At 38.1% G+C, this 72,089-nt stretch overlaps 2 protein-coding genes across 2 annotated transcripts; both read left to right on the top strand.

Annotated features, from left to right (window-relative positions):
* Positions 1–2,956: 2,956 nt before the first annotated feature.
* Positions 2,957–3,901, top strand: LOC142354098 (uncharacterized). The gene has a single exon (XM_075406370.1). The coding sequence runs from the start codon at positions 2,957–2,959 to the stop codon at positions 3,899–3,901; it is 945 nt and encodes a 314-aa protein (XP_075262485.1).
* An 8,793-nt stretch (positions 3,902–12,694) lies between these two features.
* On the top strand, positions 12,695–70,915 carry LOC142354389 (uncharacterized). Its single transcript, XM_075406668.1, has 7 exons — positions 12,695–12,893; positions 55,381–55,577; positions 57,754–57,844; positions 58,895–59,005; positions 60,257–60,347; positions 61,265–61,435; positions 70,757–70,915. Exons 1-7 carry the CDS (start codon positions 12,808–12,810, stop codon positions 70,898–70,900), a joined length of 891 nt encoding a protein of 296 aa, XP_075262783.1. The 5' UTR covers positions 12,695–12,807; the 3' UTR covers positions 70,901–70,915.
* Positions 70,916–72,089: the final 1,174 nt, after the last annotated feature.

Genomic DNA, 72,089 nt, shown 5'->3' with positions numbered 1-72,089 from the left:
GAGGAGTAACCTCGATTCTCCTTCAAATAATCAAAGCTCCTCTGAGAGACTGGCTTGAACAACTACAGTTTATGCCGGTGTCTTTTGTCAATGGCAACAAAGCCTTTGATACGTATGCACTCATAGATCATGACAGCCAGTTCACATTCTTGCTTGACACCATAACAAACTTCTTAGCACTTCCTTGCGAAGCGCAAACATCTACTACACTCCAATACCTGACTACCCAGAACGAAATGCTCTCAAAGATAACAGCGCCAGTAATTATCACTCCATATAAATCATTGAGGCAAAGCTTTGAGATATATCGTGCATACAGCACGCCAGCAATGAACGTCACACCAGCCAACATATTTGAGTTGAATCAATTATGTGACACATTTAATAATCTCCGCCACATACAATTCCCTCAGGTTGCTGATGGCAAAATTGGAGCCCTGCTAGGTGTAAACACTTTTGCTTACACTCATCCAATTGAAGTAATAGACGGAAACATCAATCAACCGTTTGGTGTGAAAACAAAACTGGGATGGACATTAGCTGGGGAATATGAATCTTCTCTCCAGCCTTCAGAATCAACAATTAACCATCATTCAACAACAACTAAACCATTCATTTATCATGTTTCAAGACAGCAGACGGAAGAACCACATTTTAGCGAATTAGTTGAGCAATTCTGGAAAATTGAAAGTGAAGGAACCCAAGAAAACAGTTCTGTTCTTCCAGATGAAGACAACGATGCTTCAAAGTTTTTCAGAAAACTATCCGACATAACTCTGAGCGATATGAAATTGGTTTTCCTTGGAAAACGCCTTGCCTTTTGGAGAAAAATTATTACTGTGCTCTTAATCAGCTGAAGTGCTTGGAGAAAAGATTAGGTAATAATCCAAAGCTGAAAGAAAATCACGATCAAACGCTTTCAACAGACCTAATCAAAAATTACATAAAACCAGTCGAAATGACAGAGTTGAACCTGAAAAAATATGGTACCTGCCTCATCATCCTGTTCAAAATCTGAACAAACCGGGAAAAATCAGACGGGTGACATATGCCGCTTCAATTTATCGAGGACAGTCATTGAACAGCAACCTCCTAACAGGACCAGATCTCTTGAACAGCTTACTTGGCATACTGCTGCGTTTTCGTGAACATCCAGTTGCAATACTTGCAGATATTGAAAGTATGTTCATGCAAACTGCTGTCAAACAAGAAGATCAATCTGCACTTAGGTTTCTCTGGTCGAAAAACAATTTTATAAAGCAATATCAGTTCACTCGCTTGATTTTTGGGGCAACTTGTTCGCCTTCAATGGCCATCTTTTTCCTAAATCAATGCGCTAAAGACAATGCAGAAAATTTTCCCAAAGCTTTTGCAGCAATAACGAAACAATTTTTCATGGACGACTACGTTCATTCGCTGCCCACTATCACTGAAGCGAATGACACTGTAATGCAAGTCAAAGAATGCCTCCAACGAGGAGGTTTCAAATTGGCCAAGTTCTTATCTAATTGTTGCGAAGTGCTGGAACAAATTCCATGTGAAGACTTAGACGAATCAAAAGATTTCACTCGCGTATTAGGACAAAAATGGAATTTCGTTGATTATAAGTTTTTCATAAAACCATTGGAAGAGTTTCCAAAGAATGCAGCAATGTATAACCAAAGAAAACTGTTGAGTCTTGTTAAGTTGATTTTTGACCCAATCGGTATTGCGTCACCAGTGACTATACGCTTCAAGATTGTAATGGAACAAATTTGGCAACTGGATTTAAAATGGGACACACCGCTACCCCAGAAATTACATAAACCATTGCAAAAAATACTAAACAGCTATTTCGGATCACCCCCCATTGAACACTCGCGAGCACTCAGTTTTCTTGCAAGTTCACAGGAAATTGAACATCAATTGCACGTCTTTGTTGATGCGTCTACTTGTGCTATGGCAGCAATAATTTATCTACGAAGTTATGACGATAACGCCAAACAAACAGAAACCAGCTTCATAATCAGTAAATGCAAAGTAACTCCTTTAAAATTGTTGAGAGTTCCAAAACTTGAGCTTGGGCCGCAATAATCGGGATACGACTACTGAAAACAGTTCAAAAAGAGACAACACTGAAGATACACGATACACATTTTTGGACAGACAGTCGAGTTGTTCTTGATTGGATTGTTTTTAAGAAGAAACAGAAACGGTTTGTCGCTAACAGAATCCGAGAAATACACGAATCTTCAAAATCCAATCAATGGCATTATATACCAGCAAATCAAAATCCTGCAGACCATGGAACACGTGGCCTAGAACCAGAAGAATTATGTTCTAAATGGTTACAGGCTCCTGATTTCCTAAAGAAACATTACTCCGACTGGAACTCTGCACACAAAATAGTTTCTGTTCACACAACGAGTACATCAAAACCGAATGAACCAGTCATTGACCCAACCCGTTTTCGATCTTGGACAAAACTGCTGTTAACACTCGCAACTATTTACAACCTGCGCTTCAGAATTAAAAAAGAACGAAATAACAAAGAGCAGTACAATGCAGACGATATCAACCAAGCACACAGTCACTTAATTCGAGTTTCCAGGAAAAAGTTTTCCATTCAGCTATTCACTCGCTAAGAAGAGGACGTAAACTAGACTCTAAATGCAAGATTCGATCCCTAAATCCGTACTTAAACAAAAACAGAATACTTAGATCACAATCCCGACTACAATTTGCTCCTGAAAAGTTACAATTAGCTAAATTACCAATAATTCTTCATGCCAAAGACTCAATACCACGCCTGTATCTTTAGCATGCGCATCGAATTTGTATACACTAAGGTACCGAGGCCGTCAAAGCTTTTGCTAAACAGAGATACGTCGTTATCGGCCTCAGGAAAACATTGTTAAGCATCCGATTTCGATGTTTTTTGTGCCACCGTTTTGATGCCCGAAATATCCAGCCATTAATGGAACCACTATCAGTGTGCAGGTTTCCTGATACTTTCTCGCAATTCCCATTTGCTAATAAAGGAATTGATTTCTTCGGACCTTTCTATATCGAAGACACCAAAGACAAACTCACCAAGAACTACGGCCTCATTTTCACATGCATGGTCACACGTGCCGCACATCTTGAGTCATGCCCTGATTTAAACACGGACACTTTTCGCATAGCCCTCCGACGTTTTGCATCAAGAAGATGTCAACCAAAACTTATTCTGAGTGACAACGGCAAAACATTTGTCAGGGCAAACGAAGAGTTGAAGCGATGCGTCCGTAGTCTCGACAATCAACGCATTGCCTCTGAACTTCTTATAAAGAACACAGTTTGGAAATTTAACCCACCATACGGACCACATTTTGGTGGTGCGTCGGAACGGTTGATCCAAAATGCTAAACGGATCATTTTGATCATTCTAGGGAGCAAGAGGCTTACATCAGATGTCTTCCACACCATCATGGTTGAGACCGAAAACATGCTGAACTCTCGACCACTTACACATGTGGCTGACGTACCAGACAATGAAGAACCCATCACCCCAAATCATTTTCTGGTGCAGAGACCTTACAATTCCCTGGCACCAGGAGACTTTTCGTCAACCATGCCAGCATCCTTCAAGTCGTGGAAGAACGTGCAGCAGCTCATGAACCACGTCCGGAGACACCTAGTTAAAGAATACCTTCCCACTTTAACGAAGCGAAGAAAATGGTCCGAGCAGGGTGATTCGTTGAAAGTCAATGACCTGGTGTGGATCCTCAAAGACCTCACTCCCCGTGGGATATGGCCTCTGGGACGAATTGTCGAAACGTCGCCTGGAAAAGATGGATCTGTACGCGTTGTCAAGGTAAAAACGGCTTACGGTACGTACGTCCGCCCCGTTGCCGGTCTTGCACGTGTTTTGGCCGATTAGCCGTTTTTTTGCTAACTTTTTTCTCGGAACGGAAATCTAGGCAACGCGAGCTACCCTCTGGTCTCTTGGTTACATCATTCTCCCCTTCTTTGGTTTAATTTATGGGTTTCCTCTCCCCGGAGCCTGTTGATGATGCATCAATTCAAGAAGGCCAAAGCCAATATTACAAAACTGGAAACTCTTCCCGCCAAAAAAAAGGGAACTTGACTTCGTCCAAATAACACGTGTAAAACAGTAACTCTCCGATAAAAGAGACTGAACTTAACATTATCTTACTGAATTTACATTACTAGAAACGTGTTCTCTACACATGGAGTACAGAACACATTAGGAATAATCAAATAAAAGGATATTGCAGGCTTAGTAAAATGGAAATTAAAAGGATTGTCAGGTTTGAACATAGCCGGAAAAATGCCGGAAAATATACGCCATTGACGCGATTGACACACATCGGGATTGAAACAGCAACAAAGAAGAGGAGAGCTACAGCGAAATAAAAGCCTAAAAGAGCCTAAATAAAAGCCTTTGAGGGGCTGACGGCGGCTACTGAACACTAAACATAAGACTGGCGTCGCGTGAATTGCTCTCAAATGACTGGCGATAGTGGATTTCGTTATTAACTCGCTACAAGTTATAGAGTCCAGCGTATGATCAATTAATAGAGGGCATGAACGACTAAGGAAGATCAGGGGTGCAGGCTCACGGGTATAAATAGTAACAGCATGAACTTAGTTCTTACAGCCACAGTTTCCGTTGACCACAGACTGAGAGACAAGTAATTAGTAAGACACTTTGAGAACTGCTCACCCGGGCCGAGGATTTTGCCGACAAAAAAATTCAACGCAAAAATTGTAAGATCTACGCTAATTTCAACGCAAAATATGTAAGATCTACGCTAAAATTCAACGCAAAATTATGTAAGATTGGCATTGAATGCGTTGAATTTATGTAAGATCTACGCTCAAGCGTTGATCTTACAGAAATTCAACACATTCAACGCCAATCTTACATATTTTTGCGTTTTTTAGCTTTGACACCTGGCTGGATTTCCCCTGGGATTTACTTTTACACAAAACTAAAAAGTGCATTATCAGGGCAACAACAGCAAGATCCATGGAGAATGTAAGCCAATCCATTTTGCATCCCGTTTCCTCAATTCTGCAGAACTCAAACGCACAACCAATGATCTGGCCCGATAGAGTAAATTTTCTGTAGATCAAATTATTATTATTGCAGCACAAATTTCTGTATTTTTTTTTGTGCGGAGCCTGGATAAGATTTAAGATTTACACCCGTTCAGAAGAAGGAAATAAGTGGACAAAACAGTGTAATTGTAGTGTATTTCTAAAAGTGTAATTTCTTCAAAATTGCGGTGTGTTTCTGAGAGTGTAATCGCTTCAAAATTACACTTTTCACTCTTTTCCCCACTAAAAGTTGGACGAAAGAGTGTAATCAAAAGTAATTTTTAAGAGTGTAAAAAGAGTGGATTAAAGAGTGTAAAGAGTGTAAAAAGAGTGTAATTTTTACAAAATTACACTCTTACACTCTTTCCCCTGCTATTTAAGAGTGGAAAAGGCTTTACACCCTTAATCTCGCTTAATAACGGTGGACTAGGGGTGGACACCTCGGCCCGGGCAGCGACTCAATGCCCTTCGGGCTTCACATGTTCTGAAAAACTATCAGAAGCTAAGTTGGTAGTACAAAAAATTGCACAAAAAAGATCAGCATGGCCAATTAAGTTGCTACAAACTCGTTTGAGCACAATTAACAATTCTTAGTGAAGAAATGCAATTTTTTTCATGACAGATTTACATTTACACTTTTTAAGACTTTTAATCGAATGGAATGTTTGCTACGGTTACGTCTACTTCTGATTGTGACACTGGGTGAAGATTTGATACATCAAACAGTTTTAGGGACAATTCCATTTAACTATTTTTACTGCACGAAAATAATTTAATACACTTTGAATTAAATTATGACTAATAGTTAATGTTTAGGGACAACGCTACCTAAAAACTAAAGCCTTAGGGTTCTTTTTCTAGTTGCTTGAATGGAGTAAATGAATGAACAATTATTTTTTTGTGAGGGTAGGTGAGAAACTGAGCCCAACTGTGTTTTAACGAAGTTCAGGTTCACAAAATTCGACCTCGTATTTTTAGCCATCGTTAAATTAATCAATCAAGCTAGTTTTACGCATAGCTAATTTACTGAGAACATCTCGCGTTTAGCCGCAAACGAATAGCGGATTGAGATGATAAGCAAGAACTTCTGCAGTTCCTTCTGCAGATTAACGTGTTTTTGCTTAAAACATTTAACTTGTATGTTATAAAATGCGAACGTCAATGAAAGTCAATTTATAGCGATGTATATAGATAGCCTCTCCTTGTTTTTTAACTTCTGGCACTGCGGACTTTTGGCATTTTACAACGTGCACGTGCGTGTTTTAACAAATTCTTCACAATAGTGGGAGTCAAGCAATTTCTAAGAACCGCCCTTCACACCATAAGTATAAGTCTCCAGAACAGTTTCTGTGAATCGTATACTTGTAGACTAGCGAGCTGAAAGGCCCTAAGAGCCCTTAATGCCCGCTGGGCGCCACCAACTTGACTTTTTGCCCACCTGTTGAGGGCAAAATGTCAAGTGGGTCAGACAAAAAATCGATCAAGCGAAAAATTGCATTGAAAAAAACCGACAAGACTAATATAATCACTGCAAATTTCGATTGAGAGCAACTAGTAATTGCGTTTCATTTTTGAATAATTCATTTCTTCATCGCAACTCTTAATGTGTCATCGGAAGTGGGCTTGGATGACAGTCTCTAACGATAGATAGTACACTCGGAAGGAATGGGAAACGTTACTTTGATAATTGAAGTTAGTTTGTTTTCTTTGACTCCCCATTAGACAACAGCTAAGTCTTATTACCAATATTTTTTCTAAAGTTTGCACTTATATAAAATATCCTATTCAACTTGACATATAAACAACAGATTTTTGTTTGAGCAGCAGATTTTTTTTTATTGCACAAGAAATTTGTTTTATTGCATAAGTAATTTTTCTTATCGCGTAAGGTATGATGAGTTCGTACAGAAAAACGAAACAACCTTTCCCCCGGAAACAAAAACAAGAAACACGGCCGCTGTAGATTGCTATCGTTGAGAAGCGTCCGAAAATGGAACAAACTCCCATGTTACATAATGTCAGCGGGTACAAAAATAAGATATAAACATAAACCCAACAGAAATTTTGAAAACACAACACGAATTTGTTCTATTAGACAGAAAATTTGGACTTTTCTTACCTCCTCCACGTGTAAAAAAACGAAAACCCAAACATGAAACATTAATTATCCTCATGTTTTTACATGTGATACTCACCGTTTTCAATTATCTAGATAAAAACTTTGACGCTTAATTTTTGGTCATTTTCGAGAAATATACGTGAATGAATTAAAAAAACAAAAACGGTTGATTTCTTAGCTTTTTTGAAATTCACCTAATGTTTGAAATTTACAAGATGTTATTAAATCTCAAGTCTGTATGTGTTGGTCGTTTCATACAAGCATACTTATATGTTAAGCTGTAAGCACGCCCATAACTAAAGCTCAGTGAGAATCAGTACTGGTTCAGAACAATTTCATAGAAATTTTGAGTTTCAGTACTGATTCAGAAGGATTTCAGAACCAACTGTGAAGAATCACTGAATTGGCTCTGAATCGGTCAATATCAGTGCAAACTGTGACATGAATTGGACTCTGACTCAGTTTTGAATTTGAATAGCGCTAGTAGATACTGACGAGCAACAATTGAAACTAGCAAGTTGTAGCTGTTAAGATGGTTCTAACTTTATAGACTGTTAAGATGGTTCGGGAAATACTTATTCGAGCTAGAAGCAACAGTAGGGCTGAAGAGTGGGAAATTTTTATGTTAAACGAGCATAACCTTGAAAAACTTTCAAAACGGCTGGACACTGCTTTATAAAATTGTTGATGTTTCTCCTAGAACTTTGATAGTTTTGTGATAATTGACCTAAAATACAGTTCAAGTGTGTTTCAGGTGCTTATACACCTGAACTTCACCTGAATTTCCGATAACCTGAACACCGTTCAGGTAAAATTACCTGGAATTTATTTAGAGTATATCGAAAACATGCTTACATCCTCGTTAAGGGCAGACATCTGTTAATCCGGCTCAACCTTGGATAATGATTCAAAATTTGATTAAAAGTTCCGACAAAAGTTTTTAATTGGACAATCAATAAAATTGTCAATAAAATGAACTCATTTTGAGCAGAGAAATTTCTAAGGCAAGCACATTTTTGAGCAACAAAAAAGCGTTTCGTGAAAACACTTCTATTTGATAAAAAATGACAATTGCGACATTAAATTGTTTATGTAGACGATGGTAACAGAGGAAATCAGAGATGAATTATCAAAAAGAGTTGAAAATTTTTTAAAATACATTTTTTAAAATGAAAATCTTTGTTGTCACCACGTATTTGTTAACGTTCAATTTCCCTTAGGAATCATTATGAGCAATCTAACGATACTTAACGTTTGAGCTAATTTACTCGTTACTATTGTCAGATTTCACGTTTCCTCTGATTATACATTGTGTATGTGGAACATACTTCCAAGTTTGGGTACGAAAAAGTGGTTAGTTATATGGATATTCTTGTCAGTGTTTTTCACCTTCAAACCGAAAGATGAAAAATCAAAACTGCTTTCCACCTCAAAAGTAGTTTGACTTCAACCGAAAAATTTTGCGTAAATAGGTTCATATAATTCAGGACCACATTTCGCGCACTTATGGACTGCAAGCAATAATCAATTTTAAAAGAAGCCGAATTCGCTTTTTAGTGAAAAGGCCTAAAATACCAGAGTTTATTACAAGATTTCAGAAAGTACCACCGAATAGTAATACAAACAAAGGAAGTAAAACCCACGAAGCATGAAAGCTTAATATAAGAAAGACAGGAACAAAACAAAGAGACGTAAGTTAAGCTGCAGATTAATTTAAAAACAATCCCTCATTTTAGTTTTCCATCTTAATGAAAGGGTTTTAGTCATATCTGCAGCCTGCTTAGAAAACCGAGCCTGCTTGAAACAAAGCGTAGAAACAGAGCATGGATTCAGCAACGATAACAAAATGTGTGCAAAAGGAGAAGAAAAACAAACGAAAGTTGCACACATTTTTCAATCTACATATTCAGAAGTCATTGAAATTAAACAACTTATATAAACAAAAAGTTGCCGAGATAAAATAATTGCAACTGTGCAAAAAGTTTGATGTTGCTAACTATGATTTAGTTTTGATGTTTCGAGAAACTTCTATTGCTGAAAAAGATCTGAGTTTTGAAATCTGTATTTTAAAAGCTGTTTTTTCTGAAAACTTTCAGAGACCTACTACCTCAGATCAGTAAAATCTTTATTATTACTCAGTGCGTACAAAAATTTTGACTCTGTGGATCGATGCTAAGCGTTTATGCTAGTAAGAAAAAAACAAAAGAAATCAAGAAAATTTTTTTTGCAGAGTCGAACCTCAAAAACTCTTTCTGAGAATCGGTTATTTTATTGACTTGTTTTTTTGGCTAAGCAGATTGTTAGGTTTTGATGAATAGTTCAGGTAAATAACGGAAAAAATTGGGGATTAAAAGGCAAAACATTGTGTTAAAAACACAAAACATTGCTTTGGACACTAATAGTAAAAATAGTAAAAATGATTAAGTTTAACGTTTTTGTTAGGTTAAAGCATTTGTTTCAATCGCAGGAAGCAGCCTTATTTGACATTAAAATCTTCCTGCAGTCTTTGTGATGTCCATTTTGCTATCAATCAAAATAATTGTTATTTTGAAAATTTCAAAAACATATATTTCAAATATTTTGAGCTTTCGGAAGACCTGTTACTGTCTACACAGTTCAACGATGTCCCGTTTATCTTCTAGAAATTTATCCAAGCACGAGTTCTGGCCGTGGCTTCATTCAGCTGGGCTAATTGCAAAACGAACCTGACCTCTACTCTCGAAAGACCAAAAAAATTATGAAGCTGCTCATTGTCCGGGAAGAACCCTTGAGTTGTTGGCGTGACCGTTTTCTGTGTTTCCACGCCATTTCTACGTTCGATGGCCAATTAAAAACAAAAACACAAGTTGGGGCTCAGTTATATTGTCTCTCATGCCTATAAACATATTTTTTGATAGTCAATCAATGTTGGAAGCTGGTCAAGATTTCTCATATTGATGTCTTCATTGTCCTGCCTGACTAAATCCGAAAGCGTTTCGCTTGTCGCCGCAATAGATTAGTGATGGAAACGTACATTTTTTCTGACAGTCATCGAAAACGTCGTTGCCAACTTTCGAAAATCCGTTCAAACGTGGAACCACCAATATTGAACTTGTTTTAATTGAAAGGGACTGCAAGATAATATCGATTGGGCTGAGTGGTGATGTTTAGGTCTCTGATTTAAGATGTTCTATAATAAAAACATTTTTGCAAAAGAAGTTCAACTGAAATATGTGAACATTTGCACAAAAATCCCTCAAAAATTAATTGCATAATAATACCTCAAGAACTTTATTGCATAATTGTACTTCATAAATTAACTCTTTTTTTACTTAAAAAGTGGAACAGAGTACAAATTGATACCCGGGTTGAGAAATTGCGGCGAAATCGAAGCAAGAATTGTCGTTTTTGGTCGACTTTTGACGATTTCGTCGGTTTTTTATGTAGGAAATGTCAATTATCCACGTTTTCGTCGGTATTGTCGGTATTTGATGTAAGAAGTGTCGATTAGCGTAGTTTTCGTCGGTATTGTCGGTTTTGGCATTAAGAAGTGTCGATTATCGTCGTTTTTTGTCGGTATTGTCAGTCTCAATTTGTTTTAAATACAAAAGAAATAGAGTACAACTAAGTGACAAGTGGTGCAGTGGAGGAGAAGGTGGCAAGTATTACAGGGGTCCAAGGTTCGAATACTGGCAGGGACTGTTCGGTTTGTGAGATTTTTAGAATGGCAAAAACCGACGATTCTTACGTTAAAATACCGACGAAAACCGATCAAAGCGACGAAAAAAACGTAAGGGCTTTGATCGGTTTTGGCGAAGTAAAAGCGACGAAAACCGACGATTTCTAATGTTTAAATCCGAAGAATTTCTCAACACGGGTAATGATCTCAAATCAATTGAGGTCCTGATTTGTACTCGGCGACATTGTTGGACTCCATAACAATCCTCCAAATACCAATTATTGAGTGATAATTACGCATTTGTTATCTGAAATCAAAATCAGAAAAGTAAAAGTTAGCTTCAGAAAAATGACTGACTATTTTGCAAATAATTATGAGTCTCAATTACTATTCTAAACATAGTCGCTGTCGGAATTTATAGTTTTTTTGGTGTGTCCTAAACCGAGTAATTTATTTGATATGACCAAATAATTCATTTTGTTTAAGGTGCCAAGTGAAATCAATGAAACTCACAGTTTTCAGTCGAAAACTTCTTCAAAGGTTCCTCACTGAACTCGAAAAGAACATTTTGAGATGACTTTGTTTTGAAAGTATATTTTGCGCAGTTAATTTTTCTTTCATAATTTCATTGTTTCATTTCATAATTTCTATTACATCTCTTGATTTTGTTACCTTTTATTCCTTCATATGGTCTGTATTTCGTTTAGAGAAGTGTGACTGAGAGAAGAAGGTCAGTTGAAATTGGAATATTTCGAATTTGCTGTTTTTATTGAAGAGCTCAAGTAAAAGTTCACGAAAACGTAAAATGTGGAGATAACGTAAAATTTGGAAAACACCTCCTTTGTTGGTATAAAAATATGTACAGGAATGTGAAATTTAGTATAAAACCCTATTTTGCGGCAAGCACTTGCAATAACTTTTAATTAGGCTCATCTTAATTGTCTTATAATCATTTCCTTTCAAAAAATTGCTTAATGCCTTTACAGCTCAACGTAGTTACTTCTCATACATTTATTTTATCCTATTTTTCATTTTAAGGCTCTTAATTGCTTTGTGGAAACCACTTTCACAAAACAAACCGCCGCATTCTTTAGAGGTGGTTTTAGTTGGGTACCGGTAGATGCTCGTAATGAAGTTTTCGTTACTTACAAAAGTTTTATGGTATAGAAACAACAGATACTGAAAAACATAGTATAATAATTGTATTATAAGAATTTTGGGTAAAAAATTGTAAACCCGACTGATGTCAATTAGTAACCTTCTTTGAGCTCACGCTAACTATTTGGGACATCAAGTAGGTGCCAAAAACCCCTTTTTCAAACAAATTCTAGTCATATGTGAAGTTTGAAGGAGATGTTAATTTCCCCATTTTGAGGTCCCATGAAGAATGTCCAGACCTAAGATAAACGCACGATGCGGCATAGTGCGTTCAAAGTTACACAGTTTGAAAACATGGAAAAATTTGCACAAAAGTTTGAACATGAACGCACTTAAATGGCCTGGACTGGAACTGTCTGGATATACCGGTTTCTGACCGGCACCTCAAATTGGGTCATTTTGAACATTTTGGCATTTTTCTTTGCAGAAATGATTTCAGAGAGTCTTTGTTACCGATATTTTGTCATTTGTTACGTTGAAAACAGTTTTTAATTTTCTGAAACCAAAAATGTTTTCATATGTTAATCACATAACTCGAAAAAATAAGAGCCAAATTCTTCAAAAAGCTCCAGAATTCGGGCAAGTGAAAACCAAAAAGAACCTTGACCCGAGAATAGCAAACAAGTTATAACTTCAATTACTGTCAGTTAATAACGTTATTGCCATTATGGATAGTTAACAAGTTTTATTTGTCCAATAACGTAACTAAATAATCATTGATACAATTTTTCTTACTGACAAGTAAACCAAACTTACCTTGATTAGAATCATAATATCCTTTTCAGACATGAGAGGATTGTTATTTATTGCTTTGTTTATTTCTGTTGTCTCTGAAAATTATTCGTTACGTCATATTCCCTCACAGACTTCCCAGTGAAACGCAACAACATTTGATTGTTTTGTTAAACGCTTTTTTATCATAAAAAGCTGCGTTAAAAACTGACAATAACGAAGAAACCTCGCCTTCAATAACCCGGGCAGAGATTTCACCCTTAATCCACTCTTAATTAGCTGGGATTAGAGTGTAATGCGTATTGCACTCCTATTTATCGGGGAAAAGAGTGCATGAGTGTAATTTTTTTTAAAAAAATAGACGGTATTTACAATCTTTTCTCCATTCTTTTTACACTATTTGCAAAGAGTGTAATTAAGAGTGGACAAAAAATTACACTCTTATAAAATTACCATTATAATCAAATTGAAACGCAAAATTTTTGTAGCAGGTGGCTCAATGGATAATGCTAAAAGTGAAAGTAACATATTCGATACAGGGAAGAGCAGGGGATCAATCCTCACTACCTCCTTCCACCTTTAAATTTTGAAGTTACACTTTTGTAATTACACTCTTCCCCCTTAAAGAAATAGGGGTGTATTTTTTATTTTCACATTATCTACACTCTTTTCCTGTTATTTTTGGGGAAAATCCTCGGCCTGGGAATTCGAGGATTATTTAACCAATAAGTGGTTTGAATTTAGTTGCATTGAAAAGTCAAATTTTGCATCGCTTTTTTACAACAATTTTGCAGAAAAGCTATTCAAATCTGAGAGAAACATCTACCCGTAATAGCCGCCAAGTCAATTTAAGTACTGGGCAAGTCTAATTGCAAGTCTAAAGGCAGTGCTGGGTGAACGCAAAGTAAGCCGAAGTTAAAGTAAGCCGGCATAAAAGCAAGCCGAAAGTTATGTAATAGATATGTAGTCGGATCTTTTCAACAATTGCCCCCCCCCCTTTGGTACATAGTACAGAATCGCTACCCCTTCTATGCTATAGTTAACCATAATATTTTTTGGTCTACAGTTTAGATAGCCGAATATCAGTTTAAGCGTAATTGCGGACCACTTTTTACGGCCAGGTGGGATGTAATCTGGAGATTCCGCGTCAACTATCGCGGCGAAGTGCAACCAGCCCACCAGAGCAACCTTAAATTACGGGTATCCTGGATTTTTTTGTCTTAGTTGGCCTCATTTTCAAAATTCGGGTTGCTCGACTATCGGCTTGCTTGACCGCCTCCTCAATGCTAATTCAGAATTATGATGGAGTCTCTTTTTACAGTTGAGTCTTGAACAGTAAAATTGGAGTCTCTGTCAGAATAAACTAGCAAGGCCAAGAAACGTCCAGTATAAGTGTCGTCAACGCCACAAAATAGCCTCAACACCCACATAAGTTGGCCGGTAAATCGCCTAAAATATGTCCAGAAAACGGCAAAATTAGCCAACAAATGGAACCGGAAGTAACCAAAATAGATCTAAAATCGACCCGGAAAACGCTAAAATAGCCGAGAAATTGAGAGAAATTGACAAAAAAATCAAAATTTCATTGAAAATTGTTCAAAAAACCAGCCAAAAAATCCTCAAAAAGACCGAAGTTGACGATTCATCTAACCTCGGCTGACCCTCCAGGTGCTAATTTATTGTTTCGAGCAGCTACCGGTTATTTATAGAAAACCCAGAAAAAGTGGCTAATATATTTAATCCCGAGAACGTGGCATGTCACAAAATGTTTTGAAATTCGTAAACTTTGATAAATTATTTCGAAAAATTGGTCTTGACTGGAGAATCAACGCGCAGAAGCTTCACTTAGACTTCAGACTTGTATTAAGACTGGTTTAGAATTGCTTGCTTAGATTTGCTTGAAAACGACTTGAGTTTAGGCTCGCATAGTACTGATATAGACTTGGAGGTCGGTTTTTGTTTATGCTCTTCGGCCTAAGTCTTACATACCAAGACAACTTTTCATTAATATTTGTACTGATATAGACTTGGAGGTCGGTTTTTGTTTATGCTCTTCGGCCTAAGTCTTACATACCAAGACAACTTTTCATTAATATTTGTACTTCTGACAGTCGCAACCATGGTAGCAAATCAAGTTCTATGAATACATCATAATTCCAGCTATTGGCACACAAGTTGTGGTTAAAAACAGGAAATCCCTTACTATAAACAATATTGAAAGTGAATGTCAACCACTTCTGACTTCTTCAATAAAATCAATTTAAATAAATAGCTTCAATGGAAATAGGTTGGGGGAATGAAAATCAGGAAATGAATGGGTTTTGGAGGACAAAAGTGTAGGTGGGGGGAGGAAAATGAGGGTGTGGGGGAGATAAAAAGTAAAGGATCTTGGTTACTTTGCACTCCGGGCAACAAAAGCAAGCATTTGATATGAAAATGTAAACACAATAAAGCAAAAAGTTTTCATTCTGACATTGAGTTTTTGTCTCTCTGTGTGTGTGTGTGTGTGTGTGTGTGCGCGCGTGAGTGTGTGTTTCGATGAACTTGTTTCAGTGACCCTCCCGCGCATTTGACGATTGTGGTAATAGGCTTAGGGTTACTGCTGGTCTTTGTACCATTCCTGTAGCCGTCTGGATGTCGAAACTCCTGGTTATGCCGTCTGAACCTCTGTGTGCTTTCACAATCTTCCCAAGAGGCCAGATGCCTGTGGGAGTGAAGTCCTTGAGCACCCACACAATGTCACCTTCATCCAGCTCCTCATTTGATTTTTACCACTCTTTTGTTGAGCTCAGGAACATATTCCTTCAGCAACCTATTCCAGTAGTGATCAAGTAGTGTCTGCGTCAACTTGAAGTCCTTAGTGGAGAACCGATGGTTGCTGTTCACAAGAGGTTTCAAACACATGGGAGGTCTGCGAAGGAGGAAGTGATTCGGAGTAAGGGGTCCCTCATCTGAGATGCTGCAGCCCACATGAGTTAATGGCCTGGAGTTCAAAATTGCCTTGGCCTCTGCCACAACTGTCTGGAAAACAGACAGTGTTAGTTTCCGACTGCCCAGAACTATTAGAAGACTCCTCTTTGCGGTCTGTATCCCATACTCTTCCGAAGTGTGGTGCAAATGGAGGCTTGAAAGTCCACTGAATGTTCTGTTGAGCCAATTTCAGTCTGATGTACTCGTTGTCTGGCTTTTAGCTTCTCTGGAACTTTAACTTCATTGGTTGGTTGGCTCCAATGAAGTTTTTGACATTGTTACTCACAATGAGGTCAGGGAATCCACGTCGTGAGACAAATCTGCCGATGGTCATGTGAAGACAATCGGTTGAGAGGTCATGGTATACTTCTAGGTGGACAGCTCTTGTGATCAGGTATAAGAACAAGCAGACGTAGCGCTTTTGGATGTCCTCTCTCTTTTCTTCAATGTAGAAAGGTCCAAAGATGTCCATTCATGTGTTGACGAAGGGGTACTGCTTGTTTACATCTGGAAATCTGAATTCAGGAAGATCGGCCATCTTCGGTCTCACATTGTCTGCCCTCCAACCTCTGCAAATGAAACAGTATTTCCCCAGACTTCTCATAGCTTTTCTCAATCCAATCATCAGGAAAGTCTGTTGCAGGTGAGCCTTAACATGTTCCATGCCCTGATGGCCACAGTCGTAGTGCGCCTTTTCAATCAACTGTCTTGCAATTTTGCTCCTGCTATGGAGAACAAGAGGATGTTTCACACTGTAGATTAGAGGTGCCCTGTTGAGTCTTCCTCCTACCCTCAGGAGTCCGTCGTCATCTAGAAAGTGTGTGAAGGGCATCAGCTTGTCTCCTTTCTCAAGATTGTCTCCCTTCAACAGTGCAGAAATTGTTCCTGAGAACGACTCGTTTTGGGACATTTTGATGAAGTAGTTCCTTGCCCTTTTCTCGTCTGATGCAAAAATGTTAGGGTTGGAGGTCTCAACTGATTCGTTTTGTCTTATAGTTTGGACTTTCGTCTTGAATTGTGTTATTGCCTGGAACACCATTCTAGTAGAGTTGAGTAGTGGACTCCATGTTGAAAATTTTTCAACCTCAACGATTGGCGTCTGAAGTTGTGTCGCTTGTGTAGCGCATATGTGGGGATCATTGTCTTCGGCAAAAATCCAGGATTCTTGAGGTGTGCTCAGAAAGTCCGGTGGTTGAAGCCACAGCTTTGGTATGTCTGTTGGGTTGAGGCCTCGTGTGCCGTGGTCAGCGGGATTCATCTTTCCAGGGATGTGTCTCCAATTGTCCGGGTTGGAAATCTCGTGAATTTTGGTCAATCTGTTGGCAATATACATCTTCTGTCTCTGGTTGGATTGGATCTATCCAAGTATAGTGGTGCTGTCTGTCCAAAAGTGTTTTGAACTTATGGTTGTTGTCATCTCGCTCTCACAGAATCCAGCTAGCTCTGCTTCAAATGTTGCCGCTTCCAATTCCAGTTTTGGAATGCTCAGCTGCTTTATAGGCGCCACTTTTGTTTTACTGGACACATATCGGGAGGTGGAAGATCCATCGGCTATGGTTGTCCTCACATAAACTATGGCAGCAATTGCACTCATTGAGGCGTCAGTGAGAGTGTGAAGTTGATGGGTTCCATTGGTGCTGGGAATCAAGCTTCTAGGAATTTCAATTGAAGTCATGCTGTTGAACTCGTCCATCCACTCCTGTAGTTCCTGTTGGTAGCATTCTGACACAGGTTGATCCCAGTTTCTTCCCTCTTTAATGATTCTTTGGAGAATGCATCTAATTCTGATGGCAAAGGGTGAAATCAGTCCGACTGGATCAAACAGAGAAGCTGCCAGTGAAAGCGCCTGTCTTTGAGTCATCTGTTGTCATGTGCAGAGAAACTTCGGTTTTGCAAACATCAACTTGTCAGTTTTGGGGTCCAACGTCTGACCAAAGCTTCTTTGGGCTTTCATTTCCGCCTTGTCTTCTTCCAGTAGGTTATCTAATGCTGCTGGTCTGTTGCTCAGAAACTTTGTCAGATTGAATCCTCCTGTATGCAAAACAGTTTTGATCTCATCTGCACTTCTGCGGGCCTCCTCTTCAGAAGGGTAGGTCTGCATGAAATCATCCATGTGGAACTGCTGCATGATAGATGTGTAGTCCTCTGGATGTTCTTGTTTGTGGTCATTTGCACACTTCTGCAGAACAAAGATCGCACAAAAAGGTGAGCATGTGGCTCCAAAAATGAGTCGACTGTATTTGAAGATTATTTCACTGCCACCCTCTGTCCACAAAAAACGGAGATAGTCCTGGTCTTGTGGTTGGATGCCAATTTGCATGAAAATTGCCTCGATGTCAGCTGTGATTGCCATTGAGTACTGTCTGAAGCGGAGAAGAAGGCCATACAGTTTGCAGAGTAGATCCGGCCCTGTCAGCAATGCATCATTGAGTGAGATTCCTTTATATTTGGAAGCAGCGTTTGTGACTCTGCGGGTTTTGTCTGGTTTTTGTTTGTTGATCACTGGATGATGGGGAAGGTACCAGACAGAGTGTCTGGAACTGGAGTCTGCAGTTGTGATGTAGTTTTTATCCAAATCTTTTTTGATTGTTTCCTCGTATCGGTCTCTCAAGTTTGTGTCCCTCTCCAGCCTCTGCTGCAGAGCGTGACTGAACTTTGGCCATGAAGTAGTTGTTAGGTAGTGTGACGTTTTTCTTCCATGGAAGTCTAATCTGGTATCTGTTACCAATGTGTCTTATGGTATCATTGAGGATGGACACGGCTTCTTCGTCATCTGAAGACTGTCCTTTTGAAGAACACTGATTGAAGTTCACTCCTTCAATTGTCCAAAAGAGCTGGAGAAGATCTTCATCTGGATCGTCTTGTCGCCTCTTACTATGATTGAAAAGTGCTATGCTTGTGCTGTTTGATTGTCCGACCCTCTTTTGTGTGTACTTCTGAGGAATTGGCCCTGTCAGTGTGCAGCCAAGCGGAGTGTTGACTCCGTATGGGGTATCAGTGGTTCCCGTTGCGAACTGTCTGGGAACGGTTGCTGTGAATGCATCTGCTCCAATCAGTATTCCGATCCGGTTGTCCCTGATTGTCGGGAATCTTATGCTCTGCAGGTGAGAAAGGTCTCTGCAGATCTCATTCAACATTTCAATTCGAACTCTTGGCATCCGAAACTCCTCCATTGCTGTTGCGCACAAAGGGCCTCTGACCACAGGACAACTGCTGTACAAAGCTCCTATGCCAATCATGACATCTGCTGTTTTAACTGAGTGTTCACCATGAAATGAAGCTAGTGGTAGGGTTATATCTTTGGGTTGTTGAATTTGAAGTGTTTCTGCAACCTTCTGTGTTATTTGGTTGTTGTCATTGCCACTGTCCAGCAGAGCGTAAGTTTCAATACAAAGATCTCTGTTACTGGTATTGCCTGCAACTGTATCTGCGGTCTGATCCAAGAAGTTTCCTGTTGGTTGGTGCAAGTGTAGTTGTGTTGCCAAGCAGTTGCCTGCTGCTGAGCCACAGTTCGTTGATTGTTACTCTGCTGTCTGTTGTTGTTCTTGTTCTGCGTGTTCATTGGCTGAGGGTGAAAACCATTTTTGTTCAGTTGCCCCTGTGTGAAGTGCTGCTGTTAAATCCACCTTGTCTGTTCATGTTTCCATTCTGTTGGTTGTAGTTTGTACTCGTTTACTGCCTTTGGTTAATATTAATAAAGTTATGTCCATATTTTGACTGGTATTGGTTTGTTTGGTTTCTGAAGGTATTGTTTTGTGAGCTTTGATTCCAGTTCCCACTTGGTTGTGCATTTATTTGCTGATGCCTTGCATCAGTCCTATGGAGTGTTGAGTGATGGAAGCCATTGCATCCGTCCACGAGGCACCGTGTTTTTGATTGGCAGAGACCCTTTTCGTGAGCTCCTAGACAGTTGGGGCAGAGATTGAACCTCCTCACACAACCCTGTCGGTCATACACTGATTTTTTCCAAGTATTCGGGGCAACGACCAAGGTTGTGGTTTCGTTAGCAGAGTTGACATGACACATCCCATTCTAGAAGAATTATTCACTCTGATTCTCTGGTTCCGTTGTGGGGAGATGTCCTCGCACGCCTCTGCGTAGGAGTCAATCCAATCAGCAAAGTGGGTATGGTTTGGTTGCAGCAAGGCTTGAGTTCTTTTGTGTTGATTCCATCTGATTATCAAGGTAGCGTTCAGTTTGTCTCTGACCATTCTCAAGACGACTGCAGACTTGAGATCAGCTTCAAAGTTGTGAAGCCTGAATGTTTGTACCAGTCTTCTCATGAAAGATGAAAAACTCACAAAAGTGTTTGGTTCGTCCAGTCTGTGTTTCGGCCAATTTTACAATTGATCCAGGTATGCAGCGACAGTGTGCTGTGTCTTGCCGGTCAGTTCAGCGATGAACTTTCTGGTCAGTTCAGCGATGGCTTCATGGTAGTAGTCCCCATTGTAGGAGTATCCACTTATGGAATCTCTTGTTTTATGTGATACAGAGTTTTGGTTGTATGTCATTTTTGGGCGTCTGAGAGGCCACTGTTGTTGTGAATGGTTGCTTTGAAGAAGCTGAACCACTGGTGCCATTTCAGAGGATCACCTGTGAAATTATCAATTAAAGGCATTGTGTAGGTTGCTGTTATAGGCGTTGTTATTGTGTTCAACATGTCCGGGACATTTGTTCAGTGTTTGTTGATTTTGTGGTGTCTACATATGGCTAATGGTCGGGCCAGCTAGGCTATTGATGTGAAAAAAAACTGGTTGTTGCAAATGCCCTGCTCTATCCTCACTCTCATGTCGGTTCTTTCCTCGAACATGGTTTTTTCTCTCGATCGACTTGAATTTTGCCAGCCCTCATCTGTTCTCAAAGCCCCTGTGAGAAATTCCCTGTTCCTTCCTCTCTCTTCAATGTTCAAAACGGGTTGAGAATTATCAGGGTCTTCTGAGTCGGACGATTCAGCGTTGTTTGCTTCCTGATTTTTTCCTGCGGCTTGCCAACTGATGTTTCATTGCTCTATTGCGTAAAGGCTACTGTTTTCTCAGTACAATAGAGGAAGGCGCTGCTGATGTGTTAAAAGCAGATTCAGTGTCACTTGCATCCGTTTTGTGTGCTTTTGCTCTCTGTTTGCATTTCAGCATGGTTATATTTCTTTCAGCAGATTCATTAGCAAGTGTTGTCAACTCTTAACTTGTTAGCTGTAGCTTTATAAGTTCACTGCAACTTCTGTCCAATTGCTCTTTCTGAGACCTCAAGAGTTCCAAAATTTCACGAAGTATGCTTAGACCTTCGTTACTATTGCTTTGTTCTTCGAAGAGGTCTTTTATTGCGTTCCACTCTATCACTTTCAACTGAAGTTGTTGCTTGAGGCTGTTCTTTGCTGTTGATGATGCTTTGAGCTTGATTGGCATGTTGATTGTGTTAGAAGACTTTTCCTGTTTTACAAATTTTAAACTGCACGGTTACTGCACTATGTTTCCTTTTAACAGCCCTATTCTATTTTTTTTTCGTTATGTTAAACTTATTTAAATGAGGCTGTTGCCTACTGTGCTTAGCTAATGCTTTTTTTGTTTAATGTTTATTTGTTGTGTTTATGCTTGTCGCTATCACTAACCAGTGATGCTTGATACAGATGTGATGCCAATCAGAAGTTGTATAGAGTTCAACCTTTTCACTAATCAGTGAAACTATTACAAACTTAGATAAATGTGATGTTTATTTCGTTGCCTTTTTGTTTTTCGAACGCGACTGAAAAAACTCTAACCTGTGGTGGCTAACTTTTGACTATTGTGTGTGTCAACTGACACTGGTGGGGGGATAACTTCACGTTCCTATAAACCTTATGGGAGCAAGGGCATACCAGGTCTTGCAACTAATCCCGATTTAATGTGTTTGTGTTAGTGGTGCTTTAATTTTCAGCTAGAGGAGGACCTACTCCTTTCAAAACGAATGCGGATAGATACTATGTTGATCCATCGATAACTAGACGCCTATTAAAATACAGCATTCGTAATGAAAACTTTCATTTCTGCAAGTAAGGCTAGCCCATCTGTCGTGACTAGGCATCCCACGCATGCATCCTTCTCGGGAGAACTCTCATATCAGTCTTCACTTCTAGGGACAGATTAAAAATCTGTTGGACCTTTGTTATTGTGATGTTTTGATTAAAACTTGTGAAGTTATCAAAACCAGAGTTTATAATGTGCTAAGTGTCAAATGCCTAAGTTTCCCCCAATAAAATCAAACTTTCCCCAGTTTGAATTGAGCAAGTTTCAAAGGTCCTTTTTTGACCCTAGGATACGCCAGAAATGTTAATGCTCTTCGGCCTAAGTCCTTCATACCAAGACAACTTTTCATTAATATTTGTATTTCTGACAGTCGCAGTATTTCTGACCATGGTAGCAAATCAAGCTCTATAAATACATCATAATTCGCGCCATTGGCACACAAGTTGTGGTTAAAAATGGGAAATCCCTTACTATAAACAATATTGAAAGTGAATGTCAACCACTTCTGACTTCTTCATTACAATCAATTTAAATAAATAGCTTCAATGGAAATAGGATGGGGGAATGGAAATCAGGTAAAGAATGGGTTTTGGAGGACGAAAATGTAGATGGGCGGAGGAAAATGAGGGTGTGGGGGAGATAAAATATGAAGGAACTTGGTTCCTTTACAATTTGCACTGACGATTGTACGCTAAAAATCAACCTTTCAGGCGGAATATCTGTAATTATATTTCATCAATATTAGTTCTTTTTTGTCAAGATTACTTTTGTTTGTTCGTCACTTGACTTGATTGAAATTCTGATATTCAAATCATATTTTAACTGCTTTTTAGCATTAAATTCGCGCTTTTTTGAGTACATACGATTGTATATGATGTGTGCGTGTGTGTGTGCTTGTGTGTGTCTGTGTCTGTGTGTTCGTGTGGCACGTGTTTTTGTGGGGTGATTTTAGAGGATGTCACCAGTTTGCGAAATTTGACACTCGATATATATATATATATATATATATATATATATATCCACTTATACACAGAGGATAGTTTGAAAATTAAAAAAAACGGAGCTTACTAGGAAGCTTATGACTCATTGCCCATGGCTATTTACAAAAGAAGATCTCTTCATCAAACACAGTTTTGGCACAACTCAATCATATCAAAACTTTAGCAATTGAGCTGGACTAACTCTTTCATTTAGCTCCCAACTTTTTGGGAGAAGAATTGCGCTGCAAGGTCATTTGGCGGATCACACAGTAAATGAATGGAAAAAGATGTATGAATCTTGGTTATCATAGAGGGATCATATATGATTTATTTGATTTCTGACTACGGTCCCAGTGAAATGAAACTTGAAACATCTTGATAAGAAGCATATTAAAACTTGATAAGATCTTGCCCGGGTCGAATGTCCTCCCTAAAATCCTCCCATTTTGATGTAAGAGTGGGGGGTAGTTTGTCTATGGGGGGTAAATTGATGTAAGAGTGTGGGGGTAATTTGAAAATGATGGAAGAGTTGGGCTGCAATGGGAGGACTTTTGAGGAATTATCCCCCCTGACTGAAATTGCCATGTAAGAGTGGGCTGCAATGGGCTGCAATGGGAGGACTTTTCAGGAGTTACCCCCTGACTGGAATTGCCATGTAAGAGTGGGCTGCAATGGGCTGCAATGGGAGGACTTATCAGGAATTACCACCCTGACTGAAATTGCCATGTAAGAGTGGGCTGCAATGGGCTGCAATGGGAGGATTTTTCAGGAATTACCCCACCCATGACTGAAATTGCCATGAAAGAGTGGGCTGCAATGGGCTGCAGTGGGAGGACTTTTCAGGAATTACCCCTCTCCCCCCTGATTGAAATTCAGAGGGTGTAAAATGATGTAAGAGTTGGGCTGCCAAGGGGGGTAAAATGGTGTAAGAGTGAGGGGTGATTTTATCGGAGGGGGTAAAATGATGTAAGATTTGGGCTGCCAAGGGGGGTAAATTGTTGTGAGAGTGAGGGGGTAATTTGTTCAGAGGGGGTAAATTGTTGTAAGAGTTGGGCTGCCAAGGGGGGTAAGATGGTGTAAGAGTGAGGGGGTAATTTGTCCAGTGGGGGTAAAATGATGTAAGAGTTGGGCTGCCAAGGGGGGTAAAACGGTGTAAGGGTGAGGGGGTAATTTGTTCAGAGGGTGTTTAGTGATGTAAGAGTTGGGCTGCCAATGGGGGTAAAATGGTGTACGAGTGAGGGGGTAAATTGTCCAGAGAGGGTAAAATGATGTAACAGTTGGGCTGCCAAGGGGGGTAAATTGTTGTAAGAGTGAGGGGGTAATTTTTTCAGAGGGGGTAAATTGATGTAATAGTTGGGCTGCCAAGGGGGATAAAATGGTGTAAGAGTGAGGGCGTAATTTGTCCAGAGGGGGTAAAATGAGCAAAGAGTTGAGCTGCCAAGGGGGGTAAACTGGTGTAACAGTGAGGGGGTAATTTGTCCAGAGAGTTTAAAATGAGGTTAAAATTGGGCTGCCAAGTGTGATAAAATGGTGTAAGATTGAGGGGTTAATTTGTCCAGAGGGGGTAACATGAGCTAAGATTTGAGCTGCCAAGGGGGGTAAAATGGTGTAAGCTTGTGGGGGGATTTTATCAGAGGGGGTAAAATGATGTAAGAGTGGGGCTCTCAAGGGGGGTAAAAAGGTGTAAGAGTGAGGGGGTAATTTGTTCATAGGGGCTAAAATGATATAAGAGATGGGCTGCCAAGGGGAGTAAAATGGTGTAAGAATGAGGGGGTAATTTGTTCAGAGGGGGTAAAATTATGTAATAGTTGGGCTGCAAGGGGTATAAAATGGTGTAAGAGTGAGGGGTGATTTTATCAGAGGGGGTAAAATGATGTAAGATTTGGGCTGCCAAGGGGGGTAAATTGTTGTGAGAGTGAGGGGGTAATTTGTTCAGAGGGGGTAAATTGTTGTAAGAGTTGGGCTGCCAATGGGGGTAAAATGGTGTACGAGTGAGGGGGTAAATTGTCCAGAGAGGGTAAAATGATGTAACAGTTGGGCTGCCAAGGGGGGTAAATTGTTGTAAGAGTGAGGGGGTAATTTTTTCAGAGGGGGTAAATTGATGTAATAGTTGGGCTGCCAAGGGGGATAAAATGGTGTAAGAGTGAGGGCGTAATTTGTCCAGAGGGGGTAAAATGAGCAAAGAGTTGAGCTGCCAAGGGGGGTAAACTGGTGTAACAGTGAGGGGGTAATTTGTCCAGAGAGTTTAAAATGAGGTTAAAATTGGGCTGCCAAGTGTGATAAAATGGTGTAAGATTGAGGGGTTAATTTGTCCAGAGGGGGTAACATGAGCTGAGATTTGAGCTGCCAAGGGGGGTAAAATGGTGTAAGCTTGTGGGGGGATTTTATCAGAGGGGGTAAAATGATGTAAGAGTGGGGCTCTCAAGGGGGGTAAAAAGGTGTAAGAGTGAGGGGGTAATTTGTTCATAGGGGCTAAAATGATATAAGAGATGGGCTGCCAAGGGGAGTAAAATGGTGTAAGAATGAGGGGGTAATTTGTTCAGAGGGGGTAAAATTATGTAATAGTTGGGCTGCAAGGGGTATAAAATGGTGTAAGAGTGAGGGGGGATTTTATCAGAGGGGGTAAAATGATGTAAGATTTGGGCTGCCAAGGGGGGTAAATTGTTGTGAGAGTGAGGGGGTAATTTGTTCAGAGGGGGTAAATTGTTGTAAGAGTTGGGCTGCCAAGGGGGGTAAGATGGTGTAAGAGTGAGGGCGTAATTTGTCCAGAGGGGGTAAAATGAGCAAAGAGTTGAGCTGCCAAGGGGGGTAAACTGGTGTAACAGTGAGGGGGTAATTTGTCCAGAGAGTTTAAAATGAGGTTAAAATTGGGCTGCCAAGTGTGATAAAATGGTGTAAGATTGAGGGGTTAATTTGTCCAGAGGGGGTAACATGAGCTAAGATTTGAGCTGCCAAGGGGGGTAAAATGGTGTAAGCTTGTGGGGGGATTTTATCAGAGGGGGTAAAATGATGTAAGAGTGGGGCTCTCAAGGGGGGTAAAAAGGTGTAAGAGTGAGGGGGTAATTTGTTCATAGGGGCTAAAATGATATAAGAGATGGGCTGCCAAGGGGAGTAAAATGGTGTAAGAATGAGGGGGTAATTTGTTCAGAGGGGGTAAAATTATGTAATAGTTGGGCTGCAAGGGGTATAAAATGGTGTAAGAGTGAGGGGGGATTTTGTCAGAGGGGGTAAAATGATGTAAGAGTGGGGCTCTCAAGGGGGGTAAAAAGGTGCAAGAGTGAGGGGGTAATTTTTTCATAGGGGCTAAAATGATATAAGAGATGGGCTGCCAAGGGGGGTAAAATGGTGTAAGAATGAGGGGGTAATTTGTTCAGAGGGTGTTTAGTGATGTAAGAGTTGGGCTGCCAATGGGGGTAAAATGGTGTACGAGTGAGGGGGTAAATTGTCCTGAGAGGGTAAAATGATGTAACAGTTGGACTGCCAAGGGGGGTAAATTGTTGCAAGAGTGAGGGGGTAATTTTTTCGAAGGGTGTAAATTGATGTAATAGTTGGGCTGCCAAGGGGGATAAAATGGTGTAAAAGTGAGGGGGTAATTTGTCCAGAGGGGGTAAAATGAGCTAAGAGTTGAGCTGCCAAGGGGGGTAAAAAGGTGTAAGAGTGAGGGGGTAATTTGTTCATAGGGGCTAAAATGATATAAGAGTTGGGCTCCCAAGGGGGGTAAAATGGTGTAAGAGTGAGGGGGTATTTGTCCAGAGGGGGTAAATTGATGTAAAAGTTGGCTGCCAAGAGGGATAAAATGGTGTAAGAGTGGGGGGGGGGGTAATTTGTCCAGAGGGGGTAAAATGAACAAAGAGTTGAGCTGCCAAGGGGGGTAAACTGGTGTAACAGTGAGGGGGTAATTTGTCCGGAGAGTGTAAAATGAGGTTAAAGATGGGCTGCCAATTGGGATAAAATGCTGTAAGATTGAGGGGTTAATTTGTCCAGAGGGGGTAACATGAGCTAAGATTTGAGCTGCCAAGGGGGGTAAAATGGTGTAAGAGTGTGGGGTTAACTGGTCCAGAGGGGGTAACATGAGCTAAGAATTGAGCTGCCAAGGGGGGTAAAATGGTGTAAGAGTGTGGGGGTAAATTGTCCAGAGAGAGTAAAATGATGTAACAGTTGGGCTGCCAAGGGGGTAAATTGTTGTAAGAGTGAGGGGGTAATTTTTTCAGAGGGGGTAAATTGATGTAATAGTTGGGCTGCCAAGGGGGATAAAATGGTGTAAGAGTGAGGGCGTAATTTGTCCAGAGGGGGTAAAATGAGCTAAGAGTTGAGCTGCCAAGGGGGGTAAACTGGTGTAACAGTGAGGGGGTAATTTGTCCAGAGAGTTTAAAATGAGGTTAAAGTTGGGCTGTCAAGTGGGATAAAATGGTGTAAGATTGAGGGGTTAATTTGTCCAGAGGGGGTAACATGAGCTAAGATTTGAGCTGCCAAGGGGGGTAAAAAGGTGTAAGCTTGTGGGGGGATTTTATCAGAGGGGGTAAAATGATGTAAGAGTGGGGCTCTCAAGGGGGGTAAAAAGGTGTAAGAGTGAGGGGGTAATTTGTTCATAGGGGCTAAAATGATATAAGAGATGGGCTGCCAAGGGGGGTAAAATGGTGTAAGAATGAGGGGGTAATTTGTTCAGAGGGGGTAAAATTATGTAATAATTGGGCTGCCAAGGGGTATAAAATGGTGTAAGAGTGAGGGGGGATTTTATCAGAGGGGGTAAAATGATGTAAGAGTGGGGCTCTCAAGGGGGGTAAAAAGGTGTAAGAGTGAGGGGGTAATTTTTTCATAGGGGCTAAAATGATATAAGAGATGGGCTGCCAAGGGGGGTAAAATGGTGTAAGAATGAGGGGGTAATTTGTTCAGAGGGTGTTTAGTGATGTAAGAGTTGGGCTGCCAATGGGGGTAAAATGGTGTACGAGTGAGGGGGTAAATTGTCCTGAGAGGGTAAAATGATGTAACAGTTGGACTGCCAAGGAGGGTAAATTGTTGCAAGAGTGAGGGGGTAATTTTTCCGAAGGGTGTAAATTGATGTAATAGTTGGGCTGCCAAGGGGGATAAAATGGTGTAAGAGTGAGGGGGTAATTTGTCCGGAGAGTGTAAAATGAGGTTAAAGTTGGGCTGCCAATTGGGATAAAATGCTGTTAGATTGAGGGGTTAATTTGTCCAGAGGGGGTAACATGAGCTAAGATTTGAGCTGCCAAGGGGGGTAAAATGGTGTAAGAGTGTGGGGTTAACTGGTCCAGAGGGGGTAACATGAGCTAAGAATTGAGCTGCCAAGGGGGGTAAAATGGTGTAAGAGTGTGGGGGTAAATTGTCCAGAGAGATTAAAATGATGTAACAGTTGGGCTGCCAAGGGGGTAAATTGTTGTAAGAGTGAGGGGGTAATTTTTTCAGAGGGGGTAAATTGATGTAATAGTTGGGCTGCCAAGGGGGATAAAATGGTGTAAGAGTGAGGGCGTAATTTGTCCAGAGGGGGTAAAATGAGCTAAGAGTTGAGCTGCCAAGGGGGGTAAACTGGTGTAACAGTGAGGGGGTAATTTGTCCAGAGAGTTTAAAATGAGGTTAAAGTTGGGCTGTCAAGTGGGATAAAATGGTGTAAGATTGAGGGGTTAATTTGTCCAGAGGGGGTAACATGAGCTAAGATTTGAGCTGCCAAGGGGGGTAAAAAGGTGTAAGCTTGTGGGGGGATTTTATCAGAGGGGGTAAAATGATGTAAGAGTGGGGCTCTCAAGGGGGGTAAAAAGGTGTAAGAGTGAGGGGGTAATTTGTTCATAGGGGCTAAAATGATATAAGAGATGGGCTGCCAAGGGGGGTAAAATGGTGTAAGAATGAGGGGGTAATTTGTTCAGAGGGGGTAAAATTATGTAATAATTGGGCTGCCAAGGGGTATAAAATGGTGTAAGAGTGAGGGGGGATTTTATCAGAGGGGGTAAAATGATGTAAGAGTGGGGCTCTCAAGGGGGGTAAAAAGGTGTAAGAGTGAGGGGGTAATTTTTTCATAGGGGCTAAAATGATATAAGAGATGGGCTGCCAAGGGGGGTAAAATGGTGTAAGAATGAGGGGGTAATTTGTTCAGAGGGTGTTTAGTGATGTAAGAGTTGGGCTGCCAATGGGGGTAAAATGGTGTACGAGTGAGGGGGTAAATTGTCCTGAGAGGGTAAAATGATGTAACAGTTGGACTGCCAAGGAGGGTAAATTGTTGCAAGAGTGAGGGGGTAATTTTTCCGAAGGGTGTAAATTGATGTAATAGTTGGGCTGCCAAGGGGGATAAAACGGTGTAAGAGTGAGGGGGTAATTTGTCCAGAGGGGGTAAAATGAGCTAAGAGTTGAGCTGCCAAGGGGGGGTAAAAAGGTGTAAGAGTGAGGGGGTAATTTGTTCATAGGGGCTAAAATGATATAAGAGTTGGGCTCCCAAGGGGGGTAAAATGGTGTAAGAGTGAGGGGGTATTTGTCCAGAGGGGGTAAATTGATGTAAAAGTTGGCTGCCAAGGGGGGTAAAATGGTGTAAGAGTGTGGGGTTAACTTGTCCAGAGGGGGTAACATGAGCTAAGATTTGAGCTGCCAAGGGGGGTAAAATGGTGTAAGAGTGTGGGGTTAACTTGTCCAGAGGGGGTAACATGAGCTAAGATTTGAGCTGCCAAGGGGGGGGGGGGGGGTAAAATGTTGTAAGAGTGTGGGGGTAATTTGTTCAGAGGGGGTAAAATTATGTAATAGTTGGGCTGCCAAGGGGTATAAAATGGTGTAAGAGTGAGGCGGGATTTTATCAGAGCGGGTAAAATGATGTAAGAGTGGGGCTCTCAAGGGGTTAAAAAGGTGTAAGAGTGAGGGGGTAATTTGTTCATAGGGGCTAAAATGATATAAGAGATGGGCTGCCAAGGGGGGTAAATTGGTGTAAGAATGAGGGGGTAATTTGTTCAGAGGGTGTTTAGTGATGTAAGAGTTGGGCTGCCAATGGGGGTAAAATGGTGTACAAGTGAGGGGGTAAATTGTACTGAGAGGGTAAAATGATGTACGAGTTGGGCTGCCAAGGGGGGTAAATTGTTGTAAGAGTGAGGGTGTAATTTGTTCAGAGGGGGTAAATTGATGTAATAGTTGAGCTGCCAAGCGGGGTAAACTGGTGTAACAGTGAAGGGGTAATTTGTCAAGAGAGTGTAAAATGAGGTTAAAGTTAGGCTGCCAAGTGGGATAAAATGTTGTAAGATTGAGGGGTTAATTTGTCCAGAGGGGGTAACATGAGCTAAGATTTGAGCTGCCAGGGGGGGTAAAATGGTGTAAGAGTGTGGGGTTAACTTGTCCAGAGGGGGTAACATGAGCTAAGATTTGAGCTGCCAAGGGGGGTAAAATGGTGTAAGAGTGTGGGGGGATTTTATCAGAATGGGTAAAATGATGTAAGAGTGGGGCTCTCAAGGGGTTAAAAAGGTGTAAGAGTGAGGGGGTAATTTGTTCATAGGGGCTAAAATGATATAAGAGATGGGCTGCCAAGGGGGATAAATTGGTGTAAGAATGAGGGGATAATTTGTTCAGAGGGTGTTTAGTGATGTAAGAGTTGGGCTGCCAATGGGGGTAAAATGGTGTACGAGTGAGGGCGTAAATTGTACTGAGAGGGTAAAATGATGTAAGAGTTGGGCTGCCAAGGGGGGTAAATTGTTGTAAGAGTGAGGGTGTAATTTGTTCAGAGAGGGTAAATTGATGTAATAGTTGAGCTGCCAAGCGGGGTAAACTGGTGTAACAGTGAAGGGGTAATTTGTCAAGAGAGTGTAAAATGAGGTTAAAGTTAGGCTGCCAAGTGGGATAAAATGTTGTAAGATTGAGGGGTTAATTTGGCCAGAGGGGGTTACATGAGCTAAGATTTGAGCTGCCAAGGGGGGTAAAATGGTGGAACAGTGAGTGGGTAATTTGTCCAGAGGGGGTAAAATGATGTAAGAGTTGGGCTTATAAGGGGGGTAAAATGGTGTAAGAGTGAGGGGGTATTTGTCCAGAGGGGGTAAAATGATGTAAGAGTTGGGCTGTCAAGGGGGGTAAAATGTTGTAAGAGTGCGGGGGTAATTTATTCAGAGGGGGTAAAATTATGTAATAGTTGTGCTGCCAAGGGGTATAAAATGGTGTAAGAGTGAGGGGTGATTTTATCAGAGGGGGTAAAATGATGTAGGATTTGGGCTGCCAAGGGGGGTAAAATGGTGTAAGAGTGAGGGGGTATTTGTTCAGAGGGGGTAAAATGATGTAAGAGTTGGGCTGTCAGGGGGGGGAAAATGTTGTAAGAGTGTGGGGGTAATTTGTTCAGAGGGGGTAAAATTATGTAATAGTTGGGCTGCCAAGGGGGATAAATGGTGTAAGAGTGGGGGGGTAATTTTATCAGAGGGGGTAAAATGATGTAAGAGTTGGGCTGTCAAGGGGGGTAAAATGTTGTAAGAGTGTGGGGGTAATTTGTTCAGAGGGGGTAAAATTATGTAATAGTTGGGCTGCCAAGGGGGATAAATGGTGTAAGAGTGGGGGGGGGGTAATTTTATCAGAGGGGGTAAAATGATGTAAGAGTTGGGCTGCCAAGGGGTGTAAAATGGTGTAAGAGTGAGGGGTGATTTTATCAGAGGGGGTAAAATGATGTAGGATTTGGGCTGCCAAGGGGGGTAAAATGGTGTAAGAGTGAGGGGGTATTTGTTCAGAGGGGGTAAAATGATGTAAGAGTTGGGCTGTCAATGGGGGTAAAATGTTGTAAGAGTGTGGGGGTAATTTGTTCAGAGGGGGTAAAATTATGTAATAGTTGGGCTGCCAAGGGGGATAAATGGTGTAAGAGTGCGGGGGTAATTTATTCAGAGGGGGTAAAATTATGTAATAGTTGTGCTGCCAAGGGGTATAAAATGGTGTAAGAGTGAGGGGTGATTTTATCAGAGGGGGTAAAATGATGTAGGATTTGGGCTGCCAAGGGGGGTAAAATGGTGTAAGAGTGAGGGGGTATTTGTTCAGAGGGGGTAAAATGATGTAAGAGTTGGGCTGTCAAGGGGGGTAAAATGTTGTAAGAGTGTGGGGGTAATTTGTTCAGAGGGGGTAAAATTATGTAATAGTTGGGCTGTCAAGGGGGGTAAAATGTTGTAAGAGTGCGGGGGTAATTTATTCAGAGGGGGTAAAATTATGTAATAGTTGTGCTGCCAAGGGGTATAAAATGGTGTAAGAGTGAGGGGTGATTTTATCAGAGGGGGTAAAATGATGTAGGATTTGGGCTGCCAAGGGGGGTAAAATGGTGTAAGAGTGAGGGGGTATTTGTTCAGAGGGGGTAAAATGATGTAAGAGTTGGGCTGTCAAGGGGGGTAAAATGTTGTAAGAGTGTGGGGGTAATTTGTTCAGAGGGGGTAAAATTATGTAATAGTTGGGCTGCCAAGGGGGATAAATGGTGTAAGAGTGCGGGGGTAATTTATTCAGAGGGGGTAAAATTATGTAATAGTTGTGCTGCCAAGGGGTATAAAATGGTGTAAGAGTGAGGGGTGATTTTATCAGAGGGGGTAAAATGATGTAGGATTTGGGCTGCCAAGGGGGGTAAAATGGTGTAAGAGTGAGGGGGTATTTGTTCAGAGGGGGTAAAATGATGTAAGAGTTGGGCTGTCAAGGGGGGTAAAATGTTGTAAGAGTGCGGGGGTAATTTGTTCAGAGGGGGTAAAATTATGTAATAGTTGGGCTGCCAAGGGGGATAAATGGTGTAAGAGTGAGGGGTGATTTTATCAGAGGGGGTAAAATGATGTAGGATTTGGGCTGCCAAGGGGGGTAAAATGGTGTAAGAGTGAGGGGGTATTTGTTCAGAGGGGGTAAAATGATGTAAGAGTTGGGCTGTCAAGGGGGGTAAAATGTTGTAAGAGTGTGGGGGTAATTTGTTCAGAGGGGGTAAAATTATGTAATAGTTGGGCTGCCAAGGGGGATAAATGGTGTAAGAGTGGGGGGGGGGGTAATTTGTTCATAGGGGCTAAAATGATATAAGAGTTGGGCTCCCAAGGGGGGTAAAATGGTGTAAGAGTGAGGGGGTATTTGTCCAGAGGGGGTATATTGATGTAAAAGTTGGCTGCCAAGGGGGGTAAAATGGTGTAAGAGTGTGGGGTTAACTTGTCCAGAGGGGGTAACATGAGCTAAGATTTGAGCTGCCAAGGGGGGTAAAATGGTGTAAGAGTGTGGGGTTAACTTGTCCAGAGGGGGTAACATGAGCTAAGATTTGAGCTGCCAAGGGGGGGTAAAATGTTGTAAGAGTGTGGGGGTAATTTGTTCAGAGGGGGTAAAATTATGTAATAGTTGGGCTGCCAAGGGGTATAAAATGGTGTAAGAGTGAGGCGGGATTTTATCAGAGCGGGTAAAATGATGTAAGAGTGGGGCTCTCAAGGGGTTAAAAAGGTGTAAGAGTGAGGGGGTAATTTGTTCATAGGGGCTAAAATGATATAAGAGATGGGCTGCCAAGGGGGGTAAATTGGTGTAAGAATGAGGGGGTAATTTGTTCAGAGGGTGTTTAGTGATGTAAGAGTTGGGCTGCCAATGGGGGTAAAATGGTGTACGAGTGAGGGGGTAAATTGTACTGAGAGGGTAAAATGATGTACGAGTTGGGCTGCCAAGGGGGGTAAATTGTTGTAAGAGTGAGGGTGTAATTTGTTCAGAGGGGGTAAATTGATGTAATAGTTGAGCTGCCAAGCGGGGTAAACTGGTGTAACAGTGAAGGGGTAATTTGTCAAGAGAGTGTAAAATGAGGTTAAAGTTAGGCTGCCAAGTGGGATAAAATGTTGTAAGATTGAGGGGTTAATTTGTCCAGAGGGGGTAACATGAGCTAAGATTTGAGCTGCCAGGGGGGGTAAAATGGTGTAAGAGTGTGGGGTTAACTTGTCCAGAGGGGGTAACATGAGCTAAGATTTGAGCTGCCAAGGGGGGTAAAATGGTGTAAGAGTGTGGGGGGATTTTATCAGAATGGGTAAAATGATGTAAGAGTGGGGCTCTCAAGGGGTTAAAAAGGTGTAAGAGTGAGGGGGTAATTTGTTCATAGGGGCTAAAATGATATAAGAGATGGGCTGCCAAGGGGGATAAATTGGTGTAAGAATGAGGGGGTAATTTGTTCAGAGGGTGTTTAGTGATGTAAGAGTTGGGCTGCCAATGGGGGTAAAATGGTGTACGAGTGAGGGCGTAAATTGTACTGAGAGGGTAAAATGATGTAAGAGTTGGGCTGCCAAGGGGGGTAAATTGTTGTAAGAGTGAGGGTGTAATTTGTTCAGAGAGGGTAAATTGATGTAATAGTTGAGCTGCCAAGCGGGGTAAACTGGTGTAACAGTGAAGGGGTAATTTGTCAAGAGAGTGTAAAATGAGGTTAAAGTTAGGCTGCCAAGTGGGATAAAATGTTGTAAGATTGAGGGGTTAATTTGGCCAGAGGGGGTTACATGAGCTAAGATTTGAGCTGCCAAGGGGGGTAAAATGGTGGAACAGTGAGTGGGTAATTTGTCCAGAGGGGGTAAAATGATGTAAGAGTTGGGCTTATAAGGGGGGTAAAATGGTGTAAGAGTGAGGGGGTATTTGTCCAGAGGGGGTAAAATGATGTAAGAGTTGGGCTGTCAAGGGGGGTAAAATGTTGTAAGAGTGCGGGGGTAATTTATTCAGAGGGGGTAAAATTATGTAATAGTTGTGCTGCCAAGGGGTATAAAATGGTGTAAGAGTGAGGGGTGATTTTATCAGAGGGGGTAAAATGATGTAGGATTTGGGCTGCCAAGGGGGGTAAAATGGTGTAAGAGTGAGGGGGTATTTGTTCAGAGGGGGTAAAATGATGTAAGAGTTGGGCTGTCAAGGGGGGTAAAATGTTGTAAGAGTGTGGGGGTAATTTGTTCAGAGGGGGTAAAATTATGTAATAGTTGGGCTGCCAAGGGGGATAAATGGTGTAAGAGTGGGGGGGGTAATTTTATCAGAGGGGGTAAAATGATGTAAGAGTTGGGCTGCCAAGGGGTGTAAAATGGTGTAAGAGTGAGGGGTAATTGGATGAGATGGGGCAATTTTAACAAGTTTTATTCATTTATATAGACCATCAAGAGTTGGACAAGCTTTGATGGTCTGGAAGATAAGGCGACGCAGCTGCGTTGGACACAGAGGTTGTGGGTTCAAAACTGGCAGTCTTCTGGTATGGGGCTAAAAAAATGTAAGATTGAGGGGGTAAAATGATTTAAGAGTTTGTCTGCCGGGGGGGTGGGGTAAAATTATGTAAGAGTGGGGCTGCAATGGGAGGATTTTTAAGGAAAATGCAGCTCAAAACTCTTACATCTTTTTCGGCTGCATTGGGCTTCCAAGTGGGGTAAAATGGTGTAAGAGTAAGGGGGTAAAAGACAAATTAACCCCCCACTCTTACAGTTTTTTTGGTCTACCAAGGGGGGTAAAATGGTGTAAGAGTGAGGGGTTAAAATACAACTTACCCCCGAACTCTTACATCGTTTTACTCCCCTTGGCAGACCAAAAAAGATGCAAGAGTGGGGGGTTAATTTGTCTTTTACCCCCTCACTCTTACACCATTTTACCCCCCTTGGAATCCCAATGCAGCTCAAAAAGACGTAAGAGTTTTGAGCTGCCTTTTCCTAAAAAATCTTTCCATTGCAGCCCCACTCTTACATCGTTTTGGGCGGAAAAATTCAACCCGGGTGGTAAAATTCTTGGTAAGAAAACGTCAAGATCTGTACGGACATGCAAGATCTTTGCAAGAAACACAAGAATTAAGGTCTTGATAAGATAAACAAGAAAGAATCTTCAAGATTTTAGCAAGATTTGTCAAGTTTTAGGGATTTGAAAACAAGAATTAATAAGATTATGCAAGAACTGTCGGAAAATTTTCTCTAGTCGATAAAAAAAATCGACAATGAGATTCTCCAGTATGATCCGTGTGTTTTTTCCCTTCTCCTTTTTCATTCCGGGCTTGGGACCGGCAGTGGCGGAGTTACTGAAATAAACTATAGGAGTACTGACACTGTGCGGTAAAAAAACCGCACTTACACAGTTCTCCAAAACAAACAAAACGACCAACACCAGATAAAATAAATCTTTATAAAATAGCAAACAGGTTGAAATACTATCTTTATTCTAGGCAAGCTAAAGCAAAAATTACTTTCGTGCGACAATCAACCTACACAGGGGATACTTCATATCTAGTTTGATTTGAATAGGACAACTTATTGACCCGATGAAACTTTTTTCCTACACAAGTTATTGCAAAAATTCTTTTTCTCCTACACTCTACCTAGACAGGGGATACTCCACACCAAGCTTGGATTGATTTGAACAATTCCTTGACCCGATGAAAAAGAACTATTTTTAAAGTTCGCTAATCGCGAAAACCGCAAATTTCCGTCTGAAGAACAATTTTTTTCCTACACAATTTATAGCGAAAATTCTTTTTCTCCTAGACTCTACCTACAAGAGGGATACTCCATGACAAGTTTTGGATTGATTTGAACAACTCTATGACTCAAAAAAAAATTATATTTAAAATTCCTTATTCGCGAAATTCAAAAAGTTCCATATAAAAATTGTATGAAAAACTGAGTTTTTTCCTAGGCAGGCTGTAGCAAAAATTCTTTTTTTGTTCAATTTTAGATACACATGGGATACTCCATACCGAGTTTGGCTCGATTTGAAGAAATTTTTGACCCTACGAAAAAGATCTTTTATCAAATTTCGTTATTCGCAAAATTCGCAAATTTCCGTATGAAAAGCGAACTGTTTTCCTAGGCAACCTATAGCAAAATTTTTTTGTTATTGATTTTAGGTACCCATGTTATACTCCGTACCCTTTTGGTTTGATGTGAACAACTCCTTGACCCGATGAAAAATACTATAATTAAAAATTAAATTTTGGAAATGATCGCAATTTTCCGAATGAGAAGCTAACTTTTTTCCTAGGCAAGCTATACCAAAATTTTTTTTTGTTTTACACTTTACCTACACAGGAAACACTCCATGCCAAGTTTGGATTGATTTGAACAACTCCTTGACCCGACGAAAAATACCTATTTTTAAAATTCGCTAATTGCGAAATTCGCAAATTTCCGTCTGAAAAGCTATTTTTTTCCTTCACAAGTTATAGCGAAAATTCTTTTTCTACTACAATCTACCTACAAAAGGGATACTCCACGCAAAGTTTGGAATGATTTGATCAACTCCTTGACCCGATGAAAAAGACCTATTTTTAAAATTCGTAATCGCGAACTTCACAAGATTCCGTATGAAGAACCAACTTTTATCCTACACCAGTAAAAGCAAACGCTCTTTTTCCCCTACACTCTACCTATACAGAGGATACTGCATACTAAGTTTGGATTGATTTGAACAATTCTTTGACCCGACGAAAAATACCTATTTTTAAAATTCGCTAATTGCGAAATTCGCAAATTTCCGTCTGAAAAACTATTTTTTTCCTTCACAAGTTATAGCGAAAATTCTTTTTCTACTACAATCTACCTACAAAGGGGATACTCCACGCAAAGTTTGGATTGATTTGAAGAATCATATGAATCAATAAAAATTTATATTTAAAATTCGTTATTCGCGAAATTCAAAAAGTTCCGTATGAAAAGTGTATGAAAAACTAACTTTTTTCCTAGGCAGGCTGTAGAAAAAATTCTTTTTGTGTTACACTCTAGATACACATGGGATACTCCATACCGAGTTTGGCTTGATTTGAAGAAGTTTTTGACACTACGAAAAAGACCTTTTATCGAAATTCGTTATTCGCAAAATTCGCAAATTTCCGTATAAAAAGCGAAATTTTTTCCTAGGCAACCTATAGCAAAATTTTTTTGTTATTGATTTTAGATACCCATGTTATACTCCGTACCCTTTTGGTTTGATTTGAAGAACTCCTTGATTCGATGAAAGATACTATATTTAAAAATTAAATGTTGGAAATAATCGCAAACTTCCGAATGAAAAGCTAACTTTTTTCCTAGGCAAGCTATACCAATAATTCTTTTTGTTTTATACTTTACTTGCACAGGAAACACTCCATGCCAAGTTTGGATAGATTTGAACAAAAATTCGTTTTGTGTTACATTCTAGATACATATGGGATACTCCATACCGAGTTTGCTTCGATTTGAAGAAGTTTTTGACCCTAGGAAAAAGACCAATTTTTAAAATTTGTCATTCGAGAAATTCCCAAATTTTCCCCAAACATCCGTATGAAACACCATCTCTTTTCCTAGGGAAACCATGTCAAAAATTTGTATTGTTTTAGACTCTAGGTACCAGGGGGATACTCCACACCAAGTCTGGTTCAATTTTAGGAAGATTTTGACCCTAAGAAAATGACCTATTTTCAAAAGTTGTTATTCGCAAAATTCGCAAATTTCCGTATGAAAAGCGAACTTTTTTCCTAGGCAACCTATAGCAAACTTTTTTTGTTATTGATTTTAGGTACCCATGTTTTACTCCGTACCCTTTTGGTTTGTTGTGAACAACTCCTTGACCCGATGAAAAGTACTATAATTAAAAATTAAATGTTGGAAATAATCGCAATTTTCCGAATGAGAAGCTAACTTTTTTCCTAGGCAAGCTATACCAAAATTTTTTTTGTTTTACACTTTACCTACACAGGAAACACTCCATGCCAAGTTTGGATTGATTTGAACAACTCCTTGACCCGACGAAAAATACCTATTTTTAAAATTCGCTAATTGCGAAATTCGCAAATTTCCGTCTGAAAAGCTATTTTTTTCCTTCACTAGTTATAGCGAAAATTCTTTTTCTACTAGAATCTACCTGCAAAAAGGATACTCCACGCAAAGTTTGGAATGATTTGATCAACTCCTTGACCCGATGAAAAAGACCTATTTTCATAATTCGTAATCGCGAAGTTCACAAGATTCCGTATGAAGAACCAACTTTTATCCTACACCAGTAAAAGCAAAAGCTCTTTTCCTCATACACTCTACCTATACAGAGAATACTGCATACTATGTTTGGATTGATTTGAATAATTCCTTGACCCGACAAAAAACACCTATTTTTAAAATTCGCTGATTGCGAAATTCACAAATTTCCGTCTGAAAAACTATTTTTTTCCTACAAAAGTTATAGCGAATTTTTTTTCCCTACAATCTACCTACAAAAAGGAAACTCCACGCAAAGTTTGCATTGTTTTGAACAACCATATGACTCAATAAAAAATTATATTTAAAATTCGTTGTTCGCGAAATTCAAAAACTTTCGTTTGAAATTTGTATGAAAAACTAACTTTTTTCCTAGGCAGGCTAATACAAAAATTCGTTTTGTGTTACATTCTAGATACATATGGGATACTCCATACCGAGTTTGGTTCGATTTGAAGAAGTTTTCGACCCTAGGAAAAAGACCATTTTTTAAAATTTGTCATTCGAGAAATTCCCAAATTTTCCCCAAACATCCGTATGAAACACGAACTCTTTTCCTAGGGAAACCATGTGAAAAATTTGTATTGTTTTAGACTCTAGGTACCAGGGGGATACTCCACACCAAGTCTGGTTCAATTTAAGGAAGATTTTGACCCTAAGAAAATGACCTTTTTTCAAAAGTTGTTATTCGCACAATTCGCAAATTTCCGTATGCAAAGCGAACTTTTTTCCTAGCCAAGCTATAGCAAAAATTCTTTTTGTTTTACACTCTACCTACACAAGAAACACTCCATACCAAGTTTGGATTGATTTGAACAACTCCTTGACCCGATGGAAAATACTATATATTTGAAATTAAATATTGGAAATGATCGCTAATTTCCGAATGAAAAGCTTACATTTTTCCTAGGCAAGCTATACCAAAAATTCTTTTGTTTTACACTTTACCTACAAAGGAAACACTCCATACCAAGATTGGATTGATTTGAATATTTCCTTGACGCGATGAAAAAGACCTAGTTTTAAAATTCGCTAATCGCCAAATTCGCAAATTTCTGTATGAAGAACCATTTTTTTCCGACACAAGTTATAGCAAAGATTTTTTTCTCCTACACTCTACCTACACAGGGGAAACTCCACATGGAAAACCTATTTTTTTCTTAGGCAAGCTATAGCAATAGTTCCTTTCCCGCTACTTTCAACCTACACAGGAGATACTTTATACCGAGTTCGGTTTGATTTGGACAACTCCTTGACCCATTCAAAAATACTATTTATTTCAAAGTTAATTATTTGAATTAATCGCGAAATTCCGTATGAAAATCTAACTTTTTTCGTAGGCAACTTATAGCAAAATTTTTTTGTTATTGATTTTAGGTACCCATGTTATACTCCGTACCCTTTTGGTTTGATGTGAACAACTCCTTGACCCGATGAAAAATACTATAATTAAAAATTAAATTTTGGAAATGATCGCAATTTTCCGAATGAGAAGCTAACTTTTTTCCTAGGCAAGCTATACCAAAATTTTTTTTTGTTTTACACTTTACCTACACAGGAAACACTCCATGCCAAGTTTGGATTGATTTGAACAACTCCTTGACCCGACGAAAAATACCTATTTTTAAAATTCGCTAATTGCGAAATTCGCAAATTTCCGTCTGAAAAGCTATTTTTTTCCTTCACAAGTTATAGCGAAAATTCTTTTTCTACTACAATCTACCTACAAAAGGGATACTCCACGCAAAGTTTGGAATGATTTGATCAACTCCTTGACCCGATGAAAAAGACCTATTTTTAAAATTCGTAATCGCGAACTTCACAAGATTCCGTATGAAGAACCAACTTTTATCCTACACCAGTAAAAGCAAAAGCTCTTTTCCTCATACACTCTACCTATACAGAGGATACTGCATACTATGTTTGGATTGATTTGAATAATTCCTTGACCCGACGAAAAATACCTATTTTTAAAATTCGCTAATTGCGAAATTCACAAATTTCCGTCTGAAAAACTATTTTTTTTTCCTACAAAAGTTATAGCGAAAATTTTTTCACCTACAATCTACCTACAAAAGGGAAATTCCACGCAAAGTTTGCATTGTTTTGAACAAACATATGACTCAATAAAAAATTATATTTAAAATTCGTTGTTCGCGAAATTCAAAAAGTTTCGTTTGAAGTTTGTATGAAAAACTAACTTTTTTCCTAGGCAGGCTATTACAAAAATCCGTTTTGTGTTACATTCTAGATACATATGGGATACTCCATACCGAGTTTGGTTCGATTTGAAGAAGTTTTCGACCCTAGGAAAAAGACCATTTTTTAAAATTTGTCATTCGAGAAATTCCCAAATTTTCCCCAAACATCCGTATGAAACACGAACTCTTTTCCTAAGGAAACCATGTCAAAAATTTGTATTTTTTTAGACTCTAGGTACCAGGGTGGTACTCCACACCAAGTCTGGTTCAATTTTAGGAAGATTTTGACCCTAAGAAAATGACCTATTTTCAAAAGTTGTTATTCGCACAATTCGCAAATTTCCGTATGCAAAGCGAACTTTTTTCCTAGGCAAGCTATAGCAAAAATTCTTTTTGTTTTACACTCTACCTACACAAGAAACACTCCATACCAAGTTTGGATTGATTTGAACAACTCCTTGACCCGATGAAAAATACTATAATTGAAATTAAATATTGGAAATGATCGCAAATTTCCGAATGAAAAGCTTACATTTTTCCTAGGCAGGCTATACCAAAAATTCTTTTGTTTTACACTTTACCTACAAAGGAAACACTCCATACCAAGATTGGATTGATTTGAATATTTCCTTGACCCGATGAAAAAGACCTAGTTTTAAAATTCGCTAATCGCCAAATTCGCAAATTTCTGTATGAAGAACCATTTTTTTCCGACACAAGTTATAGCAAAGATTCTTTTTCTCCTACACTCTACCTACACAGGGGATACTCCACATCGAAAACCTATTTTTTTTCTTAGGCAAGCTATAGCAATAGTTCCTTTCCTGCTACTTTCAACCTACACAGGAGATACTTTATACCGAGTTCGGTTTGATTTGGGCAACTCCTTGACCCATTCAAAAATACTATTTATTTCAAAGTTAATTATTTGAATTAATCGCAAAATTCCGTATGAAAATCTAACATTTTTCGTAGGCAAGGTGTACCAAATTTTTTTTGTCCTACATCTTATCTACACAGCGATACTCTATATGGAGGTCGGTTCAACTTTAACAACTTTCTGACCCAATGAAAAAGAACTATTTTTAAAATTCGTTATTCGCGAAATTTGAAAATTTCCGTATGAAATACTAACTTTCTTCTTAGGCAAGCTATAGCAAAAAGTTTTTTTGTTTTCCACTCCCCATACACAGGAGAAACTCCATACAGGGATTGGTTCCATTTCAACAACTTTTTGACCCAATGAAAAAGACCTATTTTTAAAAATACCTATTCAGAACCATTCGGAAATAATAGGAAATTTCCGTATGAGAACCTAACGTTTTTGTGCGCAAGCTATAGCAAAAAATTCTTTTTATCATACACTCTCGTACACAGGGGATACTATATACCGAGTTTGGTTCAATTTGAACAACTTTCTGACCCAATGAAAAAGACCTATATTTAACGTTTTTTCCAACGCAAGCTATAAACAAAAGTCTTTGTTTTAAACTCCACAAACACCGGGGATACTCCAAACCGAGTTTAGTTCCATTTGAACAACTTTTTGGCCCAATAAGGCGAAACTCGTGCTCTAAGATAACACTGATTTGATCTTTTTGAAAATGAGAACCGATTGAAACTTTCAAAAGAACCGTACTTCACGGCTCTTTTAAAACGTTTCCATGATTTTATAAAGGCGGACCAAACATCAACAAAAACAGACTCCACGATCGGCTCTCTGTTTTAGAATTTGAATGTTAGAGAATTCAGAAAGCCTAGCCTATTTTTATCAATTTTTAATTAGAGTATCGAAAACCCCGGCACATTGGAATATAGTTGAAACATTTAATAGCTCAAATAAAACTTTAGAAAACGATCAACTAAAACCAAGAGCAACTGCCTGTTGGAAAGAACAATTTATTTTTACAGAAATGGCATCAATTCAGACAAACTTGCAAAATTAAAGGATAAAAAATCTGGCAGAAAATCTATCAATCAGATGATATTATTTTTCAATCAAGATTCATGGAAAATGAGCACACAAACAAAACTGAAAACAGATACCACAATCGATTCTCCGTGTTCAGAAATTTAGCACAAGAAAAATCAATGAGCGAAAGCGCAAAGAAAGTAATCCTCCTTAAGTTCTCTGATAAAGGCAATTTGTTTTCTCAGATTAAAACAATTTAAATTGGAACTGGCTGCAGCATAAGCAGCTGCTAGAATTATCTTGATTAGATGCAAGAATACGGAATTCAAATTACCAAATCAATATAACTAACAACCAACAGGTCCAGCATTAGTAAATCAAAACTCCAATAGTTTAATAGTACTGGAAACATAAAACAAAATTTTCAGCATTGATAAGATTTTAATAGCTCAAATAAAAATTGAGAAAAAGATCAATTAAAAAAGAGCTCTTGCCTGTTGGAAAGAACACTTCACATTTACAGAAATGGCATCAATTCCGACAAACTTGCAAAATTAAAGGATAAGAAGTCTGGCAGAAAATCTATCAATCAATCAATCAGGTCATATTATTTTTCAATCAAGATTCATAGAAATTGAGCACACACACAAAACTGAAAACAGATACCACAATTGGTTATACGTGTTCAAAAATTTAGCACAAGAAAAATCAATGAGCGAAAGCGAAAAGAAAGTAATCCTCCTTAAATTCTCTGATTAAGACATTTTATTTCTCAGATTAAAACAATTTAACATCCGTATGAAACACGAACTCTTTTCCTAGGGAAACCATGCCAAAAATTTGTATTGTTTTAGGCTCTAGGTACCAGGGGGATACTCCACACCAAGTCTGGTTCAATTTTAGAAAGATTTTGACCCTAAGAAAATGACCTATTTTCAAAAGTTGTTATTCGCACAATTCGCAAATTTCCGTATGCAAAGCGAACTTTTTTCCTAGGCAAGCTATAGCAAAAATTCTTTTTGTTTTACACTCTACCTACACAGGAAACACTCCATACCAAGTTTGGATTGATTTGAACAACTCCTTGACCCGATGAAAAATAATATATTTGAAATTAAATATTGGAAATGATCGCAAATATTGGAGATGATCGCATTGGAAATGATCGCATTGGAAATGATCGCATATTGGAAATGATCGCAAATATTGGAAATGATCGGAAATGATCGCAAACATACCAAGATTGGATTGATTTGAATATTTCCCTGACCCGACGCAAAAGACCTAGTTTTAAAATTCGCTAATCGCCAAATTCGCAAATTTTTGTATGAAGAACCATTTTTTCCGACACAAAATATAGCAAAGATTCTTTTTCTCCTACACTCTACCTACACAGGGGATACTCCACATGGAAAACCTATTTTTTTTTCTTAGGCAAGCTATAGCAATAGTTCCTTTCCTGCTACTTTCAACCTACACAGGAGATACTTTATACCGAGTTCGGTTTGATTTGGACAACTCCTTGACTCATTCAAAAATACTATTTATTTCAAAGTTAATTATTTGAATTAATCGCAAAATTCCGTATGAAAATCTAACTTTTTTCGTAGGCAAGCTGTGCCAAAAAATTTTTTTGTCCTCATCTTATCTACATAGGGATGCTCTATATGGAGGTCGGTTCAACTTTAACAACTTTCCGATCCAATGAAAAAGACCTATTTTTAAAATTCGTTTTTCGCAAAATTCGCAAATTTCCGTATGAAAAGCGAACTTTTTTCCTAGGCAAGCTATAGCAAAAATTCTTTTTGTTTTACACTCTACCTACACAGGAAACACTCCATACCAAGTTTGGATTGATTTGAACAACTCCTTGACCCGATGAAAAATACTATATTTGAAACTAAATATTGGAAATGATCGCAAATATTGGAAATGATCGCATTGGAAATGATCGCATATTGGAAATGATCGCAAATATTGGAAATGATCGGAAATGATCGCAAACATACCAAGATTGGATTGATTTGATTATTTCCCTGACCCGACGCAAAAGACCTAGTTTTAAAATTCGCTAATCGCCAAATTCGCAAATTTTTGTATGAAGAACCATTTTTTCCGACACAAAATATAGCAAAGATTCTTTTTCTCCTACACTCTACCTACACAGGGGATACTCCACATGGAAAACCTATTTTTTTTCTTAGGCAAGCTATAGCAATAGTTCCTTTCCCGCTACTTTCAACCTACACAGGAGATACTTTATACCGAGTTCGGTTTGATTTGGACAACTCCTTGACCCATTCAAAAATACTATTTATTTCAAAGTTAATTATTTGAATTAATCGCGAAATTCCGTATGAAAATCTAACTTTTTTCGTAGGCAAGCTGTACCAAATTTTTTTTTGTCCTACATCTTATCTACACAGGGAAACTCTATATGGAGGTCGGTTCAACTTTAACAACTTGCTGACCCAATGAAAAGGAACTATTTTTAAAATTCGTTATTCGCGAAATTTGAAAATTTCCGTATGAAATACTAACTTTCTTCTTAGGCAAGCTATAGCAAAAAGTTTTTTTGTTTTCCACTCCCCATACACAGGAGAAACTCCATACAGGGATTGGTTCCATTTCAACAACTTTTTGACCCAATGAAAAAGACCTATTTTAAAAAATACCTATTCAGAACCATTCGGAAATAATATGAAATTTCCGTATGAGAACCTAACTTTTTTGTGCGCAAGCTATAGCAAAAAATTCTTTTTATCATACACTCTCGTACACAGGGGATACTATATACCGAGTTTGGTTCAATTTGAACAAATTTCTGACCCAATGAAAAAGACCTATTTTTAACGTTTTTTCCAACGCAAGCTATAAACAAAAGTCTTTGTTTTAAACTCCACAAACACCGGGGATACTCCAAACCGAGTTTAGTTCCATTTGAACAACTTTTTGGCCCAATAAGGCGAAACTCGTGTTCTAAGATAACACTGCTTTGATCTTTTTGAAAATGAGAACCGATTGAAACTTTCAAAAAGAACCGTACTTCACGGCTCTTTTAAAAGGTTTCCATGATTTTATAAAGGCGGACCAAACGTCAACAAAAACAGACTCCACGATCGGCTCTCTGTTTTAGAATTTGAATGTTAGAGAATTCAGACAACCTAGCCTATTTTTATCAATTTTTACTTAAAGTATCGAAAACCCCGACACATTGGGGATATAGTTGAAACATTTAATAGCTCAAATAAAACTTTAGAAAACGATCAATTAAACCAAGAGCAACTGCCTGTTGGACAGAACACTTTATTTTCACAGAAATGGCATCAATTCAGACAAACTTGCAAAATTAAAGGATAAAATGTCTGGCAGAAAATCTATCAATCAGATCATATTATTTTTCAATCAAGATTCATAGAAAATGAGCACATACACAAAACTGAAAACAGATACAACAATCGATTCTTCGTGTTCAGAAATTTAGCACAAGAAAAATTAACGAGCGAAAGCGCAAAGAAAGTAATCCTCCTTAAGTTCTCTGATAAAGGCATTTTGTTTTCTCAGATTAAAACAGTTTAAATTGGAACTGGCTGTAACAAACACAGCTGCTAGAATTATCTTGATTAGATGCAAACATACGGAAATTAAATCACCAAATCAATATAACTGAAAACCAGCAGGTCCAGCATTAGTAAACCATAACTCCAACAGTCTAATAGTACTGGAAACATAAAACAAAATTTTCAGCATTGATCAGCATTTAATAGCTCAAATAAAAATTGAGAAAAAGATCAATTAAAAAAGAGCTCTTGCCTGTTGAAAAGAACACTTCATATTTACAGAAATGCCATCAATTCCGACAAACTTGCAAAATTTAAAGATAAGAAGTCTGGCAGAAAATCTATCAATCAATCAATCAGGTCATATTATTTTTCAATCAAGATTCATAGAAACTGAGCACACACTCAAAACTGAAAACAGATAACACCTTTGTTTTAAACTCCACAAACACCGGGGATACTTCAAACCGAGTTTAGTTCCATTTGAACAACTTTTTGGCCCAATAAGGCGAAACCCGTGTTCTAAGATAACACTGATTTGATCTTTTTGAAAATGAGAACCGATTGAAACTTTCAAAAAGAACCGTACTTCACGGCTCTTTTAAATGGTTTCCATGATTTTATAAAGGCGGACCAAACGTCAACAAAAACAGACTCCACGATCGGCTCTCTGTTTTAGAATTTGAATGTTAGAGAATTCAGAGAGCCTAGCCTATTTTTATCAATTTTTACTTAAAGTATCGAAAACCCCGACACATTGGGGATATAGTTGAAACATTTAATAGCTCAAATAAAACTTTAGAAAACGATCAATTAAACCAAGAGCAACTGCCTGTTGGACAGAACACTTTATTTTCACAGAAATGGCATCAATTCAGACAAACTTGTAAAATTAAAGGATAAAAAGTCTGGCAGAAAATCTATCAATCAGATCATATTATTTTTCAATCAAGATTCATAGAAAATGAGCATATACACAAAACTGAAAACAGATACCACAATCGATTCTTCGTGTTCAGAAATTTAGCACAAGAAAAATCAACGAGCGAAAGCGCAAAGAAAGTAATCCTCCTTAAGTTCTCTGATAATGGCATTTTGTTTTCTCAGATTAAAACAGTTTAAATTGGAACTGGCTGTAACAAACACAGCTGCTAGAATTATCTTGATTAGATGCAAACATAAGGAAATTAAATCACCAAATCAATATAACTGAAAACCAACAGGTCCAGCATTAGTAAACCATAACTCCAACAGTCTAATAGTACTGGAAACATAAAACAAAATTTTCAGCATTGAACAGCATTTAATAGCTCAAATAAAAATTGAGAAAAAGATCAATTAAAAAAGAGCTCTTGCCTGTTGGAAAGAACGCTTCATATTTACAGAAATGGCATCAATTCCGACAAACTTGCAAAATTAATGGATAAGAAGTCTGGCAGAAAATCTATCAATCAATCAATCAGGTCATATTATTTTTCAATCAAGATTCATAGAAAATGAGCACACAAACAAAACTGAAAACAGATACCACAATCGATTCTCCGTGTTCAGAAATTTAGCACAAGAAAAATCAATGAGCGAAAGCGCAAAGAAAGTAATCCTCCTTAAGTTCTCTGATTAAGGCATTTTATTTCTCAGATTAAAACAATTTAAATTGGAACTGGCTGTAGCATAAGCAGCTGCTAGAATTATCTTGATTAGATGCAAGAATACGGAATTCAAATCACCAAATCAATATATCTAACAACCAACAGGTCCAGCATTAGTAAACCAAAACTCCAACAGTTTAATAGTACTGGAAACATAAAACAAAATTTTTGGCATTGATCGGCATTTAATAGCTCGAAAAAAAATTGAGAAAACGATCAATTAAAAAAAAGAGCTACTGTTTTTTGGAAAGCACACTTTATATTCACAGAAATGGCATCAATTCCGATAAACTTAAAGGATAAAAAGTCTGGCGGAAAATCCAACAATCAGATTTTATTATTTTTCAATCAAGATTCATAGAAAAGGAGCACACACGCAAACCTGAAAACAGATACCACGATCGGTTCTCCGTGTTCTCTGTAATCACATATTCAATTAGTTTTGGCCAACGTCATAAAACATACTGACAGAAAATTCAAGCAATTAAAATAAGTAGCGTCTGAGAAAGTTTGTGGGTGACTCGTGCATATCATTGTGTAATAGTGCCTTCGCAGTAGTCTTCGAGTACTAAAATCAGTGGACATAAAGCCTCGTCTTGCTCAAAACTCATTCCGAAATCAGTCATCCATGTCAGAAGATACTCAAACTCTGTATTTGGAGTCAAAGGTATTCGACGCTCCACTCCGTCAATCAACAGGACATTCAACAGGCACACTGATCAATAGCTGTGAACTCATTGTCAAACTAAAAATTGCCATGAACGTCAGAAAGGAAACATAACAATAAATCAACCTCACAGGATTAGCAAAACACAAACTAGTCATCATTTCAGTTTTAAAGTTAGGCAACGGTAGGCAACACACCGTTTTTTAGTGTCAAGACAAAGGCAGAAGAGCCATCTCAAAACTATTTTTTTGCTGTAGAATCTAACTACTCAGGGGATAGTCCATGCCGAGTTTGGATCGATTTGGACAAATTTTTGACAAAATGAAAAGGACTTTTTTTTAAAATTCGTTATTCGCGAAATTTGCAATTTTCCGTATGAAATACTAACTTTTTCCTAGGAAAGCTATAGCAAAAGGTCATTTTATTTTACACTCCACATACACAGGGGATACTCCATACCAAGTTTTGTTCCATTTAAACATTTTTTTGACCCAATGAAAAAGACCTATTTTTAAAAACATTTATTCAAAATTATTCGGAAATAATAGGAAATTTCCGTAGGAAAGACTGATTTTTTCCTAGGCAAGCAATAGCAAAATTTCTTTCTGTTCTAAACTCTACCTACTCAGGGGATACTCTATGCCGATTTTGGTTTAATATGAACAATTTTTTGACTCGAAGAAAAAGACCTAATTTTAAAGTTCGCTATTCGCGAAATTCGCAAATTTCCGCATGAAAAAATTAATTTTTCCTGGGCAAGCTATAGCAAAAGATCGTTTTATTTTACACATTTTTGCAGCAAAAGCGTAGGAGGCAGGAACAATAATTTTTGGTCTTATACATACACATACAAAACAATAACAAAACAATGACAACTTTTATGATCACATAAAAAAACATACAAATTAATAACAAAACAATAATAAATTTTAAAAGAAAATTAATCAGGTTCAATTGTTTTGCACAGTTTGAAGCAGTACTTATTTTGTTTTTGAGTGATCAACACACATGGGCCAACTGTGTTAGAGATATATAAACAATATCTAGCTTAGCACCAATTTTTGAGACAAAAGAAGTGACACCCACTGAGGCAACTATTGAAGCAATTTTTAAAAGCACTGTCTGATGAACCACTAGCAAAATCACAGTAGTTGAATCCATACTCTTCAACACCAATAACAGCACTTTGATTGGTCATATCAAACAAAATACTTTGGAGCATACCATACCTCAGATTTTCTCCTTCAAGATAGCACACAAAATGACAACAGTTTCACCTAATAAATAATTGCAACTTTCATCATGACAATGGTAATTTTTTGAATCAAAAACTAAATGTTTGCGGGATTTTACACTACTGTCTCCAAGTGGATAAAATGGATGGTTGGAATGAACAAAAGGAATGTTTTGACCGTTTTTAAGGAGGAACCGTTGAAGGTGAAGTCATTTAAATTCATTCTCGGAACACGCTTCCGGTCCCAATCTTGAAGAAAACATTTTCATATCACCTCAGTCAATTGCTTGGGAGAAAGAGATTGAGAACCTTTCCTCAGCAAATTGTGATGCGCTGCTTCAAAAGGAAAAACAGAGAATGAAGCCAGAGAGCCGAAAGAATGAACCTGAAAACGATTAAACAACTTGAAATCTAAAACAAGCGGATTGAAATCTAAAATTTTACAATTTCTGAACAAAACAATTCAGAACATTTCGGAAAAAGATAGTATATGTCAATAGTACCTTATCAATTTATTATATTTATGTTAGAATACTGAACAAAGAGTCAGTTTTAGGGGTAGTAGAATCAAATAAAACTTACATCTTCGGCTAAGTGAGACAAAGCGTGCATGTCGAAAGTTTGAGAGCTTTCACCATATATTTCAGGAAGACGTTGACGAAAAGTTTGCAACAAATCCTTTGCTTTCTGCACTATTGAGGGGGCGTCATGCTCCTCGAAAAGAATTCAAACAGCAAAGGACAAAAAAACGAAATGAACAAACACTTCGTAATGGACGCAACCAGTAAAAGTCATAAAACCAAATAAAAAAGATTAAAATTCCGATGCCTTCCAGTATTTAAGCATTTGGAGTCTTCTAAACTGCCTAGAAAAATCCTGATAGGGCAGTCGGAAACTCAGCAGACGTTGATTAAGTATTTCTCTGGTTCTATTCGACGTCAATCCTTTACTCGTATTATATAGAAGCGTCCGCACAACACCAAGCAACGCCCGATGATGCATGTAGTCGAAAGGTAAGCAATCAAGTAAATGTATCACATTCTCGACGCAAGATTTCCCTGAAACGAAGAAAGAATTTTGAGGAAGCTAAAAATTAAGTCAAAAGTTTCACAATGTTTCTGAGAAATTTAATTTGCATCCAAAACCAAAAAAAATCAAAAACGCATAATATTAAAGAAATTTCAATATCAGAAACCTACCCAGAAAAGAAGATGAATTAATGCTATGGCAAGATTTAACTTACAATGTTTAGCAAACTTATCTCTAAATGAACTTTGCAAATTGTCTAAAGGAATAATAAAGCAGACCTTTCACGCCAAAAACTGCACGACCAGTGAGCATTGCAACCTTTAAATCCCTTGATCGCTCCGCAGAATTCCTCGTCTCTGCAACTGAATCCCACTCATATATCCAAACTTTTTGGGAATGAGCAGTTTCTCCTGCTACTAGACAACGAGGACAACCATACTTTTCTTTAAATTGAGTATGATTTATATTTGCAGGTTTAGCAACCATGTCTAAGACCAGCAAGCTAATCGATGCGTGATGCTTATACTCAGTCTTATCAAATGTTACGTAGGAATTCTGCATTTGAGCCATCAATATTTCCAAAAATGAGAAAAAATACTCAAAGCAAGATTCCTGTGAACCACCATACAACCAAACGAGCATCATGTTTTTGTATTTGACTCTTCTTGAGACTGGTAAAATAGCTACCATCAACCAAACAGGATGCAGTTCAAACTTAGTTGAATTGAAAGGTTAGACACCATCGCAATTTAAAATGAGATTAACAGTTTTTGGATGAGACGTGCGGCAGAACTTAAAATCGCTATGCGAAAACCAATATTCGGTTTGTCTGAGAACATCAAAATTTTGTTCTAAATTATGCTCAAGTTGATGCTTGATATCAAAGAAGAAGGCAACTCCTTCTGGGAACTCCTTTTTACGCATTTCGTAAGAACTACTATTTGAAAATTTTTGGACCGAGTGAAAACGAGGGACGTTATTTGCCTGTAGCAGCGCTTCCTGCAATGATTTTATAACATCGCGTAGAGCACGATCTGAGAAACTATGCGTTGAAGCAATTTCAATTAGACGATTTGGAAAACTGGACACAGATAAACGACTATCAACGCAAATTTTATCACTTTCTGATTCGTTGCTGCCGGCAGATCCCGAATCAAATTCATCACTAAAATCAGGAGCATTCTTAACCTCTTCAAAATCAGAATAAGTGCTATTGAGTTCTGGAGTTGAAGTTAAAAAGTTTTTTCGGTTCACATATCTCGTCACTTTGGCCTTCATTTGCGTCAAAAGCGGGTGCTATAGCTCCTCCAGCATGTTAAAACAATGGGAACAAATCTCCAGCAGATTTTTCCGTAGCTGCATCATCAGACCAGGTTGATGAACTCTCACAATCCGATGAACCATCTGGAGCTAATTTTTGGCTTCTTCTGAATTTTAGAAAAAAAACAATTGACTGCCCTTGACTGCTTTAGTGAGTGTTCTTCTTCGTTTCGACAGCAATTCAGGGAAGACAGGTTCTTCGTTTGTCAGCTGAAATTTACATTCAGCGCAGGCTGATGAATTTGTAAGGGGCGGCAAAATAGTGGTTTTGCGCTCTTTTCCTGACCTAGTCCAAAAATCATACATCCGGACATTTGAACCTTTATTTTCTGTATGAGCACACTGGCAAGAAATACGGTTTTCGCCAAAATGCACTTCTCCGTAGAATACAATTATATCTTTTCCTGCTTTGACACCTATTTTGGATATCACAGACAATTCCATGTTTTTGCGTTTCACATCAGGAACACAAACGGAATTGAGAACGCAAAATGAATTTACAAAAGATAACGGACCTAGCATAATTTGAGAAGCTTTTTCATGCCATGCAACCGAAAAATCATTAACGTTTCCACCAATTTCTTCCTTTGGTAGATGTGCTAGATAACCTAGGACGCCAGGTACAACGTGACCAAATTCAAGGTTAGTTTTTTGCGATTACGCCAAAACTATCAAAATTTGAATCGTTATCGCCAACAAAACTGGAGTTTATACTCAACAAAATCCAATGATTGCTGTTGATCTTTTTCCATCTGTTGAGCCTTTGCTATTGACAGCTCGTTTTTCTCCCACATTGAACTAGGTATTTTTTGTATTCTATGTCCACTAGAGCCCAGAGAATTTGTGAAAACGGAGTCTGCGAAAGCAAGCTCCCACCAACTCCAGCAAAATTTTTTCTTAGATCTTGGCATCTGAAAGAGCTAATTTATAGCTTGTAAAAAGCCATAACTTATTGACAATTTAACACTATTGAAGGCCACTTCGTAGCAAGCTATTTAAAAACTTCTATTTAGTTCGAGAAGTTGATTGCAACAGGATTAACTTGCCGCCCAAAAAGATTGAACAAAGCTAGGGAGGCGAAATTTGAGTTATACTAATCCGATCTTTCTGAAAATGAGAACCGATTGAAACTTTCGAAAGGAACCGTACTTCACGGCTCTCTTAAATTGTTTCCTTGATTTTATAAAGGCGGACCGATCATCAACAAAAACAGACTTCACGATCGGCTCTCTGTTTTTTGAATGTGAACGTTAGAGAATTCAGACAACCTAACCTATTTTTATCAATTTTTACTTAAAGTATCGAAAACCCCGACATCTTGGGGATATAGTTGAAACATTTAAAAGCTCAAATAAAACTTTAGAAAACGATCAATTAATCCAAGAGAAACTGCCTGTTGGAAAGAACACTTTATTTTCACAGAATAGGCATCAATTCAGACAAACTTGCAAAATTAAAGGATAAAAAGTCTGGCAGAAAATCTATCAATCAGATCATATTATTTTTCAATCAAGATTCATAGAAAATGAGCACACACTCAAAACTGAAAACAGATACAGCAATCGGTTCTCCGTGTTCAGAAATTTAGCACAAGAAAAATCAATGAGCGAAAGCGAAAAGACAGTAATCCTCCTAAAGTTCTCTGGTAAAGGCATTTTGTGTTCTCAGATTAAAACAATTTATATTGGAACTGGCTGTAGCAAAAGCAGCTGCCAGAATTATCTTGATTAGATGCAAAAATACGGAAATTAAATCAACAAAACAATAGAACTAATTACCAACAGGTCCAGAATTAGTAAACCAAAACTTCAACAGTTTAATAGTACTGTTAGGGGGGTTTGAATTGTATTTTTTTGATATATGACCAACAGAAGCGGATTCGAGAATCCGAGGACAAAAAGGTTTGCTTAAATAAGAAAAATCTTGAAAACTGCTATTTAAAAAAAATAATATTGAGGAAAAGAGCAAGTACTACATTCTGATCGCTGTTTGCTCCTCTAATTCAAATCAAATATTAAGTTTATCAAGGCCATAGGCCAAATAACTGCAATTAGCGAGACCAGGGGACAAACGACTTCAAAGTTTTATTCTAAGAAATAATAAAAGTAATCGCCAGATATTAAAGTAACGACTCTACAGTTCTACTTGATTATTTAATTTCGTGTTTTGTCATTGAAATAAATGTGCCCTGTGATTGTTTTATGGTAATTGTAAATTTGAAAAAAATGTATTAGTCAATTTTAAACCGAAAAGCGTCTTTGATCCATTTTACCCTCTTTTGTTTAAAGATTATCACCTTTCATAATTTTTTGATGTTTTGTGCCGGAATCCGTAAAAAATTGGGTTGAAGTGACTTACAAAACATGGTTTGGGGGTTTGAATTGTTTTTTTATTGTTATATGACCAACAGAAACGGATTCGAGAATCCAAGGACAAAAACGTTTGCTTAAATGCGAAAAGGGATCTTTTCCGTTTGTGCCCCCCCCCCAGCTTAGTGGGCGCATATTATTTGCACCCCCCAGACGCACGTGCAATATTTTTACATAGTGATTTACTATGCAATGGCACGTGCTCTGTAACTGGGGGAAGCATAACGTACTGGGGGGGCACAAATGGAAAAGATCCGCGAAAAGTCTTCAAAAGAGCAACTTAAAAGTATAATGTCCAAGAAAAGAGCAATCACAACACTTTGATAACTTTTCACGCCTCTCAATTACAGTGAAATTTATAGCGCCATGTTTAACCATGATCTTGGCAAGTTTAATCAAGATATTTTCTTGATATTGCTTGATAAGATCATGGCGAGATCTTACCAAGATGTGCCAAGAGTTTTTTTTTCTATCTAGATCTTGGTAAAATAACCCATGTTTTATCAAGACTGTGGCAGGGTGTATCAAGTTTCGTTTCACTGGGGTTGTACAATAATCAAGTATGCACTGTATGAAATCAAATATGATCCTTGAATGAAATCAAAAAAAATGCAACCGTGGTATAGATGGATTATGATTGGTTGATTATTCACTGCATCTCAATCAGTGATAAACAAAACTTTAAAAAATACGACATTTGAAATTGTAGCCAATGAAATTCAATCTGGATTTTGGAAGAATGCAGACCTATAGAAAAATTCGTGATTACACTTTTTTCCTCAGAAAATTTTATAATTTCTATAACGGATTCTTTTCTGTAATAATTAATTTTTTTCACTGGTTTGATGCTCAAGTCACCACTTATTTCAACAGTCAGAACAACTGAAAAAGCCGTCTATCAGTCTGATTATAAATGGGGTCAAAACTAAGAACCCTCGACCTTTCTTCGCCAGAATCAAGACTGGATCTACTTTCTGTGGAGCGACTATTCTCAACTGGCAATTTCTTCTAACAGCTACTAGTTGCGTGTCACATTTCTTCTTCTTCAGGCGTAAGTTTTTATGTTCATCTGCCCAGGTTGAGCTCAAGACCCAAATTGAGCTATGACTTTCGAGACCGAAATGACCTCTGATCAGACTCCTTTTGTATTTTGAGAGTTATGATACTACATCAAAGGTAATGAAAGTTTCTAAACTGCTGAATTTTTTGAGCAGAGAGTTCACCATAAAAACGACATTTGAGTTGTTTTTTTTTGTGTTCATTTTTCGGACAATCTTGTGCTTTTTTAAAATTTTTACCTCCAATCAATTCTTCAGCCAACATTCATTGATGATATTAGGTCCGGGCCGAGGTCTCAGCAATTAAACGAAAAAATATGTAACAAGATCCATTAATGCATTGAGTTTTAGTAACATAAAAAGTTGATGCGTTGAAAAGAAAAGTGGCCCGTTCTTTAGAACACTTGATTGTTTATTTTACTTTGATATTTAATAAACTTAATGCCTAATTTTTAGCATTCATCTTACATATTAAAACGTTAATTTTCACGTTGATAGTACATAAGCCCCACGTTTCATTTTTTTAAGTTGATCTTATAGCTATATTAGCGTCTACTATCGCATCGGTATTCAAAACAAAAATCCTGCTGTTAATCTTACATGTTTATTGATTATTACTTGCGCTGACTTCAATACCTGATAGCATGTTGGAAAAATTATGTGAGAACGTTTCCGTCGAATTTCCAACTTTTCAACGCACAAAAAATTCGTAAGACAGGATTACGGACTCTCAGCAAAGCGGATTTGCGGACAAGAAATAGCTAGAAGAATTAACTAATGTTGTAAGTAAAGATGTCAATAATGTACACTATATATACAGACCTTTGTTTATTGTCAACAGGCTTGTATAGTATTCTCACTATTACTTTTTTATGGTAGTATAAATATCGCGACTTAATTTCTGTTTATTATATTCAGCTTTCTATTTGAGTTCAAATTGTTCAGCACGGACATTTCCAGTTGTAAAAGATAGATTGACATATCAAGAGGTTGATACGTTTTCTTCAAATATAAAAATTTGCTCATTTGCTAGCTTTATGTGTTTTTTTAAATAAAATAGGACAGGAACAAGTTTTGTGGTTGTCAATATGATGTCACGATTTGCGTTCGCGCATTTTCGCTAAAAGTCCCATATTAAAAGATTCTGAAAGCCACTACAGTTATCTAGAACTTAACTTCGAGATAACAGCGAATTAGTTTTTTTTAGAATTGAGATACTAGGCTTTAATTCCAAATTTATGTGAGAAAGTCTTTCTGTAAAATATTTTTTGAAGTCCTTAAGTTCCTTATGTGAGAAAGTCTTTATGTTCCTTTAAGTTTTTTTGAAGTTTTTAAGTTAATTATGTAAGGATATCTTTAACTTCTTTAAAGTCTTTAAGAAAGTCTTCAATACTTTATAGCATATAGGGCAGAAAGTCGAAGTTATTTTTCCAATTTTCAACGCAAAATATGTTTAATAAAAAATCTAAACGATTGGAGACTTAGTGTGGTTTCAATTATTCAAAAGTATAAGTGAAGCACTCAATGTTCAGTTAATCAGAATGTCAAGGTTAGGTATTGCGTATAAAGTGTTTAATTTGAAAATAAAACATTATCTTGTTTTCATCTTTTAAAATAATTTTCACGCCCCCTTTATAAAAGTTTTTGAAAAGCTAAAAAACTTTTTGTGATAATATGAATTGTATAAAAGATAATATTAATTGTATTAAATGTACTGAGTCACTTTTATTTTATTGAGAGGAAATTACTTAGCTTCAATTATTTAAATACTGGTAATGGCGGAAGAAAATTGTAATAGGGTTATAAAAACACTGGTTTCTAATACAGAGCTGATACTGATTTTTTTTGCACCTCGGAAATGTTGGCTCTCCAAAACAAGAGAAAATAAGCTAATATGAAAAGGAAACTCGGGCAATCGGGCATTGTGCAGGAATATAAATGTTTTGCATCTTTTCCGTTTGTACTCCCCGTACGTTATGCGCCCCCAGTAACAGAGCACGTGTCATTGCATAGTAAATCATCATGTAAAAACATGGCACTAAGCTGGTGGAGGGTAGGGCAGACGGAAAAAGATCCCAGATCTGGCACTATAGGGCCATACGATAATCTTTTCGGTAAACTTTGATAATTTTTGTCAACTTCAAAAAAACATTTGATATTTTGTTGTAGCTGAAACTATCAGTGTGGAAATCGGCGACTTCACAGACCCAGAGTCAAAGCGGACAGAGTATGCAATACTTGATTACTTCATAACCCCCGAGTAAGTACCTGTTTTAGGTCATAACTAATTTTGGGTCTCGCGCGTAACTAATGCCAATGTATACATGTGAAGGACTTCTGCGACCGACTTCTGCGAATCGTTACCGAGAAATGACGTTTTCAAAACGAAAAAAGCTACCCGGGTCGAGGTTTGGCGGTGAATTTTCGTAAGAAATGCGGTGAAAAAAAATTTTCACCGCGTATTTCTTACATCTTTTTGCGGTGAATGCAGTGAATCGCGATGAATTATTTTTTTTCACCGCGTTCTCAGTATTCTTACAAAACCGAATCGTCCCCACACGGGTTATGACCTCTGCCCTCCTGCATGCCGTCAACTGCTTAGTCCAATGCGCCAACTGTCACTTACACCTTTGTAATTTCTTGTGAAATTAAATCAGATTGAGTAAACTTTGGAAATCATATGCGGTGAAGTGTTGAATTATTTTTTTCCACCTCCTGCACCGCTTTCACCGCATTTCTAACATAAATTTGCAACAAAAGTCGATGCGATAAATTTTTGTAAGAAATGAGGTGAATTTTGCGGTGAATTTTTGTAAGAAATGCGGTGAAATGCGGTGAAATATTTAATTTCACCGCATTCACCGCAATCACCGCAATTCTTACAAAAATTCACCGCCTTTCTTACAAAAATTTATCCAAAAACCTCGACCCGGGTATTACTCTAAATCCTGATCTATAAGTCTTCGATGATATAAGAATTGTCTTCGATCTATAAGAATTGTGTAAAGCAACGAGTTAATGTGAGCCTAATATGCTCTCCCTTTTCCCTAATTTAGTGGGCATATGACTTATACACATCCACCCAAACTCGCATTGTTTGACAGTGTAATCTTGCGTACAGCTCCTTCTCTGCGGTATGTGTGTGTGAGAGAGAGTGTGTGTGTGAGCGTGTGTGTGTGTGTGTGTGTGTGTGTCGTGTGTGTGTGTGAGTGTGTGTGTGTGTGAGTGTGTGTGTGTGTGTGTGAGTGTGTGAATGTGGGGCAGCTCTGTATCAGTCCTGATGATTGTTTAGTTTATATGACTATTTCAGCTATGGGTTGAGAGACTATCCAGAGAACAACTTAGCATTAGTTAAGTTGACGACATCTATACCTAACTGGAAGTCGCTAACTCTACCTATCTGCAGTTATGACGCCACATGGTAATCGAAACTCCGCTCTTAATATCGCTCATTTTAATAAAATTATTTTCAAACTGCAGGAAAAAATTTATCTGTTTCTCGGTTTTAAGTTATGACGCTAGTGTAAGACCTTTTTTGACAAAAAATTTAACAAAAAAACAAAATTTTATGCAATTATTGTGACCTGAGTAAGTACCTATGAACAGGATGATGCAAATGATAAGTTGAAAGTCTTCGACAAACTCATCCATTCCGCTCTAAGAAAACAATTTTGTGATGAAAGTTTGTGTGATAAATGGCAAATTCATTATCCATCAAGCAAAAAATGGCCCGGCAAAAATATCGAGCTGAAGAGAAACTGTAAACAAATCAATCTGGATTTTTTTTCAGTTTCAATTGTATGTATAATGCTTTTCTATATGTTCGTATTAATTTTAATTCTTTTCACAACTCTCTTTCAAAGACGACAATAGATCCAAGAATTAGATGGAACCTTAGCAGCGATATAGCAAACCCATGTAAAGTTAAAACAGAAGTATTCACCTTATAAAACAGTTTAGGTGATTAAATAACAGATTTAAAACAATTGGCGATAGCTTTTTGAAGATCGAAAAATGGTCTTTTTAAAATCACAAGGGAATATACAGAGGAAATTAATTGATCTGTGGTCACAATTTTCTATATCACTTTCCCGCCCCTCATTATCTGATGAATCAGTTTTAGCCATGTAAACAAAAATGAAAAGTTGAGAGGAGCACGCCAAAATTTAGTTACCGACAGCAAGGATTATAGCTGATAGGGCATAATAAATTCTGCTGAAATTTTACATTTTTCTGCTCAGAATAACTTTGTATCCTTCTAATCTTCCATTGATGAATATTATCTAAACTTCAGTTTTTAAATGTCTTTTTTTTCACTTAATGTAATATTGTTGCTTGAGTTTGCACGTAAATTCTAGGTAACGTATTCTAAGTAAATTGTACGTATCATTTTTTGCAGCTAATTTTGCAGGTATAATTCGGAAAACACCAAAAACTTGGGGATAAAAAAATCGTGATGATTTTTTTTAATCATTTTTTTTAAAAACGATGATTTAAGATTCTTTTAGGACAGCCGGTTCCCCTGCAAGAAATAACGTACTTTCTTTGCCTTCAACTCTACTTTTTAGTTTTTCAAGTAAAATTGTAATCCCATTGAACTTTGAGTCACGAAGTAAGCGAAAGAGCGGAGTTGGTTGAATAATTTTCCCTCTTTTCCTCCTCAACTGGACAGGGAAGAAATGTGTGAAACTACAATAGCCGCGTGTGGAATGGGTTCTGTTTCCACTCAACGTAACTCCACTCTACTCCCTGTCAATTTGATGGCATGAACAAATTGTCCCTCATTTTAACACTATTAAACCATGAAGAGTTGCTTATTGCTCGATATTATTGTTTTTTTGGATCTTTTCCGTTAGCGCCCCTCCCCCCATTGTATTTCCCAAAATTGTATGCCTGTTAGCCGGGGGGGGGGGCTATAATGAGAAAGACCTGAATTTTGATGTAAAACAACAAAAGTCGGGTCGTTGCCATTACCCATTATAGCCCCCCCACCCCCCCCCCCACCCCCCAGCTTAGTGGTCAGATAAACTATAGCACCCCATCATTATAATTATACCATAATGGGGGGGGGGGGGGGTCTGTAATGGGAAAGACCGCAAATCCATCTATTATTTTTTGTTTTAAGAAATAAATTCGATGATAAAAATTGCGAATTACTGAATGCATTTTCAAGATTTTTTGGAAATTAATTATTAAATTATTGGGGCTAATTGGATTCATTTTGTATTTCATACTATATAAATTTACCAAAGACAAACACCACAAGGTCTAAATTCATGTACGGTCATACAATAGAATCACAATCTCGGCAAAATTAGAAAAATTTATAAAAACATCTTTCAAGATGAAGTTTCCTGTATAATTGCTGACACTGATTATCGCTGGTATGTATGTCTCTAGAGAAAAATCAAAAATTAAAGTAAAAATGTTTTAAAAAATTGCTAAACGTTTGCAGTACCAACTCATAACTCATTCTATTCATATTCGAACCAGGTTGGTTTTTCTACAAAGAATAGCAGCACATACTTTCGACAGCGACAGATAGCTGCTTATATTTGGCCCCAATCAACAGCGAGCCTAAATACTAAAAATTGATCTTTTTTAGGCAAGTTTTCAGTTGAGTTTACTTTTTTTCAAATTGTCGTTTTCGAGGGACAGTTTGAGCCTCGTTGATTAAAAGGAGACATGGTTTCGTCAAACAATGTTTGAGGCTGTGAATACAAAAGAGATTGTGTTCTGCAAGAACCACACAATTTGTACAGTCCCAATTATAGATGGGGGGAGTATTTGCAACATGGATGAGGGGGGACCACTTTACAAGGTGTCTTATGGGTCTCCTTCCACCAGAACGGTTTGCTATCTTAAAAATATTTACCATTTTTAGCAACTTTAACATTTCCATATACCTATGCAAAATGCATTTTTTCCAACTAACTAAAGATATATGGTAAAAAATATCCCCGGGATGAGATCGCACCGCTAAGAACCACTAAGATGTATGATTTGCGTCGAATTTGTTGAAAAAAGAGTAAGATTTTGGCCCAATTCGATGAATGCAGCGAAAAAGAATTTACTGCTTATATTTGCAAATCTTACAAAAATTCACCGCTAGATTCATCGCCAAGCTTGCAAAAGGCTTCTCATCACTAAATTTACTGTCCAACAATAATTTAATTTTTGCGCTCAATGCGGTGAATTAGCTGAAAAAAAATTAAGCGGCAAATTTTTTCCCGGCAAAAAACCGCTAATCTAACAAAAAATTAATGCTTATATTTTTACCATATATTGTAGTTAAAAAATATAATCTAAAGAAAAAAAAATTAGGGAAGGGTAGCGACAGGTAGTTGGAACATCAGCGCTGCGGTTTATTTTTGTATGAGTTCATCAATTCACCGCATTCACAGTGTGATAACCCTGACTATAGGGTACAATCGTGCTGTGAATCCACGTAGATTTAGATGTATGGATTCGAGGTACGAATCCAAGTTTCCAACGTCAATTGGATTGTTACTTTTAGAATTGACTACAATCGCGGTGCGAATGTAGGCAAATTAAATGATGATGGATTTCTCCTTCAAATCCGCTAAGTTTTTATCTAGTGGAAAAGAGATTAGATTGTGAACGACTGAATTCAGTAAGAAGATTCAAAAGAATGAATAGTTGAGTAAAAGTGGGAGGTGAGAACAGTATGAAATAATGACTTTTTAGTCGGCGGTAATTTATAATTATGTGAACATTGACTTTTAGTTTTACAAGGACAAGTATAAATTAATTAAGTACAATTTACTTAATGAGAACTAAATTATGGTACAATTGTACCACATATCCTGCGCTGAACGAAAAATTTTAAACTGCATCAGTATAAAATTTAGAATAATATTAAACTATGTACTGGTTATTATAGATAGTATACATAATGAGTAATGATAAATGAGTGCCTTAGGATTAGTGTATTTGAGTCTCGAATGTAAGAGAGAACGAACATAACGGAAACTGACGACATATGCAGTAAGTTTTATGCACGCGATATAAATTAATGCACAAACGTGATGCGAATCCATCCAACTTTATAATACGCGAATTAGCGTCACAAGTGCAACATCAAATTAAAGGAATGTAGAACTAACACACAATGAGATTTAAATTTAAACGAAAACATGAAATGAATGGAAAAGCAGGGCAATTCCGAAATGATTTTAACAATTACAGATTGGAAATAATTCAATAAGTTAACAATGACAGTTTGAAATAGTTTTAGTTTAAATTTGGTTTTCCGCATCGAATACACTCATGCTAACTTCACGAGCGTAATCGTCGTAATTGTATTCTTCAGGGGACCAAATTCCCACTGGTGGTGGTGCAGAGGGGCTTGCAATCGTCAATTCATAGTCTGTTTCGGGAACTGGCGGCCGTGTAGCTTCTTCATGGAGAATTGTTTCGATCACCGGATTTGTTCGTTTCGGTTTCTTGGAAACCGGAGCTGTTGAATCATCACTAACCGAATTGACCGAACTTTCGAATCCGTAATATTCTTGGGCTCGTCGGTTTCGTTTAGTACTAGTATTTGAGGGAGACGTGGTTGAAGACGTTACTGAAGGGGCAGCAACAGACGATGCATTTGACGTATTCAGACTCACCGATGTTTTACGTGATCGTTTTCCCCGACTTGGGGCTTTCGTGGTTTTCGTGCCAACATTGCTTTTGAAATGTTGCTATTTGCAGATGACACACCCGATGCTGCATCTGACTGTGTTGGACGGTGTCGAATTTTGATCACCCCGCGAAACTTCTTCTTTAAGTCCTTCGTGTGCTGTGCGATTTTCTCTTCCGTGGTTTTATCGTAAGGGAGGGGTCGACGTTGCGCATATTGCCATAGTTCAGTATTCCTTTCGGCGCGAGTACCGAATTTAGCAATATCGCTATTGCGAACACTTACTTCAGGTACTCCTGGTTCTTTGATGACGGTTGTCGTATCTGATGTACGAACAACCGTACTTCCTGGTGCCAGTGTTTCCCAAAGACCGCGAAGGTCTCGTTTGGAGCGTTTAGTCACCTTGCGAGCGAGCTTCAAGTCCAGTGACTTTTCCGATCTGGGGATGGGGTTATTCAGTTTTGGATGTAATATGAAGCGAGAGACAGATTTGTTGTGTTCGCCGTTGTAGCGGCGTCCGGCGTCAACTTGTGCCCTTTGCTTTGCCTCTTCAATCAGGATGTCGCTTCTGTCTCCCGTCACCCATCCATTTTCATCCAGGTAGTCCTCAACAGGGACAGTATCAGCGTCTAAATAGTGGTGAAGAATGTTTTCATATGACAGATTAGATGATTTAGGTGTTGTACTTATATTACTTAGTGGTGTGTTTGGCTTTCGTCCAAAGTGTGCTTGGAAAGGTGTTACATTTGTAGTTTTTTGTTTACACATACGTAATTGATATACAATTGACTTTATTGCTTCTTTAATTGTGAATGTTTTATTTTTATTGTCTAATTTCATGCAGCCTAAGCGTCTTTTAATTGTTTGTATCAAACGCTCCACTAATCCTATGGCTCTATGATCGTTTACAGGGGCAGGTAGTATGTTAATATTATGTTGTTTGCAAAAGTTTTTAACTTTATAACCTATTAAACATCGTGCTTGATCAAGTCTAATATTTCGGGGAACACCGTGGATTTGAATGTAATCGTCTAAAAAGTTTAGTACATTTGGTCGATTAGCTTTATCAAATACTTCTACAGAAGGATATTTGGAAAAATGATCAATACATGCAAGAAAATATGTGTCTTGATCTTTTTCATTTGTGATAGGACCTCCAAAGTCAATCTGTATTTCTTCATTTGGCTCTGTACATGGCAATAAAGGTTTCCAATTAGACGCCGGAATAACAGGTTTAAGGTTCTTACCAATATCCGTGCAAGGCTTGCACGTGGCCGCTTTATTTAGAATTTCGCGGTGCATGTACGGCCAGAACGCGTATTGGCCAAGCGTTATCATCCCCCAACTTCCTGGATGCGTTAAATGGAGGCTTTCCAAGACCGCGTCTTGAATGGAGTGTGGAATCGCAACGCGTTCGTCCACACAAACACATCCTGAGCGGACGTGCAAGTCTCGCCAGCACGAGAATAGGTACGGGTTGACTTCCTTGCATCTCTGGGGGTCATCTTGAAGTATGCAATCCCGTAACTCCTTCAGAACTGCGTCCTTGCTGGTCAGTACTGCCAGAAAGCCTTTTGTGAACAACTGTGTCAAGTTGTTCTCAAACACCTCTTCTTTTGACAATTCGACACTAGGGGAAGGGTGTCCATCATTTGAAGATCGGGTCGTTCCTGAATGTGGAGTGGATTGAAATGTCCCTCGGCTGTGGGTAGGGGGAGTTTGCGGGTTTCGGCTGTGTGAAGGAGAAGTACTCATTTTGTGGTTTTCAATTACGTGGATATGAGTTTGGTTGGATCTAGTATTTATTTGTGACTGGATTTGAGTTGAATTTGTACTGGTATTAGAATGAGATTGCAATTGTGCTGCGTGTGCAGAGTATTTAAGAAGCAACTGATTTGTGTTTCGATTAATGGCAGAAAGCAAATTGGAATAGTTTGTTGAGCGAGGATGTGAGGCACGTGTGGAATGTGTGTTAATGACGCTGTTAAAGTGTCGTGACTGGCAGGTTTGTGGTGTGGTATTTACATAAATTGCTGCAATTGCGTCACGAATGCGGGTAATTGTTGCTACCGCAAATTCCTTGTCACATTTGTTTGTAACTTTTGCTTTTTGATTTGGTTGGCGGGAAATATAATCTACTAGCCCCATTTTTGCACCGGGGATATGTTCAATGTTAAAGTCAAAAGGTAAAAGACGATCAATCCATCGTGTTAATCTACTATTATAAGATTTGTTTGATCTGTGTTCTTTCATGGTTGAGAGTAATGCTCGATGATCTGTGATGATTGTAAATGATTTGCCAAACAAATTATATTTAAAATATTCGACGGACCACACAACACCTAGTAATTCAAGTTCGTTAATGCTATAACGTTCCTCATTTGAGTTAAGGAATCGAGATGCAAATGCAACTGTATGCCAACCTGTAGGTGAACGTTGTTCTAGTGCTGCTCCTAACCCTGCTCTAGAAGCATCGCATTTGATCCGCGTTTCCAAGTGAGGATTGTAGTGTGTGTTTTCTGTGGCGTTTGCTACTCTATTTTTAATTGCTTGGAAATGTGTATCATGTTCTATGTTCCAAATAAATGTTGTGTTCTTTTTTAATAATGGACGAAGAGGATGACATAATTGGGATAAGTTAGGAATGAATTTACCAAGGTAGTGTACAGAACCTAAAAATGATCGGAGTTGTTTTAAATTTTTAGGTGCTGTTAGTGATGCGATTGCCGCTGTTTTTGACTCAAGTGGAGCTATTCCAGATTGACTGAATTTATGTCCTAACCATTCTATTTCGGTTTTTGCAAAATGACATTTAGGTAAGTTGATTCGTAGATTATCCTCATCTAATTTTTGTAAGCACTGGTAAACAAGTTTTAAGTGGTCTTCTTTGGACCCACGGCTAACCACTATAATGTCATCTAGAAAGCAGTAAGTATTTTTTAGTCCGACTAAAGTATAGTCCATTACTTTTTGGAAAGCTGCTGGCATATCAGTTAAACCGTAGAAACCTGTAATGAACCGATATGTTCCCGTTCTCTCACCGCTGATAATATTAAAGTTACAATGTCTGGCCGTTTCTGGATCTAATTTAAGTTGGCTGTATGCGTACTTCAAATCCAGTGTGGAATAATATGCTGTTTCCTGTGATGCGGATGTGTTTAAGTTTTGCTGAATTGTGTCAATCAAATTATCAATATTTGGCATTTGATATTTGTTTTTGTGAATAGACTTATTTAAAATTTTTGACTCTAGTGCTAATTTAACTGTTTTATCTCTTTTAACTGTGATAACTATAGGTGAGATGAAATTTTTGTCGGAACAACTATTTAATTTTATGATGTGTTTTTCATCAAGCAATTTTTTAAGTTCTATGTTAACTAATGGTTGTAAATTAATAGGTACTCGTCTTCCTTTTTGATGAGTAGGTGTAAATTCACTATGAAATGTAGACTTTACTGAATGTTTTAAAGATTTACCGACGCGGGTGATGAGTTCAGGAAAGTCAAAAGAAATTTGCCGCTTAATTGGGCATTGATTTTGATCAATGTTTGCCACTTGTTTTGATTGGATTACTGAGAAACCTAGTTTTGGGAAAAGGTCTCGTCCAATGATTGGTCGGTGACCATCTTCAACGACAGTTACATCAACATCTGTGGCTATCCAGTCGTTACACTTTATTGATGTCTTGATTATACCTATTATCTTGATTATGTCATTGGAGAAAGTTTTTAAATCGTGTATTTCAGGGGACTGTATCCAATAGCTATCTTTGCATTCCGATACCACTTTGTCTGCTAGACTTTTGTTAACGATCGTACAAACACTTCCTGAATCCACCAATGCTTTGGTGCTTGTATTTCCAACTCGAATGTCCAAATTTACGGGTTCTACCTCACGGGTGTCGGTATTGTATGAGATTGCCGCTACACAATTGTCATCGTAATCATCGTAGTCGGAATCGTAATTGGCATCGTATATGCTCTTTTGTTGAAGAAGTTTGCTAATATTATTTACTTGTTTGGTCACTGATGTCGTGGTGCCGACTGTAGCCGCTTCCGAAATCGAGTCATCTACGTAATTTACTCGAGATCTAGGTTTGTTAGCTTGTTTTGGTTTTCGACAAACCTTAGCGAAATGGTCAGAGATTCCACAATTTTTACATATTTTCCCACGGGCGGGACAATTTTGTCTATAAGAGGGAGTCCAACCATACCCACAATTTGGACAGATTGTCGGTTTTACGAATTGATTTGTAGATGGTCGCTTTCTATTCCACGATCCTTGGACATTGTTTATCGAGTGAACATCATTAGTTGAATTGGTTGTTGAGGTTCCGGAGATTTTTAGTTGTGTTTGTATGCCCATTTCGATACTGATCGCTACTTCGAGAGCTTTTTTAGGTTCTCGTGTTTGTTTTAGCAATTCTCTTTGGATTTCTCCATCTTGCATGTTAGCGATAAACACATCCCGTATTATCGATTCCTCACGGCTTCCTAAATCACAATTTAGGGAAAGTTCTCGAACGCACCCGTAGAACTTTTCCACTGGTCCGCCTTTCATTTGTTTTCGAGATAAAAATGTATATCTGTCAAATGTAATATTCCTTTGTTTGGTGAACACTTCATCAAGGCATTCCCAAAGAACTTTCATGGTCACTCTGTCAATTTGGATACTTGGTTCCTGTGAACCAAAAATTCATCTCCCTTCAACTCCCAGGCTGAGATACGTTAGGGATACTGCTTTACTGTCACAGTATTTCCAAGGCTTTTCCCCACATAGTATGCCCACAAGTTCTGCTTTCTGGCATCGGTTAAGCCATGAGTTTTTTAGCTGTTCATTCCTAGTACGTCTGTCTCTTTCGCTTTGAGCAGTGCTGTTTTGAACGTCCTCCTCGTAGATGGGTTCTGGAGGAAGGGTAACTTTGTCTGAAGGGTCCTCAAGAAGAGTATCGATTGATATTCCTTCTTTAGCCATGATGGCTAACTTTAGCATGACCTGCCATTTGTCCCATTGCAATGGAGGTTCCAACGTCGGTTTTTCCCAAAAGGGCTCGATTCCCAAGAGTGCGCGTTCTTTTGTAGCTGACTGCGCCATGTGATAACCCTGACTATAGGGTACAATTGTGCTGTGAATCCACGTAGATTTAGATGTATGGATTCGAGGTACGAATCCAAGTTTCCAACGTCAATTGGATTGTTACTTTTAGAATTGACTACAATCGCGGTGCGAATGGAGGCAAATTAAATGATGATGGATTTCTCCTTCAAATCCGCTAAGTTTTTATCTAGTGGAAAAGAGATTAGATTGTGAACGACTGAATTCAGTAAGAAGATTCAAAAGAATGAATAGTTGAGTAAAAGTGGGAGGTGTGAACAGTATGAAATAATGACTTTTTAGTCGGCGGTAATTTATAATTATGTGAACATTGACTTTTAGTTTTACAAGGACAAGTATAAATTAATTAAGTACAATTTACTAAATGAGAACTAAATTATGGTACAACCGTACCACACACAGCTAAAACCAAGATGAGGGCACTTTGCGGCATAATGAATATTACCACACGGTTGTTATCGCCACCGAGAAGTTTAACCGCTATTCAACGTTCATTACACATTTTCTATTCAAAATCGGGACCGATCAACTGCTACAATTCGTTTTTTAAAAACAATTGATCAAAAATTTGATGATTAATTTGTATCAGGGTTATATTGATTGCGACTGTTTTGTTTCATTTTATTTTTCGTTCGCTTCAATTTGGCGATGAAGTCATATCCGTTTGTTTTTGTTGTATAGAAGTCATGCCAGTGACAGGACAGTTGAAAATCTGGATTCTTTATGTTCGTTCAGATGCCTTTGTAACATCGGTGACATGACTCAACTCTCTTTTTTCAGGTGTTTTCAAAAAGTTTTCTTGGTAATGGTCGATTGACTGACGACGTACCGAGCCCCAACCACCAAACCTTGAAGTAAAATCCGAGCCCCAACTATGAAGCAAAATCAGTACTTTAATACATGTACCTTGAGCAAAGAGGTGTTTGAGATTGATACTGAGCCAAACCAGCCCGATTTAGACTAAGTTGACTTGGATATTATTTTATTAGAATAACAAAACCGCTGATAGGTTTAATTTTTAAGCCGTAGCGAGGTCAGATTACCTCATTCGTGAACTGAATTGACCACTATTGGCTTGCATAAAGCTAGAAAGTTTTTCTAACCTTTTTCCCCTAATATATTTTTATGCGTCTTAACACTACAAGATTGTGCAACGTTGTACGTTAAACGATATAATTGTGGATCATTATGTGTTTACTCACAAGAGTTTGTTTCTAAAAAGCTCAGTGATATCTACAATAAATATTGTTTTTTACGTCTTCTTGTCGTTCGAGTTTCAGCCCTTATTTAGCTCGAATATCAAGACTTTTATCGATTATCCGACTTTTAATAGTGTAAGCATCGTTGATATTTTCAGTGTACATCAAATGAGCATCTTCGGGACGTGACGGAAAAGTTATAACGGAAGTTATAATTAGGATATGCAAACTGATAATTATGTGCCATTGTCAAATGAGCTCAGTGGGGGTCTTTCTAACGGACTGTATGTTGTTTTGCAGCCCGTATATCTGCTTTATGGCAAAAATTTAGGCCGATTTACTAATGCCAAACTTTCTAATAAGAATGCCATTTTTTTAACGAAACAATAATTGAACCCTTTGAAAAATGTGTTTGTTCCTATAAAGATTTGGTGAAATTCTGAACCGAAAAATGCAAAAAAGATAAAAAGCGATGAGACAACGCAGCGTTTGGTATAATCACAGATCAGAAACTAAAATCCTGGGTGGCAGATTTCTCCGTATATTTTTACGCACTACGCTAAAATGCGCAGAAATTCGATCAAATGCTCTCAAATATTAAAAATTATTTGAAAAAACCAGCATAATAATGTGCTGAAAAGCACTGAATTGCTCTGAAGACACAAAAGTCATAAAAGTCTCATAAAAGAAACGTGCTAACATCTTCCCGGGACGGAATTTATTGGTCAATTAAATAATCCTGTATTTTTAACTGAAAACAGTTCAAGATCCAGTCTTGACAAAACGTTTTAGTCATAGAACATACACATTACAGAGAAATGACTTCCTGAATGATAAACGTTTTTAAAATATCGATTGGTATCAACAGTTTTTTCATATATGGAAGTTGAATCTAAAACTAAAAAATTTTCATAATTGAAATATAGGCGACCATTTTTTCAGAAATCAAAGTTCTAGACTTTTCGTTTAGATAAACTGAAGCTCTACTGGTATGTTTTCTCGAATAAGAATTTTTACAACTAGTTTTTCTCATAAATGGAAGCTGTATTGGTATTTTTGTCATAAACGTAAATCCTATGACAAACTTTTTGACACAAATTAAAGTTCTATTAGTAATTTTTCTTGAATGTAAATTCTATGACCGTTTTCTCATAAATTTAACTTTTTCATAACTAGTTTTAATCTCGGTAATATTAATATTTTTCAGCCAGTGTGTCTGTTTGGGATTGCAACTTACCACACCAGTGTAAGCGGACAAGGGGGTGAGATATGCAACGGAGGCAGCTATTTTGCAAGCATAATGTACTACAAAGAGTGGATTGAATACACTGTCACGATTAATGCCGTTTGATTAACTCATCGCTTTTTCAAAAATTGAATTCACAGTTATACTACAAACCTGTTTTCTTCGAAACTTATAGTTTTTTTTTCATTTTTCTCTCACAGCAATATAATTCAGAAATTATTTAAGGACCTTTTTTTTGTCAGGTGATACTTTTGTTACTGATTAATTCCATTTTCACTAGAAAATTCAATTCGTTGTCTTCTGAATTTCAGCTAGTATAAACAGTGAGGGGACTCTGTCGTCCAGAAGAAGGATCAAATGTAATCAACCAAAAAGTTTTAATCGACGAATCAAGTGCTACCTTGTTACTCTGTTTATTTCTTCCTGTTGTTATTGCCTGCGTCTTCAAATTACATTAAATCAAAGTGGGTAGTTCGCAAATTTGCAACTAATCCCAAAGCCGGTCATCAACGTACTCGAAGTAGATACTATTTTTGCACTATCACGGAAATAAATTTTACAGGACAATCAAAATAAAGACATTTAGTATTAATACATAAAACATGGTTCGCTCCCGAGAAAAACTCACTTTAAATGATTTTTACACTCATCTTTTAATTTTTTTCCAAAAAATTCAAAAAACCTTCGACAATTTGTCCTCGTTAATTTTTTTCACCTCATACAAAGGTTATACGCTTTTAGCACCATCAAATAGCTTAATTCTTCTCAAGTTTTCTCTCCGTATCTGTCGTTTTCCTCTTTTTCTCCTCTTTCTCTCTCGCTCTCTCTCTCTCTCAGTCTCTCTCTCTCTCAGTCTCTCTCTCTCTCTCTCTCTCTCTCTCTCTCTCTCTCCCTCTCTCGCTCTCTCTCTCTCTCTCTCTCTCTTTAAGATTTCAACATCTGCTAATTATACTCAACTAACGCAATCTTTTATTGATCACACTGGCTATAGTTTCTATCTCTAATTACATTTTGTGATTCAAAGCTGTTATGTTCCGTAGTGGATCTTTGTTTACAATGCAATGGAACCAATGCGCAGTTAACATTCGTAACATAACAAATGTCAACCATTTTTCAAATTTAGCTGCTAATCAATCACTGCGGTTACTCAAAAGACACCGAACTTTACACTGAAATGCCTCGATTGCTCCGAGGTCACTATCGAAACTGACACCATGATGATAGCTGTAATGAAAACCTGTCAAAAACCATGCATGAGGTCATAATCTAAATTAAGCACAAAATTTTGAAAAGG

This window comes from Convolutriloba macropyga, chromosome 15 (genome assembly GCF_964194025.1).
Source record: "Convolutriloba macropyga chromosome 15, txConMacr16.3, whole genome shotgun sequence".
In the NCBI taxonomy this organism is placed as follows: domain Eukaryota; kingdom Metazoa; phylum Xenacoelomorpha; order Acoela; family Convolutidae; genus Convolutriloba; species Convolutriloba macropyga.
Note: the sequence above shows the minus strand (reverse complement) of the source record. Positions and strands in the feature narration are given on the sequence as shown.

Excerpts from the sequence above, each read along its gene's own strand:
- LOC142354098 (XM_075406370.1), top strand. The coding sequence starts at position 2,957 with ATGGAACCACTATCAGTGTGCAGGTTTCCTGATACTTTCTCGCAATTC.
- LOC142354389 (XM_075406668.1), top strand. The coding sequence starts at position 12,808 with ATGAGAGGATTGTTATTTATTGCTTTGTTTATTTCTGTTGTCTCTGAA. Across the intron at positions 60,348-61,264 it reads TACTCCCTGTCAATTTGATG|GAGACATGGTTTCGTCAAAC; the intron begins GCATGAACAAAT and ends GTTGATTAAAAG. Across the intron at positions 61,436-70,756 it reads GGTCTCCTTCCACCAGAACG|CCAGTGTGTCTGTTTGGGAT; the intron begins GTTTGCTATCTT and ends AATATTTTTCAG.